The 68,703-nt window shown below is 46.3% G+C and overlaps 4 protein-coding genes across 13 annotated transcripts; 2 read left to right on the top strand and 2 right to left on the bottom strand.

The window, feature by feature from the left end:
- The first annotated feature begins 549 nt into the window (after positions 1-549).
- NRBP1 (nuclear receptor binding protein 1) lies at positions 550-9,253 on the top strand. The gene is made up of 17 exons (XM_006099832.3): positions 550-806; positions 990-1,112; positions 1,304-1,405; positions 2,024-2,113; positions 2,234-2,274; positions 2,637-2,731; positions 4,225-4,308; positions 4,475-4,533; positions 4,698-4,796; positions 6,902-7,034; positions 7,436-7,541; positions 7,683-7,733; positions 7,827-7,962; positions 8,129-8,182; positions 8,270-8,333; positions 8,589-8,644; positions 8,720-9,253. The coding sequence occupies exons 1-17, from the start codon at positions 597-599 to the stop codon at positions 8,822-8,824; spliced, it is 1,608 nt and encodes a 535-aa protein (XP_006099894.2). The 5' UTR covers positions 550-596; the 3' UTR covers positions 8,825-9,253.
- Positions 9,254-9,349: 96 nt separating this feature from the next.
- Positions 9,350-10,957, top strand: KRTCAP3 (keratinocyte associated protein 3). 3 transcript variants are annotated; one of them, XM_014465300.2, is made up of 7 exons: positions 9,350-9,432; positions 9,574-9,758; positions 9,840-9,899; positions 10,072-10,278; positions 10,398-10,532; positions 10,637-10,749; positions 10,869-10,957. In XM_014465300.2, exons 1-6 carry the CDS (start codon positions 9,408-9,410, stop codon positions 10,742-10,744), a joined length of 720 nt encoding a protein of 239 aa, XP_014320786.1. In that variant the 5' UTR covers positions 9,350-9,407; the 3' UTR covers positions 10,745-10,749; positions 10,869-10,957. The 3 variants fall into 3 exon arrangements, with proteins under 3 accessions (XP_014320786.1, XP_006099897.1, XP_014320787.1); XM_006099835.3 differs by having other exon boundaries at positions 10,872-10,957; XM_014465301.2 differs by lacking the exon at positions 9,840-9,899 and having other exon boundaries at positions 10,872-10,957.
- A 59-nt stretch (positions 10,958-11,016) lies between these two features.
- On the bottom strand, positions 11,017-44,248 carry IFT172 (intraflagellar transport 172). Of its 5 annotated transcripts, XM_006099833.3 has the most exons (48): positions 44,051-44,248; positions 41,022-41,165; positions 40,693-40,805; positions 40,257-40,296; positions 39,881-39,946; positions 39,586-39,665; positions 39,279-39,366; positions 38,280-38,494; positions 37,286-37,409; positions 36,807-36,902; positions 35,480-35,641; positions 34,849-34,902; positions 34,502-34,605; positions 34,250-34,335; positions 31,048-31,160; positions 29,860-30,027; positions 26,773-26,909; positions 26,501-26,608; positions 25,013-25,097; positions 24,622-24,714; positions 23,874-23,951; positions 23,370-23,618; positions 23,115-23,193; positions 22,782-22,902; positions 22,454-22,598; positions 21,912-22,001; positions 21,225-21,322; positions 20,917-21,052; positions 20,725-20,841; positions 20,325-20,467; positions 19,195-19,288; positions 18,975-19,039; positions 18,607-18,787; positions 18,258-18,367; positions 18,014-18,143; positions 15,650-15,748; positions 15,333-15,442; positions 15,136-15,199; positions 14,940-15,026; positions 14,562-14,678; positions 13,685-13,795; positions 13,382-13,501; positions 12,762-12,857; positions 12,488-12,547; positions 12,304-12,402; positions 11,846-11,999; positions 11,371-11,462; positions 11,017-11,163 (listed from the first exon to the last, which is right to left on the bottom strand). In XM_006099833.3, exons 1-48 carry the CDS (start codon positions 44,087-44,089, stop codon positions 11,074-11,076), a joined length of 5,250 nt encoding a protein of 1,749 aa, XP_006099895.1. In that variant the 5' UTR covers positions 44,090-44,248; the 3' UTR covers positions 11,017-11,073. The 5 variants fall into 5 exon arrangements, 2 of the variants coding, with proteins under 2 accessions (XP_006099895.1, XP_023619220.1); XR_002831902.1 differs by lacking the exon at positions 11,846-11,999 and having other exon boundaries at positions 44,051-44,216; XM_023763452.1 differs by lacking the exon at positions 12,762-12,857 and having other exon boundaries at positions 44,051-44,215.
- A 1,733-nt stretch (positions 44,249-45,981) lies between these two features.
- On the bottom strand, positions 45,982-48,828 carry FNDC4 (fibronectin type III domain containing 4). Of its 4 annotated transcripts, none has more exons than XM_006099836.3 (7): positions 48,710-48,828; positions 48,384-48,528; positions 48,182-48,297; positions 47,743-47,947; positions 47,187-47,276; positions 46,732-46,856; positions 45,982-46,565 (listed from the first exon to the last, which is right to left on the bottom strand). In XM_006099836.3, the coding sequence occupies exons 2-7, from the start codon at positions 48,502-48,504 to the stop codon at positions 46,530-46,532; spliced, it is 693 nt and encodes a 230-aa protein (XP_006099898.1). In that variant the 5' UTR covers positions 48,505-48,528; positions 48,710-48,828; the 3' UTR covers positions 45,982-46,529. The 4 variants fall into 4 exon arrangements, with proteins under 4 accessions (XP_006099898.1, XP_023619221.1, XP_006099899.1 ...); XM_023763453.1 differs by having other exon boundaries at positions 45,984-46,565; positions 48,182-48,267; XM_006099837.3 differs by having other exon boundaries at positions 45,984-46,565; positions 47,743-47,941.
- Positions 48,829-68,703: the final 19,875 nt, after the last annotated feature.

A 68,703-nucleotide genomic window follows, 5' to 3' on the forward strand; every position in this document is an offset into this window, starting at 1 on the left:
TTGTCAGGCTCCTTGTGTGTGTAGGAGGGATGGATAGTGAATGCCAAGGTTAGTTCTAGTGGAGTAAGTCACAAGGAAGAACCCCTGAGGGGTTCACGAGGATAAACTGGCTGAGAGCGCTACAGGTCCAGCCTTTGGGCTGGATAAGTGGAACATTTTGGGGTTTGGAGTAATCTGTTCTGAACGGTGTCCATGTAGCTTAGTTCTTGAGCACAGTGCAAATAGGGCAGATGAGGATTCAAAGGGAAGGCTATTGAGCAAATATTTGCTGAGAAAACAATGGGCCCCTGGTTTTGCTGTTCATTTGGACTTTACTAAGGATGCATTATTGCCATAAATCTTGTGTTTGCCACTCTTTGGGTGGGTCATCTTCAACCAAACTAGCTTCTCTTCTCTAGATTAGGAGAGTAGTTAAGGCTTCAGTGTTCAGACAGGACTGTTTCTGCGTTTGGATTTTAAGGAAACAAAGGAGGTATGTTTTTTCTTTTTAATCCCAGATGAGGTTTTTAGGATTAAATCTTTATAGATCTATCCTGACTCTGCCTTCTTCATCCATCCTTGCCCCAACCAATGCAGGCCTGAGTGTTTGTTCCAGCATGTCGGAGGGGGAGTCCCAGACAGTACTCAGCAGTGGCTCAGACCCAAAGGTAGAATCTTCATCCTCAGCAACTGGCCTGACGTCAGTGTCACCTCCCGTGACTTCCACAACCTCAGCTGCTTCCCCAGAGGAAGAAGAAGAAAGTGAAGATGAGTCTGAGATCTTGGAAGAGTCACCCTGTGGGCGTTGGCAGAAGAGGCGAGAAGAGGTAAGGTGATGGAAGTGTCACTTTTAGGAGAGTGAATTCTAAGAGGTGAGATGTAGAGGGGCAAATTCTGAAAGGTACAGACCAAACGTCAATAGGTCAGAGCCTTGGTGAAGATGATCATATGGAGTATTAAAATTGGGGGTTCATGAGGTAACTATAATTACCTTTCATTTGAATTCTTAGGTGAATCAGCGGAATGTACCAGGTATTGACAGTGCATACCTGGCCATGGATACAGAGGAGGGCGTAGAGGTTGTGTGGAATGAGGTACAATTCTCTGAGCGCAAGAACTACAAGCTGCAGGAGGTAGGTAATGGTGAAATGATACAGACTATCTATGGGGTGTTAGAATGCTGGTATTAAAGAGGAATTGGTATTGGGAAGCTGACTAAGGAGAGTATGTTGGGGTTAGATCATTTTGGGGAGGGATAGGGAATGGTTTTTCAGGATTACAATGATTTCTAACCCAATAATCCCACTGTCACCCTTGCTCCCAGGAAAAGGTCCGAGCTGTGTTTGATAATCTGATTCAGTTGGAACATCTCAACATTGTTAAGTTTCACAAGTATTGGGCTGACATTAAAGAGAACAAGGCCAGGGTAAGAACTTTTTCCTGAGCTTACTGCAACAAACTAGCTACATTTATTTTTACTTACATCCAGATAGTAAAACAAGATAGTTTTGAAACAGAGCTGGAATCAACTGGTATGGTGATGAGAGTAGGGCTTTGACTACCACCAGTGCCTTTTGTCTGGTTATAGATGGGGCAGAAATGAGTGAACTTTTATTTTCTCCTTCCCATACATAGCTCAGTAGTTTTCATTATACTACTAGATGTAGGAAGTGGCCCTTGCAGGCGTGGCTTAGTTGATTGAGCGTCGTCTGTGCACTGAAGGATCGCTGGTTTGATTCCCAGTCAGAGCACATGCCCAGATTGAGGTTCGGGGTTCCTATGGGGGGCGGGGCGGGGGGGGGGTTGTCAACCAATTGATGTTTCTCTCTTGCTCTAAAAATCAATAAAAAACATATTTCAAAAAAAGAGATGAATTCCCAAAAAACATTAAAATAAAATTTAAGGAAGTGGTATTAAAACAAAAAAAGACAAAGTTAAAAAACAAAACCAAGCTTCCAAATTTATATACATGTGGTGTTTATGTATATAAAGGCAGGGGATCATTTCTGCTATAAAGCCTTATTGGTGTGCTTTGCCTCTCTAGGTCATTTTTATCACAGAATACATGTCATCTGGTAGTCTCAAGCAATTTTTGAAGAAGACCAAAAAGAACCACAAGACTATGAATGAAAAGGTATGGAGGGAGAACAAAGTTTTAAGCTGGTTTGGGGGTTTCAAAAATTTTATGTTAATTATAAAGATCAGGAAGGGGGTTGAGAGGGATTACTGCTGCCCCTTGCTCACTCTGTTCCAGGCTTGGAAGCGCTGGTGCACACAAATCCTCTCTGCTCTAAGGTATGTAGGGTCTGGTTAGTGTCTTTCCCGTGTCTCCTGATTTAGTTCCTCCAAACAGATTTCTGAGCACTATTCTGCTGTTTCTGCTGCCTCACCCCACTTTCTTTTAGTCATATCCTGTCAAGACTAGGCCCCCATGAGTCTTTTAACCTTCCTAATGCCCTAAACACGATACTGTCTCCCAACTCTTTCTCCTAGTGCCTATCCAGCTATTTAACTCCTCAGGCAAAATGGAGATTCAGAGTGTGGGGATTATCTTTGTGGTGACCAGGAGATCACCAGCCCCTTGCCCCTCTTAACCCCTGGGTTCCCCCTGCCCTTAATTTCCCAGTGGCCCCTCTAACAGCCCAGTGCCCCCACAGCTACCTGCACTCCTGTGACCCCCCCATCATCCATGGGAACCTGACCTGTGACACCATCTTCATCCAGCACAACGGACTCATCAAGATTGGCTCTGGTGAGGGGAGGGAGAGGTTCTGGGCAGGGGAGCCTCGGGATTTTGGGAACCATGGGGGTAAGACGAAAGGAATGGGGAGAACAGAGCAAAATTCTGAGGTGTGGGCTGGTGATAAGAGAAAGGACCTTTCTAGGGGTAATTCATAGGAGAGGCCAGTCAGTAGAAAGGGTGTAGGGTCTAATCCTAGTTGTACAGCTTTTTGGAGGGAAACGGGTAAATACAGAGAATCACAGAACTTGATAGGAGGTTGGGAAAGGGCAAGAAGAGATGGGTGTAAGGTCTAACTTGAGCCTCTGGGGCTGGACCCTACCAAAGGAGGTTCCAGGCTGTGCCTGCTGTGAGTGCTTTCATTTGCTGTGTATCTGTGTGCAGTGTCTAACATCTCTGTGTGCCGTGTTTGTGTGGTATTTGCGTGTCCATTTGTCTGGGGCTTGGCTGCTCCATCGCTCACAACTTTTCTCTGTTTTCCTCCCTCCCGCTTACGGGCTGCTCTGTTCCCAACAGTGTTTCATAGGATTTTTGCTAATGGTGAGAGCTCCCTCTGCCCCACATGGGGCTCTGTTTGTGCTCCTTCTGCTCCCCTTTGCGGCTGCCCAGTGCATGCAGTCGTGGGAGCAACCCCTATTCTCCTACCTCCCCTGCCTAATTACGCCTGCTTGGCTTCTGTCCTACCAGTCGTTCAACTGCTTGCCCTTCCATAACCTGCTTGTTTCCTATGGACTTGCCTGGCTGGCCACTTACATCCTAGATTCTTATTCCCCTCATCATCAGGCTGGTTCCCTAAATCATACTGTGCTCCCAAACTCTGTGACATGTAGTCATTGTTTATGATTTGAATGAGTCCAAATTGGGCCTGACCCTGGTTCCTCGTTCAGCTCTGTGGCAGGCAATGCTGAAGGATAAGGGGGTAGAGCAGGGGTCTAAAATTTTTTGTGGGTTAAAAGTGAAAGTGACTCAAGGATATTGGTTCAATTTTGAGCTATTTCTGAGTTTTAGACAGCAGAGGTGGGCAAGAAGGAGGCTATCTATTTGGTTGTATCCTTCTTATCTTTTAAGTGTCTCAGGTCTCAAATGGTCCTAGATTAGGAAGGGCTGCCGGTATTTTATGCTGTTTGCAGGGTGGGTGAAAGAACTACATCAAACATTTTCCTGTGATCAGGGATTAGATGTACCTGGGCTATGGGGAAGGTGAACAGGTCACAAGTGAATTTTTCCTTAGCCCGTATTGCTCCTTGATTAGCCCAAAGCCCCATGAACCTGTTAGTTTAGTATGGAACCTTTGTTGCAACTGAGTTAGGGACCTTCGATGAGAAGTGGTAGATGGGGAAAGGGGAGGTAGGTGGTGCTCCGGTATAGTCTGTAGTTGATGGGAAAGGGTTTGTGCCTTTTGAGGGTTGGAGACTTCAGGAGAGAATTTGGCTTTTGGGGGCCTCTCTGGAGTGCGACTTCTTTGTTCATGGTGGTTAGATTGTGGGTATCTCCCCTACTCCCAGTGGCTCCTGACACTATCAACAACCATGTGAAGACTTGTCGGGAAGAGCAGAAGAATCTACACTTCTTTGCACCAGAATACGGAGGTGAGGCATTCCAGTTTTTCTGCCCTCTCCCCTCCCTGTTTTCCACAGAAATAACATAACTGAAACTGCTAGTCCTTCTCTACTGGCATACAAATTTTTTTAAAAGGCATTTCTGCCATGCCCTGCTCCCATCCTTACTCACCAAAGCCTTCTCTGTTTCCCTTAGAAGTCACTAATGTGACAACGGCAGTAGACATCTACTCCTTTGGCATGTGTGCACTAGAGGTGAGGAAACCACATCAAGGAGGGGTGGTGGGGATGGAAAGGGGTCAAATTAGAAGATGGAAGGGGAGATGGAGGGAGGACAAGAAAGTACTGGTCTTGAGGGAGTGACTGGGAACACTGAGGTTCTGAGTTCTCCACTTGCCTTTTTATTCCCCTTGCTGCAGATGGCAGTGCTGGAGATTCAGGGCAACGGAGAGTCCTCATATGTGCCACAGGAAGCCATCAGCAGTGCCATCCAGCTTCTAGAAGACCCATTGCAGAGGGTAAGAGTCTTCAGGGTCACTTCCTGCTTAACAGACTTTCGAAATGTCTTCAGTTTTTCTTCCATTCTACCTACTGGGAATGTGCTCTCTTCTAAGAGCAAGCGAACATAACCAGAAAGGACAGGCAAAAACAGTAAACATTTCCCTATGTGGTGACTACCATGTGTTTTGTATATACACATAGTTCAGGATTTATGAAGGGTAATATTGGGGTTAAAGGTTATACATTAATTCAGCATGGAGGTAAACTAATTTGATGGTTACCTCAGGTAATTGGTATACACTCTAAGACACGGGTAGAGAACCTTTTTTCTGCCAACAGCCATTTGGATATTTATAACATCATTCATGGGTCATACAAAAGTATCAACTTAAAACTTAGTCTGCTGTATTTGGTCAAACATTTAATTAACTCACCCCTAATGCCTTGGCTCTAAGACATCTGTCTTGATATATATATATATACACACACACACATATACATATATTTAAGTTTCTTTTGATTAAGTTATTACATATGTGTCCTTATCCCCACATTACCTCCCCATCCCCCCCACTCATGCCCTCACCCTCCAGTTATCCTCCAGTTATCTGTGTCCATTGGTTAGGCCTATATGCATGCATATAAGTCCTTTGGTTGTCTTGGTATTTTATTTTTTTTATTTTATTTATTTTTAAATATATTTTATTGATTTTTTACAGAGAGGAAGGGAGAGAGAGATAGAGAGTTAGAAACATCGATGAGAGAGAAACATCGACCAGCTGCCTCCTGCACATCTCCTACCGGGGATGTGCCCGCAACCCAGGTACATGCCCCTGACCGGAATCGAACCTGGGACCCTTCAGTCCGCAGGCTGACGCTCTATCCACTGAGCCAAACCGGTTTTGGCATGTCTTGGTATTTTAAAATAAATCAGTTCGAATTTGATCAGTCATTTGGGGATACACACACACACACACACACACACACACACACACACACACAGTTGACCTTGAACAACGCGGGGAAGGAGTACCGACCCCTTGTGCAGTCGAACATCTGCATATAACTTTTGACTCCCTAAAACTTAAGTTATCCCTTGGTATCCACAGGGGATTGGTTCCAGGACCCCCTGTGGATACCAAACTCTGGGGATGCCCAAGCCCCCTGTATAAATGGCATAGATCAATGCATACTGTCTGCCCTCTCCAACCACGGATTGAAAACAGTACAGGTATTTATTAAAACAAATCTAAGTGTAAGTGAACCCATGCAGTTCAAACTCATGTTGTTCAAGGGTCAACTGTAGTTTTAGGTAGGGAAAGTGACCTTAAATAATGAGCTAAGACTTAAAGAATTATAAGGATTATGAGTCAGTAGATAAACTGCAGTAAGGGGAATCAGGACAGGAGTGTCCATACAAGGATAGTTTGTAGCTCATTACATTAAGTGTGTAAGGGAGAGAAATGAAAGAAGACTAATGGAAATTCTTGAGGCTAGTGTGGAATAAGTTTCCAGTTCAGTGTTAGGGGTGGTGTGTTCAAGGGAAAGATTAGGAATATGACATTATGGGCCTTCAAGATTGAAAGGAGGAAAAGTTGATTATCAGGGGACCTATGGGGATGGAAAGGGATGACTTAGAAAAGGCATGGGGAAATCCAGTGCATTTAATAAGTGTAGTGGACAAAGGAAACTGTGGTTCTCGGCTCAGGAAATTAAAGGACGGTGAATGTTATTGACCACAATGAATATGTTTGGGAAGAGAAAAGATAAATTTGGCAAGGGTTGGAGAAGATAAGTAGGCAGTGAGTTGGGCCAATAAAGCAGAGAGGTAGGAAATAAGGAAAATAAGTTTGAACTGTAAAGAAAAGAGAAAGCTTATGGTTGGAGAGCAGAAAAATAATTATTAAAACCAGAAGGGCAGTGAATAATACCTTTTATATAATACCTTATAAATTTAGTTCTCAAAGCCCTTTCCAATAACATTTAGCAATGGGTTCCCTCAACTAGTGTTGAGCACCTAGTATATACATACAAAGCCCTGTGCTAAGTGTAATGAGAGAGATAAAGAACACAGTGGGGTGCTTGCCAAATGCCTGCTCCACTTCCTTGTTCCCTTTTCCAGGAATTCATTCAGAAGTGCCTGCAGTCTGAGCCTGCTCGCAGACCAACAGCCAGAGAGCTTCTGTTCCACCCAGCACTGTTTGAAGTACCCTCACTGAAACTCCTTGCTGCCCACTGCATTGTGGGACACCAACGTGAGTCCTGTTGGCCCTCTTAGGGATTTTCTTCTTATCTGGAGCCTTATAACTATCACTGGCATGCTATCTTTTCTCTTCTGCTTCAAAAGGGATTCTTTTTTTGTTGTTAATCCTCACTAGAGGATATTTTTTCCATTGCTTTTCAGAGAAAGTGGAAGGGAGTGAGGGAGGGGAAAGAAGGGAGAGAGAGATACATACAGAGACAGAGACAGAGACATCGATTTAAGAGAGACACATCGACTGGTTGCCTCCTGCAGCCCTTTGGTGCTGGGCCGACACTCTAACCACTGAGTACCCAGCCAGGGCTAAGGGATTCTTAACCCCCCAGGACCTCTGTACCGTCTCTGACATTAGTCTGACTATCCCTGTACAACTTCTCATTCTGTCATGTCCTCCAGACATGATTCCAGAGAATGCATTGGAGGAGATCACCAAAAACATGGATACCAGTGCTGTACTGGCCGAAATCCCTGCAGGACCAGGAAGAGAACCAGTTCAGACTTTGTGAGTAACTGAGAGGGTCTGAAAGGGGCAGATTGGTCACTACCATCCTGAGGATTCTGTCAACCGTCCATTCTCTGGGAATGGTTGAATCTACTGTTTTGCTTGTTTCATTCCTTCCATCATCTGTCTTTTCTCCTCCAGGTACTCTCAGTCACCAGCTCTGGAACTGGATAAATTCCTCGAAGATGTCAGGTGAGAGGGGAGTGAGGCAGCTTTCTGAGGAAGCAGGGGTGGGCGTGCTAAGGCATGCACAGAGCCCACGTGACTTGTCTGCTCTCCCTTTAGGAATGGGATCTACCCCCTGACAGCCTTTGGGCTGCCTCGGCCCCAGCAGCCACAGCAGGAGGAGGTGACATCACCTGTGGTGCCCCCCTCTGTCAAGACTCCAACACCTGAACCAGCTGAGGTGGAGACCCGCAAGGTGGGGCTCTGTGGGTATGGATGTTGGTATGGTTATGGTGGGAGAAGAGGGCATCTCAAATAAGGCTTTGTCCTTTGGAGAAAAGAATGTGCTTCTGCTCCCTGGCAACCATGTCACTCCCTGGTCCCTACTCTAGTAACCAACCCTCTCTGTCCCTTCTCCCCAGGTGGTGCTGATGCAGTGCAACATTGAGTCAGTGGAGGAGGGCGTCAAACACCACGTAAGGCTCCGGGCCGGGGCTGCGTGGGGTTGGGTGGCCAGAGGGTGGAGAAGAGGAGCCTCATTTTCTGACTGTCCTCTTCCCCAGCTAACGCTTCTGCTGAAGCTGGAGGACAAACTGAACCGGCACCTGAGCTGTGACCTGATGCCAAGTGAGTCTCTCCTTTCCCTCCCAGGATGGGAGTCTGTGAGCCTTATCTGTGAGGGGCACACTCAGGGGTGGGGAAGGTGACAGGGCAGTCACGTACCGACTTACACGAAGTGAATATATCAGCCCCTAAAATTTAAGTCTGATAGTTTTGCTTGTATCACTCTTTCCCAGCCAGAGTAGACCGACTGGGGCTCTTGGAAGGGCTCCGTGCCTCTCACTTGCACCGTGTACTCACGCTCTCCTGTTTCTCTGTCAGATGAGAACATCCCTGAGTTGGCGGCTGAGCTGGTGCAGCTGGGCTTCATTAGTGAGGTGAGGTTTCTGCCTTCAGCTGCGGGGCTGCCTCCGTTCCTCTCTCAGCGGGTCTCACTGAGCTTTCTCCCTCAGGCTGACCAGAGCCGGCTGACTTCTCTGCTCGAGGAGACCCTGAACAAGTTCAATTTTGCCAGGAACAACACCCTCAACTCGGCCGCTGTCGCCGTCTCCTCCTAGAGCTTACTGGGGCCAGGCCCTGACCTGAGCTGTGGCTGTCGCTGAGTGCGGCAGCCTTCCCGCCCCTTCCCCCCAGTCAGTATTACCCTGTGAGGCCCCGCTCCTTTGTTATCTAGGAGGGCTTTGGGGCGCCCTGGTTCTGAGCATCACCCCACCCCTTCCCCTTCTCTTCCTCCCTCTGCACTTTGTTTACTTGTTTTGCACAGACGTGGGCCTGGGCCTCCTCAGCAGCCGCCTAGTTGGGGGCCAGTAGCTGAACTGCCGGCTCCTGCCCAGCCTGTGTGGAGTGGAGGCCCAGGCGCCGGGGAGCTGACTATACAATCCCGCTGGGGCGGAGGGGGCGGGAGCAGGGTGGTGCTGCAGTGTGGCCCGGGGGGCCATTCAGTTCGCCTCAGTTGCTGCTGTAATAAAGTCTACTTTTTGCTAAAAGCGTCCTGTGTGTCTGCGCCTTCCCGGGAGGCGGGGCGGGCGCGGAGGTGGGGCCTCCAGGTGGTGCCGGGGCGGAACTGGCCTGCGAGCGAGGGCGGGGCTGCGGGCAGGTAGAGCTGCCCGGCGGCGGGCGCGGAAGGCGCGGAAGGACGCGATGAGGTGCCGCCTCTGCAGATTCGGTAACTCGGAGCCCTTGGCTCTCGTTTTCCTGCCCCCGCCCCCCACAACCAGTCCCACGGCCCCCGGTTAGCGTGGGTGGTCGCGCGGGGCTTCCCAGTGCCTCTCCGGACTCAGCCGGCCCCTCCCCCCGTGCTCCGCAGACGCAGTCCGGGGCCCTCGGCGGCTGATGCGCGTGGGCCTCGCGCTGATCCTGGTGGGCCACGTGAACCTGCTGCTGGGGGCCGTGCTGCACGGCACCGTCCTGCGGCACGTAGCCAACCCCCGCGGTGCGGTCACCCCCGAGTACACCACCGCCAATGTCATCTCCGTGGGCTCAGGGCTGCTGGTGAGCGCGGCGGGCGACCGGGTTGTGGGCGGGCGGCGCACGGAGCGCATTCCGGGCCTCACTCGGCTTTGTGTCTTCCAGAGTGTTTCCTTGGGCCTTGTGGCCCTCGTGGCGTCCCGGAATCTCCTTCAACCACGACTGGTGAGGGTAGTTTATGGAGTTTTAATGAGGGGGCCTTGAGTCAGGGAAATAGGGGCTGACTCAGCTTCATCTTTAAGGGGGGAGGAGGAGACCAACTAGAGAAGCCCAGGAGTCTATGGTCAGTGGGAGCTGGGCCACTCCAGGCCGCTCACCTGACCTTCCGACCCTCCAGCACTGGGCCCTGCTGGCGGTAGCTCTGGTGAACCTGCTCTTGTCCACCGCCTGCTCTCTGGGCCTCCTGCTCGCTGTGTCACTCACTGTGGCCAATGGTGGCCGCCGGCTTATTGCCGACTGCCATCCAGGACTGCTGGACCCTTTGCTGCCGCTGGACCAGGGGCCTGGACACGCTGACTGCCCTTTTGACCCCACAAGAATCTATGTGAGTGTGTTCTCAGCTTTTTTTCAGTCCCCAACGCCTGGGCCTGCCCCTGTAATCACCCCAACTTGCCACTCTTGCCCTACTCCCTCTTAGTCCCCCCATCCTCCTCCACCTTTTAGGATACAGCCTTGGCTCTCTGGATTCCTTCTTTGCTCATGTCTGCAGCGGAGGCTGCTCTGTCTGGTTACTGCTGTGTGGCAGCACTCACCCTCCGTGGGGTTGGGCCTTGCAGGAAGGAAGGGCTACAGGAGCAGGTAAGGAAAATGAACAGGAAGGGTTCATTCAACAGATTGGCTGTGTTGAAAAGATGCTGAACTATAATTCAGGGCCAGAGTACTAACTCTACCCTCTTCTGCAGCTGGAGCAACTGACAGAGCTTGATTATCCTAAATGTAAAGGGCAGGATAATGAGCAGCTACTGGATCAAAATCAAGAAATGCAGGCATCACAGAAAAGTTGGGCTTAGGACAGGTAATGGGCCATGAGGATTGTAACCTGGGAAAGGGTAGGGGCAGGGATTACTTTTAGAACTGCGTCTAGTCCCTTGCTATGCTGCTTGCCCTCTGACCTAGGCTCTCTCTTCTATTAAGCAGGTGCTGATCCAGAGGCTCAGTCCACAGGGCTTTCCACTGACCCCAGGATGATATAAATACTGTAATAAAAGAACTCTTCCACTTGATTCTGATTTGGGGGGAAAGGGCACTGGGTGGCCTTAATTAAAGAATACAGTGGTCTCTGTTAGTTACAAGAGTTTAATGAGGAAAGAACTTAATATTCTTCCCTGAGCTCTACCAGTTATTGGAAGGAAAAGCTGGTGCTGGGTATCCCTCCACACCACTCACTGATGAATTTCAGCACATCCTGGCACACTGGGCTGTGCGAGGTCTGTAAGCAAATAGAAAGAACATCAGAGGAACTCATCAGTGCTGAGAAAAACATTCCTGCTATAAAGAAAATTAGCTCCATCAGTATGGGCAGCAGGCAGGGTTCAGATCACGCACCTGCCTTCTTGACAATCCCACCATCCTCCTAGTTTGTTTTCTTTAGTGCTATATTCTCCCTGCCCCATCATTCAAGTCTCCCCGCTCTAACCTTGATAGCCATAAGAAACTTATTCCAGTTGTCCTTGTTAACTGCCGTCCCTGGCCGCTTAAAGTCAATTTTGTTCCTCAGAATGGGGTATCCTGTAGGGAAAGGAAAAAAAGATGAACTGGGGTTTGAGGGGGAAAACAGTAATTTAGGGGTAGGGATGTTCTTGTCTTTTGCATCCTTTACTAAATCAGTAAAATAGTGTTTTGTTTTAAATATGTTTATTGATTTCAGAGAGGAAGGGAGAGATAGAAACATCAATGATGAGAGAGAATCACTGATCGGCTGCCTCCTGTACGCCTCCTACTGGGGATTGAGCCCACAACCTGGGCATGTGCCCTTGATTGGAATCGAACCTGGAACCCTTCAGTCTGTAGGCTGATGCTCTATCCATTGAGCCAAACCAGCTGGGGCAGTAAAATAGTTTCTTGGTCCTGCTGTTTCCCCCTCCTTTCTGGGGTTTTATAGGGTTCTGTACCTGTAATGAGGCAGGGCAGTGCCCGAACTCCAGTGCTCGCTGCCACCAAGGAAGCCTCGTAGGCACCTCGCTCATCCCGAGGTAGGACCTGCTCTAGCCGCTGGTCCATTGAGACTGTGAGCACCCAGTCTCGAACCTCTTCTCTCTGAGTCTCCTGGGAAGGACACAGGGAGCACAGCTTCATACAGGGCAGGGCACATGGGAGGATGGTTAGTGGGGGAGTTGCTAAGCCGTCATCCTTTCACCCATAAATGGTCCTTGAATTGAGGGTCAATCACACCCTTAGGTTTTTCCTCTGTTTCTACTTTCACTGAAGGAATAGTGAGGACTGAGGTCATTCCAAAGATGTGGTGGGCTGATGGCTGGTGCAAAGGGTTGGGAGGACCATCCTAAAGTGTCCTCCCCTCTCAGTGCACTCACACTGGCGAGCCTCCCATGCTCCAATCCTGGGTCCTTACCGGTATGTGCTGCTTGGCTGGGAGTGGCACCTCAAAGGGAATGTCTGTGTCCTGAAAGTCAGAGTGGTCAAGGGCATCCAGAGTCCCTTCCTCGATTGCCTGTGGCAGAGTGAGCAGCCATGAGACAGTCCCAGCTTGTGACAGGCAAGACCTCTGCACCTCTGGGCACAACCTCCCTACTCACATCGGTCAGATCCAAAAAGCGGTTGAGGAAGATGAATGCCATGTTCTCCCAGCCAACTGCCTGCAACAGAGAAAAGTTGCAAGTGGAAGTGAGTGGCTGGGCTTGGATGCTGCTTCTGCAGGATGCAGGGGAAGAGTCCAGGAAGACAGGAAGCTGCTCTCTTCCATAACATCAGCCCCACACTCAGCTTTGTTCTACCTGAGCACACGGGGTGGTCTACCTACCAACTTTTGGTCTTGTCTCTTTAACCCCACCTTTCCTCGTCCCAGCTTACCTTGGCAGCGATGCCTGCTTCATAAAAGGCTTTGTCTGCAGGTAGTAGCTGGGTGTGACGTAAAAGCGAAACAGAAAGCTTGGCAGCCACAGTTTCCTGTGGATTAAAGTCAAAGCACTGTGACCCTGGCACTTCAGTGACTGAGCTACCAGACTGACGATCCTAGGACTGAGGCAGCCACCAAGCCAGAAAACCAACATCATTGTTAAACTACTCTGCATCTCAAGCCATTCTGGGTCTTAGTATTTTCATCTTCACAGGACTGGGCACAGAGTATATATAAAGTTCCTTCCATTTTTAGAATTGTATCATCTAAGAACATGAAATAATGATACAATCTGTTAATAAGGCAAAGGTATATGTATAAGAGTTGAGTACAGAAATCATGGGATTTGAATGTTTAAGCATAATGAGGCTGCACTGTGTGGGCACGGAGCCCTGAGAAGTTAAAAGGAGGCAGGGAGAAAACCATCTCAGCAAGGGTTAAAGAGTTATTTGAACAGAAGAAAAGCGAGGAGAGAAGTGGGCGAGGGTTGTGAATCCAGAACTTGAATTCATTCAACTTCATACATTTGAAGAAACGTCCATAAGACTGAGTGCTTCTCCCCCATCCATCTCACCAGCTGTTTGATACTCTGGGCCGCAGAGCGAGTGGCATAGTAATGAGCGATCAGCAGCATCGTCTCAAACTCCTCATGTGCTGGAGAGTTTGCCTCACTGGACTTCACCAGGTTTTCACACTAGAGCAGACAGAGCATAGCCTGGGTCAGGGATCAGAGGCGTACCAGGGCCAGGGAGTGGTCAGCTGGTGGCCATCTGGACGCAGGGAGGTGCAGTACATCAGAGGGTAAAGATTCATGTGCATGAAAGACGAGACGAGGCCAGGGACAGGCGGTCCACTGTTGTGGACCCGACTTCCTCACCAGGTTGAAGAGGACATCCCGAAGGTCAGCCCAACTGTGGTAGGCCTCAGCACTGTTGGTCCCAGGTGAGTTCACCATGTCAGTGAAAATCCTTTTGTAGATGTTGAAGTTCTGAAGGTAGAGGGGTAAAAAGAGCTGAGTGAGAAGGGGACAAAGTCATTGGAAGTTGGGTCAAAGAGAGGAAAAAAGGCTGTAAGTGTGTGTGTGGAGGAGCTAGGAGACAATGATGGAGAAAGAACAAGAGTAAAAAAAGAACTATTTCCTACTAACTGGCGATCTGTGACTGTGGGCAAATATGTGAATGCAGTCTGTGAATGGGCTAATACTCCAGGGAACTGTGATGCTCGATATGAGAGCCCTGTTCATTCACTGGGGGAAATCGGCCCTAGAGTTGTGTGTAGGGACCTCAGGTCCAGCTGCATTGGATAATGAACCCCCATCCCCAGGCGCTGACAATCAGTGGAGAACTAGACACACCTGGAAAGCTGCTGCATAGTCTTTTGAGATCTTCCCCTGGGACCTCCCCTAAGATCTCCACCCTAAAACCCTTACAACCGAGGACCCAGAGGTGCTCCCCTAGGAGCATGCCTGTGTCTCCCCCCCCCCCCCCCCCCCGCCGCAGGCTGGTTACCATTACTTTCTTCCCAAGCTCCTAGGCCCTTCCTGTTCCTGTGTGTTGGCTAAAAGCTTGGGAGGTTGGTGCTTCAGTGGGTAAATCCTCCAGAGGGGCTGTACATTTTGGAGGAGACTGGGTGGGGTCCCTGGGCATGATACTCATCAAAGAATCCTTAACAAAGACAGTTCCTGAGGGCAGGGAGGTGCTTGAGGAGAAGGAAACAGTTTCCCCGGAGGAAACATCCCAAAGAGAAGCTGGTACCTGTGGGTTTGCAGGGGCTCCGTGCTGCACATACAGGGCCAGGGCCTGGGCACAGTCCCCCTCTCGAATCAGGTGAGTTGCATACAGAGCCACGTACTTGTGCAGAATCTTGTAGTTCTGCTCCGGAGGTGGAGGAAAAACATGGGGGAGGTGGGGTCAGGAAGACCAGGCAGTAAGGGTGGGGTGGTGACTAGAGGCTGTGGATTTGTGTAGGAGGCGAAAGGCCAGCTTGGCCTCTGACCCCAATGTATGACTAAGCTCTTTGATGCTGATTAGTCATCTTTTGGGTTTAGAGGAGTAGGAGAGAGAGCTCTGGGACAAGTGTGGAGTCCAGGGAACTTGTACAGAAGAGCTGGGAATGGGAATAGAGAGCAGTACCTGCTTGGTAGCTGTTTCAATGCACTTGTCCCACTGGCCCTGCTCCACATACAGGTCCAAAGCAGCCACCACATCTACACCCACCAGCTGTGGATCAATGGAAAAAGAGTGAGGGGAGATATGAAGGGGAGAAGAGGGAGAGAATCTCTTGAGTCTCTGTGTGTGTTCTGTCTCCTGCTAACTCCACAAGTCTCACCGAGTCCACTTTGCCCTGGTTCTTGAGGAAATCTTTATAATGCTGGTCCACATAGTCTTCATACCTGTGAAGATGTACAGAGAAAATACTTCATGGTCCCGGGGTGGTCTCATGGTCATACCCTTCCCACGAGAACTTTCTCCCATTTTAAAAGGAAGTAAGAAAATTTCTCAGAGAGAAGGGGGATATGAACTCACCGGGGATCTAACTCCTTGGCCACACGCTTGGCCTTGTTCCACTCCTCACCCTCCATGAAAGCATCGATGGCTTCCTTGACTAGGTCCAGGTTCAGATAGAGCTCTGCAGCCTTCATGGTGGGAAATAGAGACTGGAGACGGTCTTTCTCCTCCTCACCTCCGTTTCCCCCTCTGTGAACTCTTCCCTCTGTTTCCCCAGAACTGCGTGCCACCAGCGCCAAGAGGCCCTCCCACCTCATGCACCTTCCTGGGTGTAGAGGTCACCATTCTACCCATCTCTGTGAAATCTGTCTTTTCAGTCCCAGCACCCTACTTACTGCACTGTGCTTTCCAATTCCAATCAGCTGGGGTCCTATAGTCCGAACTACTTCCAGACTGCGCTGGGGAGGCAGAAACTTGATGGAGAGTTCGGCTGCCTGAGTGGTGGAACAGAAGATGGAAATAGGTAGTAGGAGAGACAAAGACCGCTAGGGGTCCTCAGCCTGATTTTTTTTTTTTTTTTTTTTTTTTTACCTCCAGTTGCCACCTTTCTCTTAAACCTTCCCTCACCTTCCACCCTCCTGGGAAAAGCCTGCCTTCATGGTCCTTCAGAGCCTTTATGCGACCTCAGCACCTCTCTACTTGTCCTCTTTTCAGACACTCTTCCTGTCTAAGGTCACTGCATTTGGTCCTGCCACCTCTGACAAACTTGTTTCTCAAGTTCTTTGTCACAAATAGAATCTTGGTAACATGGCATAGGAAATTCTAAAATAGGAGCCCAGGACATTTTGTAAATATTTGTGTTGGGTTTTTTTGAGCCTGTTTCCTCATCATAAAAGTGATGGTTTGTCTAGACTTGTACTGTCCAGAACAGCAGCCACTAGTCACATGTGGCCGGGCCCAACTGAGAAGTGCTGTGAGCTTACATGCACATTGGATTTCAAGGACTTAGTGTGGAAAAAGGAATGTACAACATCTTAATAAGTTTTTATATTGATTACATGTTGAAATAATAGTTTAGATATATTGGGTTAGATAAAATGTTATAATTATTTTCACGGTTGTTTTTTTTTTTAATTTATTTGAATGTGGCTACAAGAAAATTTTAAATCACATGTGTAACTTTATTTTATTTCTGTTGGACAGTGCTGGTCTAAATTACCTTAAAGACATCTCCAACCCTAAAACTCAGTAAGTCTACAAACCAAGTATTCTGTAAGCTTACTCTGTTTCCACTGTGATGCTGACAGCCTCACCAGATTCTAATTTCCACACGCTGTAATTTAGCTATAGACTATGCTAATCCTCCTGGCCTTTCCCCCACTTATGCTTTAAAAAAAATTTTATATTTATATTTATATTTATATTTATATTTATATTTATATTTATATTTATATTTATATTTATATGGTTTCAGAAAGGAAGGGAGAGGGAGAAAGAGACAGAAACATCAATGATGAGAGAGATTCATTGATTGGCTGCCTCCTGCACACCCCCTACCAGGGATTAAGCCCACAACCTGGGCATGTGCCCTTGACCAGAATTGAACCCAGGACCCTTCAGTCCGCAGGCTGACGCTCTATCCACTGAGCCAAACCAGCTAGGGCTTTAATATATTTTTACTGGTTTCAGAGAGGAAGGGAAAGGGAGAGATAGAAACATCAATAATGAGAGAGAATCATCGGCTGCCTTCTACACATCCTACACTGAGCCCAAAACCCAGGCAATGTGCTGCCCTGACAGGGAATCGAACTGTGACCCGGTTCATAGGTTGACACACAACCATTGAGTCACACCGGCTGGGCTCCCCCACTTATTCTTGCCTCTCTTTCTTTACCTGCCAAACCCGTCAAAGTTTAAAGTGCCCCCATCCAGGAAGCCATCCTCTGACCGATCTGAAGAAGGTATAGTCATGCACAGAGCCTAGTAAACAATGCTCTGGAGTAACACAGCAGATGTTTAATAAATACTTGCTGATTAAAATCTGCTAAATGCTCATCATCAGTCATCAGTCCTTCTCCTTCCTTCCCCTCCAACTTCTAGGGGCTGTTCAATTGCAAGGCCTCAGAAGTTGAGGGAAACTCTACAAGGGCATCATCCACCAACATTTTATTTAGGGGGCTGATCAGTCTCGCTCCTTCATAACTCCTAGTACCACAGGTCCTCGAACCTAAGGCACATCACTTAAACTGTACGTGTATCCCAATTTCAAAGACACTAAAATGTGATGATTTATGTCTTAGAACTGAGGAAGCATGTTGGCTTGGCTTAATCTGCTAAGACTTTTTGGAGCTGCTGGGTAGAGAAGCTCCTGCTTTCTTCACAGCTCCGTTGGGCTCCAGCTCCAGGGTCTGGACTTTGCCCTTCCAGCTCTGGCCCCAGGCCTCGCTCCTTCTCACAAAGCCTCCCTGAACTTCACTTTGAATCACACACTTGAGTGGTCACTAAGGTGATCACTTCACTCAGATACAGTATTAATTAACTGAGCCACATGTTAGTCTAACTTCCCTGGATTTCTGACTGTCAGGGTTCTGTCTTTTATCCCCTTGATAGCCTTTGCAAGTTCTGGATCTAACATCTGGCAGGCACTCAGTAGACACCTGCTACCTGATTGAAAACAAAAAGGTGGAGGTAGGAGGCAAAAGACGGGTCTGAGGAGTGCTGGGTGTGAATGGAGGCCTGGGAGGGTGTGGCAGCCTTACCTTCATCCAGCACTTCTCCACCAGGCCGCTGCTTCCTGTGTCCCGCACTTTGAGGTAACAGTCGACCGCAAGGCTGTGCTCCCCAGCCTGCTCCCACTGTCGAGCCTGTTCCACGAGCCCCTCCATGCCCCTGTGGAGAGGACAGTGCTCGTGACCAGGAACAGGAGGGCAGCCTCTCCTGTGCCGCTTTATACCCACCCCACCCCCAGCCCTGCCCACATTTCCTGGCCCCTCGGCTTCATACCTGGCCCCCTTCTTGGTAGCTTCCCGCTCATACTCCTCCTGCAGAGCCTCCAGCTGGCCGGGCATGTAGTCCTTGCAGATCCGCAGGGCATCACTCCATAATCCAGCCTCCTGCTCAGATTTCCAGGGATCAGGAGGGCAGAGGCAGGCGTGACCGCCTCCCACTGCTACATGTGGAATGGACCACTGACTCCTGGGTCTTTGGACCTGTCTTCTCCTTCCTCTTTCTCGCCTTCCCCTCCCCAGTACTAACTGGATCTTACTCAGTACTAGAGGTCAGTGTAACGCTCTGTAGGCTCACATATGCTCTTCCCCTCCCCTCACGGCCCTGAATTCGGCGTTTGTCCCACCTTATAGTAATTGAGGGCCAGGCCTGGCCTCTGGGCCCGAAGCAGCAGTCCTTCTGCTTTCTGAAAGTCCTTCTCCTCCAAGGCCCCCCGGGCCTGCCCCACCAGCACATCGGCGACACTGTCAGGGTCGTGGGCTTCGGCCACACGCTGAGCAGCCTCCCAGTCCTGGTTATGGACAAACCTGCTCCCAGATGAGAATGTAGGAGAGGCTAAGTATAGGACTGAGGCCTCAACCGTGGAGGCAAACAGCCATGCCACTGAGAGGGTATAAGACTTATTGGTACTAGGTTTGGATGAAGGTGAAGATGACAAAGATCCTGGGGCTGGGCTTGGGAGGACAGGATTTAGGAATTTTTGGGGTAACTCACATGAGGACTGCTTCCTTGGGTTTACCAGCCCTAATGAATTCAGCTTCAGCCTCTTCAAATTTACCCTAGAGGGAGAGAAAGGCAGCCACCCATGAGGAGATTGGCACCACAGGCAGCTCTGAGACCGGAGGGGTGAACATCTGGCAGCAGTGGGCTGGGGGGTGGGAAGGAGGGCTCGGTGGTCAGGGTCAAAAGCAATGGAGAAGGGTCACCGCCATACCTCGTCCTCCAGGTACATAGCGTATTTGAGATGAATCTCGGGGGTCTTGTGCTTGAGGGCCAGCCGAGAGAGTTCAAAAGCAAATTCAAAGGAGCTGAAAGGGAAGGTGCAGGTAAGGTTTGCCTACTCAATACAGTGGGGCCTTGACTTACGAGTTTAATTCGTTCCGTGACGGAGCTCGTAACTCAAATTACTCGTATGTCTAATCATAAAGTGAACGAGTGAGACACATGATGCTAGGCTGATGTTGTGGCGTTCACTGTGACGTTCGCTGCGCCAACTAGCGGTGGGGTATCTGAAGCTGGCTCGTAACCCGAATTTTAGCTCACAACTCAAAGCAAAAAATCAGCCGAGAGACAGCTCGTATCTCGAAAAACTTGTTAGTCGGGACACTCGTAAGTCAAGGCCCCACTGTACTTCCTTTTATAAGAGGAAAAGGGAAAGGGAGGGCAAGAGAAAACAGAAGGGGCAAGAATTGAGGGGAAGGGAAAGGTTGAGAAAGAAACTGGTATGAAGTGACAGAGAAGCATGGAGAGATGCAGAGAAAGGCAGGCAGCCCTGTGACGTCACCTCACTGCCCCCGGGGATTAGGACACATTTGGAAAAGCCTGGGCTGTGAAGAGTGGGATGAGCAGGAGGGAGGGCAAGGAGGACTGAGCCTCAGCACTACACCGACGGGGTAGGAAGGGCTCCCGGTGCTCCTGCCTCCTCCTCCTGGGCCACACCTCCATCCGCAGAAAAACAGTCTCACAGATGAGTGAGACTACCTGCCCGCCGCACTCTGGCTCGATGCAGGGTTACTACAGGTGCTCGTCACATTACTTAAGAAAAGCTCATTTTGCGTTTAACGGACTCACACTTCTGTTACTCAGTCTAAGTACTGGCTCGGTGCATTTTAGCTGTTCTCGCTCCACTTTTGTCCTTGGAACAGCCAAAGATTAAACACTGTTCTGACCCAGGCGATAGGGGAAGAGTTACTAACTCATCCTTGCCTCTCTGTCAAGTCCTTCCACCACATGTCTTCACTCTGCCTCAGCTTTTAGGAATGCTCGAGTTCTACATCCTTCTCTTTATGCTATGCAGAGGCTCTGTCCGGAAAGGGCCAGTGGAGAGAAGGCTTGGTGCCTCACCAGTTGTCGGCAGCATGGTCAATAGCCGCTTCCAGAAGTCCCAGCTTATTAAGCAGCCTCACTGCAGCCTCTCCTCCCAGGCTCTTTGCCCAGAGATAAGCCACCTGTTTGTGGGCGTTGGCTCCTCCGTGAGTCTTGGCCACCTGTAAAGCAAAGCCCCTCGCCATCCTCCAGTTCAGGGCTACGTGGCTGCGCCCTCCTCACCTCTGACCTGACCTCAGCTCTGACAAGGATCAGGTACCTGCGCTAGAACGACAGGAAGAAGGCTAAGTTTCAGGGGCTCTTAACCTGCTTACGGTCCAAGGATGGATTTCAGGTAGTCCACAAACCCTGAACATGGCACGAGAAATTGGGTATGTAGGTGTGGCTATAGAGAGATGGTGTGGCCTGGATCCCTTACCCGGTAGGCCTCTTCCCAAAGCCCGTTGGACCGGTACATGTTCACTGTTGCCTTCCATTCCTGGGCCTCGAGGTAGTGATACTCGGCCTCCTGTAGTCGGCCTTCAGCCTCCAGCTCCTGGGGAAAGGTGGGTCAGCATGAGAAGGGCAGAGGGAGCTTGAGGAAGGGGTGAGCAGGGACAGAAGGGCTCACCTTGCCCAGATGCAGGTGCGTGTCACCGAGGAGATCCGGGTGGTGTTTGCCTACCAGGCGGATCATATCATCATACAACTTGTGCTTTTTGAACATGGTAATGGCAAGATCAGGCTCTTCCACTGTCACATACAGCCTGGGGATGGGAGATACACGTGGGCCTCCTAGACCCACATTCCTGTTGCTGGAGCCATTCCTAAGAGGTCTTGTCACTGCCTTCTGAACAGAGGGCACACACCCTCAGACCCCAGCCCTCCCTCCAGCCCTGACGCCTCATCTCCTTCCACACCTGTGGGGCCTCGGCTCACCTTTCAGCCTCGCGGTACTTGCCCTGCTTCTCCATCTCCTGCGCCTGGGTGATGTACAGCACCGACACGTCTTCTGGTCTCATGCACTTCATCGCCAGCTGTGCACACAAAGGCAGAGCAGCCTCAGGTGCCCGTTCCCAGGAGAAGCAGAGGGCTGTGCAGAGCAGTCAGTGAAGGGGGGCTCAAGGGAACTTGTTTTCTCAGGACTCTGCACTTTCTCATCACCCACAGGAGTGTGGTTACTGCCACTCTCCTAGTCAGCTCAGGGAATTCCAAGGCCGTAAGAAGCCAAGTAAGAACTATATTTTGCGGAGGCATGAGGGTCAGAGATGCCCTGTGCTGGGGTGCTGGTGGCATATGTTCCCATTACCATGCTCCTACCGTACCCACTGGCTTCTGGGGGCAGAAGTGAGAACACAGCTGCCAATGTCATAGGGTGTCAGGAGTGGTATTCCAGATCCCCCAGCTCCCAAGCCCATCTGATCTTCAGAATTACAGGTTTGGGAACACGGGTCTCTTCATCCTTGCCTTTCCCTGTGGCTAGGGATCGAAGTTACCCAGACTACATTTTGGTACTTTCTCAGCTCTCTGGGAGCCCATGGGAATGGGAGATCAGACACTAAGGAGAGTGGCACCACCACCACAAAAGAAGAATTCTCTCGTCATGCACTCCACCCACTTCTCTACCTTGTGCGCCTGCTCCCAGGCGCCAGCCTGGGTGTACATGTCTATTGCATCTTTTGTCCGGTCTCCCTTAATGTAGAGTTCCTCAGCAATCTGTGGTTGAGAGAGACAGATGCAAAAGGTCAGAGCAACGGGTTAAAGCTGCCAGTAGGAGGAAAGAACAAACCTCAGCCAGGCTGGAATAGAGCCTGGGGTACCGTTATCATGCCACAACAGAGGAGAAAAGAAGGCTATGGGTGCCTCACACCTTCTACTGCTTGGAAGAGAAGACCAGCCCAAAACAATGGGAGTTTAAAGGGCCTTGCCTTTCTGTTAAATTTTAACTAAGTTGGAATTATTCATGAAGAATCACTCATGCTGGCACAGGAGGGTCTGTGTCATGTTGGAATGAAATAGGGTCAGTAAACCCTTTGTTTCCATTCAGGTGGCGATGCTGGGCTCCAGAAAGAAGGACTTGGTGAGGTGGCCCCCACTTCCTGTTCTGGGTTCTCTCCTTGTCGTCAGGTACTGCATTGCCTCAGGCTGCAGAAAGGGCTCTTCCTCACCTCATACTCCTGCAGAGACGCATAGTGCTGGGCCACGCGAGGATAGTATTTGGATGCAGTGTTCCGGTCCTGCAGATCTAATATGTAAATTGCCTTCTTCCACTGGCGGGCACCCAGGGCAGCCTCAATTGCTTTAATGGAGCACCTGGCACAGTGGGAAAGGAATAAATGTGTCAGAGGAAAGAGGAAGATGGATGCAGGTAAAGGACACCTCGGGCGTACTCTGCTCGACATTTTGAGATCTTTTCTTCTCGGCCTTGGTGTCCTTACTTGCCCCAGCACCTCTCCCCTCACGTCCCATCTCCTTTGCACCCCCAGACCATCATACCTGGCTTCAATGTAGTGATTAATGGCGGCGTCAAGCTGCTTCTGCTGCACCAGGTGGTCCCCCCATGCTTCCTCTAGTTTCATCACTTGCACTGGGAATGCTAATCGAGCCAGCTCCACCGCTGCCAGAGATGGAGAGGTACTCAGCTGAGACTTCCGGGGATGGGACTCGGGAAAAGGAAGACAGGGAAACGAAGTGCAGAAAATCAGTGAGAAGTGGAGGAACAGAGGAGAAGCGAAGCCAGTCAACCTGAACAGATGCACCAAAATAGGACCGGGGACGGTTTGGGCAAGAATCGACGACAGTGAAGGGTGGGTTGTGGATGGCTGGTACCTTTCATGAAGGCGCTGCCTTTACAGTAGCACTCCAGGGCCCGCTGTGGGTTTCGAATCTTCTCAAAAAGATCACCTGCCTGTTAACATACCGTATTACTACAAGATACCCCTACTACACAAAGAATCAAGGGTCAGCCCCCAAAAGAAGGGAATCGGCCACCAGTCAGGGAGGGCTATGCTCTCTGACTCCTCTGGGTAGGAAAGGGGCACCGAGCCCTGGAGATAAGGGGCGGGGACAGGAAGTCAGCCATACCCTTTCGTACAGTTCCCCCTTGATAAGGGCTGCGGTGATGTGTTCTACCAGCTCGGTGTTGGCTAGCAGTTCCTCTCGGGTCAGCACCAGCCGAGCAGCTCTGGCGGGGAGCCCGGCTTTGAGGTAGAGGCTGATGGCTGCTAGCCCATCCCCTTGGCTCTCCTTCAGTTCGCCTGCTCGCTCCTCTTGCTGGGTGTCCATCAGCCACTGGTAGTAACCCCGGCGCAGCTTCTCTAGGGCAGGGTGTCCCTGGACATACAACGGAGGAGAACTGGGAGTCACATCCCTCCTTCCCACCTTTCTGCTTCCTATGCTCCTCCAACCCCACAGTAACAATGGAAATCCCCCTGGACACCAATGTCCTAACACCTCTCACCATGTCAGCTCCCAGCCCCAGCCCCAGCCTCGTTCCAGTTCCTACAGCCTCCTTGACAAGAGAAGGTTTCTGATATTGGTGGAACCGAGTTCTGAACCACTGTGGAGAAGACACAACCTTGAGTTTACCTTGGCCTCAGCCACAGCGATACACTCATCCCAACGGTGCAGCTCCTGGTACATGTTCATGGCCTCCTCAACAGCGTTCTAGGGGAACCCGGGCAGGGGAAAGAGGGACACCAGGAAAATATGAGCATCAGAAATCAGCAAGTTCTCCTCAGCCTGGCTAAGATGCCAGCCCATGTGGCCTTGACTTATACACAAGCAGAGATGGATTTATTGTGAAACAAAAGAAGATTAAGCTTCAGGGAACCTTATTTGACAGGCTCCTCCCAAGGCAGTTTTTTTTCCTTTTTTTATTTATCCTCACCTGAGTATATGTTTATTGATTTGAGAGAGAGAGAGAGAGAGAGAAACATCTATTGGTTGCCTTCCATACGTGCCCTGATGGGATCAAACCCGTAACCTTTTGGTGTATGGTATGACACTCCAATCAACTGAACCACCTGCCAGGACCCCAAGGCAGTTTTTTTTTTAAACAGGGCTCCTCAAATGGTATAAGCTTCAGCCCCATAAAATCGATTTTCCTCCATGCACAAGATTTATAAAGACAGGCTCTGGAGTGCAGGGGAAGACAGACGTTTTATGAAAGAGAGTAACTGTAAGGACTAATGCAGAGAGGGAAATTGAGTGAAACTAATGGTATAAACATTTCTATAATTCTCCCCAAACCTTTGGAAGCCCAGCTAACCAGTGCTCTTCCCTCCCCCGAGTCTGCCTGATCCCCTTATCCATCCGGTCCCTCTTCCCCCATTGCCTGTTCCAAGAAGATCATTTCAGCCAGTTTGTAGTTCTTCTCCAGCATGGCTAGACGTGCTCGGACCCGATAAAAGTCTGTTCCTTCTCCACCCTGCGGGGAAGAGGGAGGTTCCGGTTAGTCTGTCAGTGCTGCGGGAGCCATTCTGTCTGTGCAGGCTGAGACAGGGAGGCCTGAGAGGCGTGGAAGCTACAAGACTTGGAAAGCTGAAAAACTTCAGAAGCTTAGAGGCTTAAGGTTTGGCAAGAAATTCCAAAATGGTCCAACTTAAGGGTGCAGGCGGGGTGGGCCGGTGAGTAAATTATTTAAAGCTGGAGAGCTAGGATTCCTGGAGCTGAGGACTAGGAAATCTCAGCTGGAGACACTGAATGAATCGGAGGACAATACTTGCATATTCCTGAGACACTTGGTCTGCAATCTTGTTGGTCTCATGCAGGAATCGAGCTTTTGCTACGTGGCCCAAGGCAGAAAAGCACCTACGGTATGGAAGCAATAACAGGAATAGCAACATTATTATAGGATCATCATTAATTCACTGGCTCAGCAGGTACATACTAAGCATCTATTATCTGCCAGGCGCTGTCTTGCCAGAACTGAAGACACAAAGGGAATAAGACAGATAAGGGCATTGCTCTTAGGGAACTTACTTTCTGGTGGAAACAAATAATTAGTTAAAAAAAAAAAGATAATTTGAGAGAATGAAAAATAAAATAAAATGTGTGATATTATAGACAGTGACTCAGGGACTGAGGGAACTATTTAAGGTGGCAGTCGGAGAAGGCCTGTCTGAGGTGCTGACATTTGAACTGAGACCTGAATATAAGAAAGATGCAATCACGTAAGATGGGAAAAAACTATTCCAGGCAGAGGGAGCAGCTAGCGTAAAGGCCCTGCGGCAGGAGTGAGCTTGGCAAGCTCAAAGGGCCAAAAGGGTGCCAGTGCGGCTGGAGGCAAATGGGCAAGTAGGTACCTGGTATGGGAAGAAAGCAGCGGCCAACTATTGTAGGGCCCTAGGACATGGCAAAGGGTTTGGGTTTTCTACTAAGTACAATAGTAAGATGCTAAGCAAGTAAATGATCATCTAATTTATATTTTAAAAAAATTACTTCAGTTGCTGTGGGCTGAATGGACCTAAGGGTATAGGACAGTCTCAGGGAGACTACTTAAGAGGCTTTTGCAACACTGCAGGTAGGAGATGGTGGTGGCCAGTTCTAGGGTGGAGGCAGCAGGGTGGGCAAATAAGAGACTCGGATCTGTTTTGAAGGCCCTGGACCAGAGTCCCTCGGACTTGCTGACAGGCTCGCTGTGGGGAGTACGGGGGAAAATGGGTCAAGGATGACTCCTCGCCCAAAGAGCCACAGTCGACACTGACTGAGCACCTACCATCTGTGCTCTTTGCACAGATGCTCTCACCTGTTCTTCACTATCACTACCCTTCTTCTTTACCATCCTTCAAGGTTAATTCTATTATTTATTACCCCTATTTACACAGAGGAAATTGAGATACCAAGGCTTGGAAAGGTTATGTAATCTAAGTTTACACAAACTGATACATGGAGCCACGGTTTGAACTCTAAGAATCTGGAGTCCCGAGTTTGTCCTGTGAACTCCACTCCTATACCATACTCAGAATATACACACCGATGCAGGAATTGTTAAAAACCTCGAAGCGGCACCCAGCTACAAGAACGGGAAGCACACACAGAAAGAGACACACGCCTGCAGTCCAGGATGGGGAGGTCTGGGGTAACGACTATGGAAGGGCTCATGGCATCTGCTGGCGTGGGAAGTGAACACGGGGGAGGAGCAGCCCTCACGTCCAACACCCACGTGGCCAGCCCCTCTGCTGCCGTCACCTCAGCTCTACAGTCCCCCTCACCACTCAGCAATGTGTAGCTGCCTCGCCTCCAGCGCCAGTTTACTCAAGGTTTTCCACATGGCCTCTGTTTCCGGGGTCATCTTCAGAGTCTCCAAGAAGGCCGCTGCCCTGGGGAGGGAAGGAGCCAGAGCCCAGGGATGAGTCCGGGGTCAGGAAGACACCGAGGAACACTGGCGATGGGGCAGGGCAGGGGAGGGCCAGGCACATCCTGCTGAGATACGGCCAGTTTTACAACCCGTCCCAGGTGGCTGGTTACCAGCCCAGCTCCTCACCGGTTGTAGTTGCCGTCATCAATGGCTGTTCCAAACTCAATGAGGTTCTCATCCAGTGTGTAGGCAACTGTAGTCACACCTTCGGTCACCATCACCTCGGTCTTTCCCCCTTCCCGCTCCAGACCTACAACATCACCCTGTAAAAAAGTCCATCCCCCACCACACCCCAATTCCAAGTTAGTGTCTCCACTGAGTCAACTGCAGAACAGACCCACCCTCATGCTCACACAGAGAGGGAATCACAATGACCCTTGTTTTCCTAACAGCTAGTTTCTCTCAAGAAGATAACATTTCCTTATCTGTGCTATTATCCTCGGGTTAAAGTACACTCGTAGCTATGATGGCACTAATGCCTGCAGGTAAGGTGACAAAATGTGACATCCACTTCCGCTTCCAGCAGTACCATGACTAGGTATTCTTAGGGATTTTCCCCTAAAAGACAACTTGACCCTGGCATAGTTTTTATTATTTTTTTTTAAATCCTCACCTGAGGAGTGAGGATATTTTTCCACTGATTTTTAGAGAGCAGAAGGGAGGGGGTGGGGAGAAACATAGATGTGATAGAGACACATCAATTGGTTGCCTCCCACACACACCCCAACTTGGGGTGGGGATGGGACCTGCAACCCAGGTACTTGCCCTTGACAGGGAATGGAACCCATGACCCTCCGGTACACAGGCTGATGCTCCAACCACTGATCTACACTGGCCAAAACCTGGCATACGTTTTAATGCATTGCTGAGTTCAACTGAAGAAATCACTAGGAATGCTTCCTATTCCCTCTTCCATCCTTTCCCCTTGAGACAGAGACTGAGAGGGAGAGGGAGAGGAAGAGGAGAGGAGAGGAGAGGAGAGGAGAGGAGAGGGGAGGGGAGGGATGAGGAGGGGAGGGGAGAGGAGAAGAGAAAAGGAAAGAAAAGAAAAAAGAAAAGAAAAGAAAAGAGAAAAGGTCAGCAAGCTAAAACCTGAGCAGGAAAATATGAAAGGTGAGCAAGTGTGAAGAGTGCATTTGCTCTGAAGGCAAACACAGCATCAGGATGGGTCCTCTAGTACAACAGGGAGGCCAAATCTGAGAATCCCTCCTTAGACCCCAGGATCCTCTCTTCGGTAATGGGAACCAACGTGGCCCAGGTCACTGATATGCCTGATTCCTGCAGAAGCAAACACAAAGCACCCTGGGAGGAAACGTTTTAGGTCCCTGGGACTCCAGAATATTCAATCTGACATGAGCTCGTAATTTAAAAATACCAAATGCAAGTTAATCACTATAAAGGGTAAACAATAACTATGAACAACAGTTTTGGAGTTCCAAGGATTTCAGATATTAAAAATGTCAGTTATGAAAAAAAGTTATAGAATATAAAATAATTATGTCTGAAACATATAAAGACCCAAAAGATGAAGTGAAAAATTAAGCAAGGAACAAGAGACTATAAAAAATGGTCATCAGAGTGGGAGGGAAAAAACAAAGCATTATGAAAAATTTAAATTTTAAACTAAAAAATTGATGCCCGGCCAGCGTGGCTCAGTGGTTGAGCATCAACCTATGAACCAGGAGATCACAGTTTGATTCCGGTCAGGGCGCATGCCTGGGTTGTGGGCTCAATCCCAAGTGGGGGGCATGCAAGAGGCAGCTGATTGATGACTCTCTCATCATCAATGTTTCTTTTTCTCTCTCTCCCTTCCTCTCTAAAATCAATAAAAATGTATATATTTTTAAAAAATGGAATGTATGGTTTAAATAGCAGATTAGATAATGATGGAAATGAATTAATGACCTGAAAGTTGTACCTAAAGAAATGATCCAGAATGTAGCACGGAGTAAGAAGGAGAAAGAAAGGAAATATGAAAGAGAAGTTAAAGAGGTATATGAGACAGGACAAGAAATCTAACATGCCTAATTAGAATTCTGATGGAGAGACTAGAGAATGCAAGCAGCAACGTTTGAAGGATAATGGCTGAGGAATTTCCGAAACTGGTGAAAATATGTGTACTCACAAATACAGGAAGCACAATATATAATAAGCAGAATAAACAACGGAAATTTATATTGATACACATTGTAGTGAAACTTCAAAATACCTAAGAAAAAGATTTTTAAAAGCAACTTGAGAGAAAAGACATCACCTATACAGAACAAAGAAACTGGCACCATGAGGGTTAATCTAAATAAATTGTCTGTATAAAATAATATCTAACTTTGGGGATAATAAAAGAGAATTAAAATAAGGGGCAACAATGGCGAGGGGAAGTAACTGAAGTTAACAAAGGTTCCTTTAATGTACTTGTATTGTTTGCAGGGGAGTGGGGGTTAGATGCTGATTACTTTTAGACTTTGTTAACTTAAGTACATGGTAAACTTTCAAGAGTGATCACTATAGAAATACAATGTATAACCTCCAAGTAGGGGCGGGGGAGTGAAAACATGGTGTTCAAAAAAGACAAAACAAACAACCCCCCAAAACCCCCTAACCTTAATCAGTCTAAACTGAGGCAAAAAAAAAAAGGAGAAAAAAGAGATATAGAAAAAGAACAAAAAGTATCAAGTGCCTTAGCCTCACCCACAGTCATCTGGGCTAGCAGAGGGGCCTCTCTTGTTTCCATAGGCTCCTCCCAGATTTTGGAAGATGTGTGTGTGTGTGTGTGTGTGTGTGTGTGTGTGTGTGTGTGTGTGTGTGTGTAATGTGGCAGGACAGAAGAGAAGGTCTGATCTTTGTCTGAGAAAAAAGGAACTGGAAGTCTATGGCTTATAACAGAGAATCAGCCCACAAGGACGTGACATAAGAACTGCCCTTCCAGGGGGATTTTCCATCCTGAGGGAACGCCTTGGTAGGACTGGGTGGATTCCCAGGGCCACTGTAGTGGAGACCATACTCCCAGGGTCTAATATAATGTCAAGAATCTGAACAAGAATGGTTCTAGGGCCTGGTCCACTGTGAGGAAAGAGTCTAAGCTTTTTTTATTATCAACTCCAACACAGAGATTACGGGTGGTGGGCAGAGAAAACCAAGTAACCTTCGGAGCCTCTTCAGTGCTCTAACCAATCAGCCTGACATTATGCCTGCGGTGCCCTGGTGTCGACATACCTTTACCGAGGTCATGGTGACCCTCTCAGGTGCCTCAATGTTGTACCACACACACAAGCTGTTTCGGTTCTGAGCTACCAGCACATCACTTCCTGGGACCCACTGCACGTAGGAGCAGAAGTTGAGGATCATTGTCTTCGAGCAGCTTTCAATATCGTACAGATGCAACTGAGAAGGGAGGGGCGGAGAGCACAATTACATGGGGATAGGCGGTGATTTGGGATCTTGAACATTTCCCCAATGGTGAAATGTGCTGAGCTGACCCACCAGTCAGGTACATGCTGAATTTCAAAGCGCACTGACTGGCAACCCTTGAAGTTTGAGTTGGCATATTCTGACTGGCCAAATAAGAGACGACCTATATAGAGCAAAGATCTACACCCTACAAATTTAAGTTAGGTGAAGGTCCAACTTTCATTCTTAGAATAACTGGGCCAGAGTTACCAGCCTGGATTACAAAACGAAGGCCACCAGCCCAGATGGCATGGCTCAGTGGTTGAGCGTCGACCTATGAACCAGGAGGTCACGGTTAGTGCACATGCCCAGGTTGTGTGTGTGTGTGTGTGTGTGTATGTGTGTCTGTCTCTCTCTCTCTGTCCCTTTCTCTCTGAAATCAATAAATACACACACACACAAACAAAAGGCAGGCCACCAGACAAATTAAATGGTCTGGAATTTGTGATGGGGCTTTCGCATAACAATGAGAATAAAATAAAAAATCATCAGATAGTCTCTTTGCCCCTGAGGTTGAACTCTGGTGATACCATATTGAAATCAGAATTAATAAGGGGCCAGGAGGAGACTGTCAGGCCAGCTACAATGCTGTTGAACTTGTGTAGCTGACGAGCACTAGAACAGCAGGTGTGGGTAAAGGTCAGTGAGGCCCAAGGAAGAGGAATGCAGGGGGAAGGGAGTTTCACAAGGACACACTTGTGAGTGGTAAGAGAGAAACCAACTCTCAAATTCCTCTATTGATTTTGGTGCCATCGTGACACAATCTCCTTAAGGGCCATAGAGTATGGGCTGTGATATCAGATACAAAGAATGTTGATTCTTCTGGGCCTTGTGCTATGGTAATGGCATAGCACCCAGAAATTACATCCCATCCTGCTCCCCACACCCTGGGAGAAGCTATACCACATCCTCTATGGACCAGTCAATGGCCAAGGCCTTAGTAACCCTCCTCACACGAAGTTTCCGGTCCCGGAAGAGAAGCTTGTGACCAGTCTCGTTAAGTTCCAGCCAATCCACACGGCTCTCATGGCTGATGGTGCCAATGTTGTAGCCACCAATCAGATCCACTAGAGAGCAAAAGAGACAGGATTAAGAAGAGACGTTCCACATAATCATATACAGGGCAGGGGGCACTCTGCAAAATCTGGCCTTACAATTATAGGTTGGGTTTTAAGACTGTTACGTCAATCTAGAGTATGTCCTGAGGCATTCAAATGGCCCACACAACATAAGTTTGCTAAGATGCTGGGTTTCTTCAAAAATTGTTGAGGTTTTGTTTAACTCTAGAGTTAACCCAAAAAATGTGTTTCCTCTCTGGTACTCTTGGAGTTGTCCCATAGTAGATCAGAACTATGGAGCAACTGGCTTCTATGACTCACGAAATCCTCTGGAATGCAGCACTGGTCACTTTAAGGATGCGCCCCAGTTGCAGGACACCCCTGAGAGAAGGCTGATGAGCAAAATGACCTTAATGATCAGACTGACTCCAAGGAGTTACCTGCACATGAGAGTGCCTATGATGTAAGAGCACTGAGGGGCAAACAGTGGTGAAGGCACACACAAATACGGGGGAACCTCTGAGTAAAGCTAGGCTGGTCAGGACAGAGGATGAATATTTTGTTTTGTCTGAATCTTGTAAACAATATAAGAAACGATCACACTTAGAACAGACCACTCGCCCTAGCCGGTTTGGCTCAGTGGGTAGAGCTCCGGCCTGTGGACTGAAGAGTCCTGGGTTCGATTCCAGTCAAGAGGACGTACCTCGGCTGCAGGCTTGACCCCTGGCCCTGGTCGGGGAGCATATGGGAAGCAACCAATCGATGTGTCTCTTTCACATCAATGTTTCTCTATCTCTTTCCCCTCCCTTCCACTATCTCTAAAAATCAATGAAAAAATATCCTCAGGTGAGGATAAAAAAAAAAGATCAGACCATTCAGGGATTCCTAGGATGCTTTCAGGGAGTCTCTCGAACAAAGTTCATTCACAACTCTTTTTTTTTTTTAAATATATTTTATTGGTTTTTTACAGAGAGGAAGGGAGAGAGATAGAGAGTCAGAAACATCGATGAGAGAGAAACATTGATCAGCTGCCTCCTGCACATCTCCTACTGGGGATGTGCCCGCAACCGGTACATGCCCTTGACCGGAATCGAACCTGGTACCCTTCAGTCCGCAGCCGATGCTCTATCCACTGAGCCAAACCGGTTTCGGCAATTCATTCACAACTCTTATTGATATATATTATTAACAAGCAATGTACCTGCCTTTGGTATATATGCTGAAGCCTAAGACCAAATGCCAGTTAAAGTCTACAATTGGGACAGCCCACCTAAATAATGAATTTTCCTTTAATCAGGAAGAAAATACCCAAGCCATGTTTTAATGCCCTAATTATAAGTAGAGTCATAGAATGCTAGAGCTGTGGGGACTCCATTTTACATACACTGAAGATGAAACCTAAAGAGTGAGGTGAGCCTGGCCAATGTTGCTCAGTGATTGGGTGTCAACCCATGAACCAAGAGGTCACTGGTTCGATTTCCAGTAGGGGGCGTGTAGGAGGCAGCCGATCAGTGATTCTCTCTCATCATTGATATTTCTATTCTCCCTCTCCCTTACTCTCTGAAATCAATAAAAAAAATATTTTTAAAAAGTCTGAACACTGCCCTAACTGGCTTGGCTCAGTGGATAGAGCGTCGGTCTGAGGACTGAAGGGTCCCAGGTTCGATTCCGGTCAAGGGCATGTACCTTGGTTGCAGGCACATCCCCAGTGGGGGGTGTGCAGGAGGCAGCTGATCGATGTTTCTCTCTCATTGATGTTTCTAACTCTCTATCCCTCTCCCTTCCTCTCTGTAAAAAAATCAATAAAATACATTTAAAAAAAAATTCTGAACACTAAAAGACACTGAAAAGGAGAGAAAAGGCAAGCCATAGGCTGATATAAAATACCTGCAATGATAATACCCACCAAAGGCTATAAATGCACACATACAGAACTCCTTCAAGTCAATTTAAATAAAGAAGACCTGATTTTAAAAATAGGCCAGGGATATGGTCTAGCAATTCACAGAAGAAGAAAGCAAAAGCCAGTAAACAAATGAACAACAACAAAAATATACAATTAGATACTATTTCATCAAGTTGAGTCAAGTTGAGGCAAATTATGAAGTCAGGCAATGTCAAGTATCGGAAAGAATGTGGAAGAACGGAAACTCTAACTGCTGGTGGGAGTGTAAATTGGTACAATCTCTTTGGAGAGCAATATGGAAATATTTAGTGAAATTAAAGATGAATCTTCTATGATTGGGCAATTCTACTCTAGGTATAAATCTTAGTGAACTGAAACACTCTAACAGTGAAAAACCAACAACTTAAGTGTCCATCAGTAAGAGACGAGATAAAAGACCAACGGTACCTATAATGAAATGTTTAGGATTTGACAGAACTGGGTATGGATACACAAGTAATAATAATCTTACTATTATTAACAGCTAACATTTATTAAATACTTATTATGTACCAACCACTAGTCTAAGTGCTTTTCTTATGAGGTAGCTGGTATTTTTATCCCCATTGTGGGGATGAGGAAATTGAGATACAGAAAGTTTAAGTAACTTACCTACGACCACACAGGTACTAGTAGAGAGGTGGGGATGCTTGACTCCAGAGCCCTGTTCTTTACATCTACACTATAAGGGATGTATTCTCTAGACTTCTTAGAGAATACTATGCTATTCTCTGTACTTGTTCTTTTTCTATGCTTAAAACATTTCATGATGAAAAATTAACAATTACAAACCAGTGAAATACAAATAAAGTTTCTCATCACTAGTTACTAATGACAAAACATACAGAAAATAAGGTCCCTTCCAGTTCTAAGAGTCTATACAGGAAAATTTATAAATTTGCTAATGGTTCTTCTCTACAGTTCATAATTTTTCAGACCTAACATAGATGTCTAGAGAACCTGAATAATTATGTGGGCAGGCCTATATATGTACCAACATATGGACATATGGATTTGACCATTTCACATATCCACTGTAGAGTGGGGTCACACATTTACATCTAATTCCTGGATCCACCACTGTACACAATCCTGTGATATGTAAGTGTACTTTAAACATCTATTTTAATAGTTATGAGAAAGTCTTACTTACCTATAGCAATAGTCTTAATATCAATAAGGTAAGCCAATTTCTTATTCTCTTCCATTCCCTTCTGACGCCTCTCATTAATACGGACACTGAAACATGAAGGTGAAGTAAGGCAAAAGAAGGAAGCTGGGATGTTTATTAAGGGCCCAAGTACCACATGGGATGAAGTTTTAAGGTTAATCTGAGGACATAGGAGTTAGAAGTCAAAAAGGAATTCTTTTGAGTTTCAAATTTTAGAGAACCGTGTGGGGTTACCTGATGAGGTGGGGGTTCATGAATTCCGTACGTACAGAACCCAGGGTATCATTATTCCCATATTCCACCAGGGTTAGCTCCCCAGCATTGAAGATCATGCATACCTGGGGATGAACAGAATTGCTATATGGTGGAAAGGTTGCATGAAGAAAGAGAAACAGTAAAGGGAGATGACTGTCAGTTCAAAAGGACTCCCACTTTTCTCTCTGTTCGTTCCTCTGCCCATTTCACCCTCTGCCTTTCTTCATCTGCTGTCTTCTCAACCTAGTGCCACTTGCCATCCTTCCGACACGAAGGAGCCGGAAGGAGGCTTATGAAGATGGTGATGGTGAAAAAGCTCTACTCACATTTTCATTTTCAAAGAAATACTTCTCATTGCCACCAGATCCCTGCCAAGCTATCTGTTGAAAGAAGACACAGGGAACAGTGTGGGTAAATGCCCAAGACGATGCCGAAAGAATGAAAGGGTGGGAGGCAGAGAAACCGAATCTGGGGAGGCTATGATGTTGCATGAAAGTGGTGCTTTGTCAGCTGTTGCCCTGGTCGCTATGTTTCTGAGAGGTGCCATAAACACAGTCTAACAGTGGTGATCTGTATTCCAGGACTCAAAAGCTCCTGGGCCTCATTCCCTGAAACCAGATCCACACTACCAGAATGTTAGAGCTTCCTGTGGAGATCTTCCCCCTAGGAACCCTGGCTCCTCTGAAGTAGCAACTCAAGAAGTCCCCTTCCCAAGGCAGGGGAGGGTGGGTGGGTGGGTGGCGGGTAATCAACCAAGGACCCTGTATGCACATATGGCCCATGGACACAGACAATGGGGCATTGAGGGCCTGGGGTGAGGGGCGGGGGTGGGCTGGAGGGGGTCAATGGGGGAAGAAGGGGAACATATGTAGTACTTTCAACAATAATTATTAAAAAATAAAAAATAAAAAAAAGAAGTCCCTTCCCAGCCCCCCACTCCCCCATCTTGGTTCCTACCTCACTAAGGCGATTCGTGTTCAGGTCCCCCAGGAGCAGTGTGTCTGACGTGTGGGCCACCAGGTAGCGTTCCTTTCCCAGGATTTTCACTTCTTCCACCTCGTAGCCATAGTGTGACTTGAGTACCACTCGGGTCCCCGATGATAGGTTCTTCACAATCACCTGGGTGGGGGACAAGTCTGAGCTCCCGAGGCTCCCCCGACCCAAACGAAGGGTGAACATGCTGAGCCCTGTGCCCACCTCCATAGCACTAAACAAAGCCGATATCTCATATCTCATTTCCTCACCTGGCCTAAGACACCTGGGTAATAAGAACACCGCACATTTACATAGTGCTTTACCATTTATGAAATGCTTTCATATGTTATCTCTTTCAATGCTTATAATACGTATGATTCTGAAAGTTTCACTGGACAAAACCAATCACTCTTCCTATGTTCCCACAGCTCTTTGTAGAAACCTTTATGGTAACTTTTACCACTGTTACTATATTATTTTTTTTATGTCTGTGCCTTTGCTGGAATGATCTTCTCGATTACGGTACAGGGTGTTACAGATAATTATCTTTGCATTCACAATGACTAACAGTGCTGACACACAGAGAATGGATAAATGTTTCTGGAGAAAATGAAAGAATGAAGGAATCAATGAATAATAAATGAAAGAAAAAAGGAAGTGCCCTAGCTGGTTTGGCTCATTGGATAAAGCGTCAGCCTGTGGACTGAAGGGTCCCGGGTTCGATTCTGGTCAGGGGCATATGCCTGGTTGCGGGATCAATCCCCAGTAGGGGGAGTACAGGAGGCAGCCAATCTACTGTTCCATCATTCATTCAATGATTCTCTCTTATCATTGATGTTTCTATCTCTCTCCCTCTCCCTTCCTCTCTGAATCAATACAAATATATATAAAAGAAAAAAGGAAGATTAAGGTAGAGAAAAGAAAAAAGCGGGCTAGGGAACTAAGAAATTAACTTGTAACATCATACACAGTGAGCTCAGAGGCTCTAAAACATCAGAATTCACCCTTGTACTCCTACTTATCAACTTCACCAGTTGACATCAGCCAGGCAGTGAATTTTTAAACCAGGAAGATGTAAGTGGCAATCTCCATACCCCTTAAGCCTGATGTTTAAACCTTTTCTTGTAATAACCTGGAAGAACTACTTCAGTAAAGTTGCCAGAGAGCTGGCCCGACACATTCTGTTCCCCAGAAAAGCTCTGCCGGAGGTTACGTTTGACACTGTGGCTGTGGCCAGAAGGCAGGGAAGTATTCCAACGAAGAGAGAGCCATGGCAAGATCTTGGAGTGGCAGGCTTTCAGCAGCGTACCTGGCTGGGTCCCACATAGGTCAACTCAAACTTGTTCTTATAGATGCTCCTCCGGAGGCAGCAGTCAAACTGTTCCACTCCCCCACACAGTGTGCCCTAGAAAGGAAAGCGACCGCATAAAGGGAAACACACACGGACACAGGCACGGGAAGGTATCTACAGACACCTCCCCAACTTAGGTTCGAGAATCTAGGGGAGTTGGTAGTTTTGGCATGTCCCAGCAGGAAAAGAGTTGGCAAACTCGGACTTCAGGGCATAATGATGGGATATAAGGGAGAACTCTGCTCTGCCTATACAACTCTCTTGGCCTCCAATAAAGTATGCAGTTCTCTTTCTTGTCTGTAACGTCAGATTTCTAGGCTGGGGTCAAAAGGGAAGAGGGGGTCCTCTAGTGTCAGGAGAGTGCTTTAGAACGAGGCGGGCTTTCTCACAGTCTGGAGAACATCACCCACACAGAAAGGGCTAACTGAGGAGCATACTGCACAGAGTCGCGAGCCATCCCGCTTCCAGGCCAAGGCAGTGACGGTGTATAAGTTGGCAATCTCCTTGGGCTTCGCCTCTTCCCAGATGCTTCTTCGAGGGCTCCAGTTGAGCACCCGAAGTCTGTAATAAAGTATGTGGCCTTTAGAAGAGATGGAGAATGAGAAAAGAAGTGGAACGGGGCTGATATCTGAAGGATATTGGTCTTGCTACATCAGAGAAGGAAGGAAAGGAAAGAGAACAGACAAGCTAGTAGGAGAGGACAAAAAGGTTCAAAGGAAGTAAGTTGGGAAAATCAGATCAAAGTAAAATGGAGTAAGAGTGATGGGAGCTGAGAAAACAAAAGGAGATTGCAGCTGGTGAGAAAACAAGCTGTTAGCAGTAGAGAAATATGGGGGTGGTGGAGAGAAATGATAATAGTTAGGGAAGAAAAAAAGGAACAGGAAGAATCACATAAAGATTAAAGGGGCTAGAAAGACAGGACTGACAAAGCTGGGGTTAAAAGCACGCTAAGAAAGTGATGGGACCCAGACCCTAGTTGTTTATCTACTGTTCCATCATTCACTCATTCATTCACCAAAAATTTGAGCACATATTATGTACTAGATGCTAACCTAGTCACTGGAGATAAAAAAAGAAAAAATGAATAAGGGCTCTTCAATCTAGCCAGACAGATACAAACTCCAAAGTATAATACAATGTGATAAACACTAAGCCAGTGGTCTAAAAAGAGGTGATGGGAACACAAGTGGAAATACATTCCACTGTGGAATCCCAGAGGGAAGCATAGAGACACAACAGAGCCTGTGCATTTGGGACTTGCCAGTGTGCCCATGGATGGAGCAGAAGAGGAAATGCATAAATTAAAACCTGAGAATCTCTTTCAACATACACTGATTGTGATCCAGTCTGCCATTCCGGTTGAGGAAAACTGGACTAAGGCGGAGTACACAGGGAAAGCAGGCAGAAGATGCAACTGGAAGGGGGCCCCACCTGTCATAACTCCCCAGCACAACAGACTGGCCCCCAGGACTTGTTGCAGCTGTGGTGAACTCTCGCTCCTGAGGGTCCCGGCTATAGTCAAACGTTTGTAGCACTTGGCCTTCCTTCCCATAGGCCACAATCCTCCGATCACAGCCTGCAGCCACGATGCTGTTGGTAGCCCAGGCCAAGGCATAGGGTGGGCACGGATGGTTAATCAACTTCCCCTAAGACAGAAGTAGAGAGTTCCAACACTCTGACTCTGGGAACTCCACCAGAAATGTCTCATTCACAGCACTGGACGCACTCACTCTGATCATCTTACTCTGCAGAAATCTTTCTCCCAGCACATCCTAATCCTGAGACTTCACATATTGCCTTTCTGTCTTATATGCACACATACATATATATGACACAGATGTACACACCTACTGACCTTGTGTTCAAGAGGAACCCTCAAAATACTTATGTGCTGGAGATGTTTACTATGTACCTAATAAGGTCCCCAAAGGGAGATGTCTTACACATTAACCAACCACAGGGAGCTATGGCTCCTTTTTTATTATTTATTTTTAGGATGGAAACATTTAATTAAGTATTACATAAGTAATTCTTCATGTAAATGACTCAAACCAAAGAGAATTAGAGTAAAACAAACATTCTTTTTACCTTTTCCCTCTTGAAAGTAAACAAGTCTTTTTTCTATAAGTTTTTATATATTATATATTTTTTATATAATGAGAATAATTTTCACTTTTCATTACTCTCAGAGTCTTTATTTCCCTTTGTCTCCAAGTCCCTTCCACCTGACTTACCTTTTCCCATAAATATTAAGCTCTGGCCCCCTAAACACAAATCCTCCTGTGGCCGCATCCCACTGTCTCTCCCCCTGAGGTCTCCCTCCTCTAGCCTCCTTCCCCAGCACCTCAACCAAAATCCCTGAATGTCCAGCCTCCTCCAGGAGGGCTCTTGGGACTTCCTTACCTTCCCCAGAGCATCCTTTATTCATACCTGTGACTCTCCAGACCCTTCATCTGCCAAGAAATACCTAACAATAGTGCCATCGGCATGACCAGATAGAATTCCTTTCCCAGAGCAACTGAAAAAGGGGAAAAGAAAAAAAAGGAGAGAAATCCAGGAAAAGATTAGAATACTCTGTCTTACCAAGAAATTCCCCTTTCTTTGTCAAACACTGCCCTGCCTGTGGTTCCCGCGCCCAGTCCTTCCCATCTTTCATACTATGGTCTCCCAGTCCAGACTTCCCCACAGCCTTTTCCCACCATTCCCAAACTCCTGGGATACCGCTCTCCTTACTCACTTTGTTGTCAGTGACACCACGTAAGAATCTGTCCCGTAGATGGTAGATGACTTATTAGTTTTAGTGTTTGCTAAACGAACCTGAAAATGGGAGAATGGACACAAGTCTGGTTAGGGTACTTTCAATTTCGCCCACGTCCTAAGGAAAGAAAAAGAAAAAGAAAAAGAAAAAAACGGGTCCCTATGCATTCTCCCCCAGCACACAACTCCACCCTAAAGGAGATTAACCATATTTCTTCCTTCATAACAATTATCCCCACCCCCAACCTTTCCTGTGGTTCTCTTCCCTCCTTTACCTTCCCTTCGGCCAATCCAAAGGTAATGTTGTTCTCCATGGGCCACTGCAGACAAGTGACAGCACTCTGTGAGAAAGAAAGGATGAAAAGGATAGTCACTCCTATGTGGGTTGGCACATTTATAGCAGCATAAATCCGAACCGCCTGGGCACCTTGGCTCATGCCACCACCACAATCGCCTACAGGGAAGGAGAGGAGGGGACACAACTGGGCTCTGAGGGGGAAAGCAGATGAGGATGAACAGCCAGGTAGCACAATCTTTGCAGTAGGAGAAGTCAGATGCAGATGTTAAGAAAACATCTGGTTGCATCTATAAGCAGGTATACTGGTACATGTTTGTTCATCCTAATCTCCCAGGGGCTGGTCTGAACTTTACCGTCTGGATGAACTTGTTACAGATGACTTTCTTGTCACCCCTGCCAAATAAAAGGAAGAAAAAGCACATTAAAAACCATTTCCGTAGATAAACTGGCACAAACAATGCTAGGGGAAGGGAAGAGTGAGCAGATATGTTCCTACCGCTCCACAGGTGCCTTGAAAAGAGGCATAGGGGGAGCGTGAGTAGCTTTGGAACAATCACCCGGGGCTCCCCAGGATCTTACAGGGCCTCCTTGTTGACTTAGACCGATTCCTCCAGGGATAGGATCACAGAACACAGGGGGCTGGCAAAGTCAGGGAAGCAAAAACAGACTCTGCCTTCCGTGCCACAGCTTGGCCCCTCATCCTCTCTATTCTCCCTCCCCAGTGAGGCAGTTCCTCCTGCCTTCCCCCTCTGCTCCGGGTCATCCCCGTCCCCCAAGCACTATCCTTACCAATCTTCTCCAATTTTGTACACATAGATGATGTTGTCAGTCTGTCCTACGGCAATTTTAGTGGAATCCGGAGAAAACGCCATGCCCTTCACCATGTAGCTCTTTCTGCCATACTAAGAATTAAAAAGAAAAAGGAAAAAGTAATGAGAATATGTGAAAGGGAAAAGAGAGGAAAGGGTGCATGTGTGACTGTGAAGAGCTTGAGGGACTTATACTGAGAAATGGAGGGGTAGGCCAGTTTCTATGCCATTGGCCAGGAAGTGGATTAGAAAGTTTTTCAGGTTCCGAAGGCCCATCAACAGGTTAAGGTACACAGGAGTACTCTTCACCTTCATGTCAGCTGGTTTGGTGGAGAATTTATCTCTCCGCTCCCCATGCTCATCATACAGCAACACCACTCGGTCCACTGTGCAGACAGCAAATTTGGCATTGTTCTGGGACCAAGCCATGCAAGTCACCTTTGCAGCTCCATCCTGCAGAGGCAAAGAGGGCAAAAATAAATCCAAGTGCTGGTCTAGAATGCCAAAAGCATTTCTAATTCCATTACTTCTAGTGTGGCTCCTGTCAATTTTCCTTAAAGCGAAGAGATGCACATGACCCATCTGGTCTCCAAGGCCATAAAACCCTAGACCGTGAGAACAAGGTGCTTCTAGAAATCCATAATGCAAATGTACTAAGAGGTGACATGCTTAGTCAACTGTACCTATGTCCCTGCAATGGTCTTGTCCCCTTTGAAATAAATCCAATGGATCTAAGTTTTGGTCTTTAGCCATTTATTCAATTAATATTTTCTGAATACCTCACTGAGAAAGGCACCTGGCTAGGGGCTGAGAGGGAGACAAAGACCAAAACATGGTCTCTGCCCCAGAATCTAAAAAGATGGTGCAAAAAAAGGGAAAAGTCCCATAAGTGAGGTATGTACAAAGCACTGTAATAGTTTGTAGAAGCCCGAGATAATTTGTTTATACGATCAACATTAAGCTTTGAAGAATGAATGCAGCTGAGTGAGGAAATTATCTTAGGTAGAAGAAATGGCATGAGCAAAGGCAAGTATGGTCAAGTAATGGTAATTTAATTGAACCCAACCTGTCTTGTAAATAGCAAAATAGAGGAGAAACAGACTGAGGCCAGTTCAAGAAGGATCTTCAAAACCAGGATTTTTGGATTAGTTGGTGGAAAGGGGGAGACAGTAAAACTTCTGGAACAGGGAGTAAAATAATCAGAGTTGAGACTTAGGATGAGCAATGCCACCTTGTTTTTTGTTTTCCCTTAACTATCCACTTCGCCAAAGCCCAAGTTAGAAGTAACCATCTCCCAGTGGATTATTCTTGCCAAGTCTGTCCCTTCCGCCACCAGCCCTGGTCCTCTATGATGCTGCACTAAGAATTTTCCTTCTTGAAATAAAAAATTTAGTTTCTGCTTCAACTGATTAATTACTTGAGCTGTAGAGCGCTGCCTTAAAACAGTTACTTTTCATTTCCAATCCAGTTACCTCCAGTCAGAGGTTTAAAAAAGGCTTTTTCCCCCATCAAAATCCTCAAACCAGTCAGAAAATAGCCACACCACCACTAGTATCACCCTCCAACTCTTTTTTAAAAACTTTATTTTTTAAAAAAAATATTGTTATTGATTTCAGAGAGGAAAGGAGAAACATCAGTGATGAGAGAGAATCATTGATTGGCTGCCTCCTGCATGCCCCCACTGGGGATCGAGCCCGCAACCACAAACTGGGCATGTGCCCTGACCGGGAATCAAACCGTGACCTTCTGGTCACGCTCAACCACTAAGCCATGCAGGCCCGGCACCCCTCCAACTCTTGATTAAATTATGTTAGAAGGGCTGAGGGCTCCTCAACAATTGTTGTCTATCATCTTCCTTCGTCATTTTTTCCAATCCTGGGCATTCAGCCCTTTCCTGCATCATGACATCATCTTACTTTGTAAGATTGAAGGAAGATTTCACTTCCAATTATTCCATTAAGGTAAAGAAAAAATTTAAATTACAGATTCAGGGGGCAGTTTACTGAGCAAAGGGCACATCTGTCTCTCTCTTTAATTTTACTTTATTGATTTGATTTTAGAGAAACATCAATGTGAGAGAGAAACATTGATTGGCTGCCTCCTGCATGTGCCCCCAGTTAGAGATTGAACCCACAACCTGGGTATGTGCCCTGATGGGGAACTGAACCTGCCATCTCTTGGTGTGTAGTATGACACTCCATCCAACTGAGCCACACTGGCCGGGGCTAGGCACATCTTTCTTTTGTTCTAATTTCCTTCTGTCCTCCTAATGCCAATCCTCTGTTAAGCCTTCCTGATTTCCATAATTCTCTTTTCTCTGCAATATGTACTTCACAGCACTGTTATGAGGATTAAATGCACTAGGAAATAGAACAATAATAGCTAACCTTTAACAAGCACTTACCATAGACTGGGCATTTTGATAAGTGCTTGATATTCATTATCTTGTTTTACCTCGTAACACTGAGGTAGATGCCACTATTATGCATCTTTTACAGGGGAAACTGAGACACGGGAAGGTTAAGTAATTTGCTCAAGTGTCATAGACAATTGGTAAGTGACAGAACAAGATTTAAATCCAGGTATGTCTGACTTCATAAGCCACAATCCTAACTTCTTTACTTATGCTATTAAACATTCAGTTACAAGAGATATTATTCTTATTAGTTTTGTATTTTGAATTTTGAATGTCCTCTCTTGTCTATCTATTTTTTACACTGCTTTTCGGTTTACAATGTTCTTTTGTGTATATTACCTCCTTTAACTCTTCCCAGATCCCCTAAGGTTGCTATTAGAGGGAATGCTGAGAGCGACAGTGTGATAAGAGCTAAAGTCTGAGGTAGCAGGACATGTATTTAAAGTAGCGGTGGCGCTAGGACTTGAATTCTGGTTTTCTAACCCCTAAACCCAGCCTTTCTTCGCCGTGTTTCAGGGTTCCTCCCCCAGTACCCAGCCTCTTGGGAATAAGAGATCTATCTGCACCATCAGAACGAACGGTGCGGACTCCTGCACTCCCTCTTGGGGGCATGCACTTAAAGCGCTTATTGAATTCCGTGTAGGTTTATGTTCGTTGTTTACAGGCGCAGGAGCCTTTTGAAGGCAGGAGCAATGGCAGCTAGTTCTGGATCCCTCCGAGCCCCAGCACGGAACGGATGCTAAATGCAAGCTGCAGGGGTTAGCGCTGCATCTCGCCGACTGGACAGCATCGACGCAGCCGAGTCGCGTCCAGCCGTCGGTCCTCTGCACACAGTAGGCGCTCGACATGATTACACTTTAGTCCCCCGCTTCTCTTGGAATGTTAAGACGGGCCGGGGAGGGACGGGCACGCAACTCCTCACCTGAGGGCTCAGCAGGGTTCTCAGGTGCTTCAACTGCATGACGAACACCTGTGTCTCAGATGCCACCAGACAGCGACAACTCCGGCGGTTACCTGGACAACCCGTCACGCAGCCGCAGCCGCAGCTACGCCGCTGACGCAAATGCGCCCGGAGCGCACCACGCGTCGCAAAGTCACCACGTAGGTTCGCGGCGAAGCAAACAGGACGCGCGCAGGCGCAGTGAGCTTTAGGGCGGGACCGGGGCAGGACTTGATGACTCCTCTCGGTTACCAATCCCGTCGCTGCCTGCCTTCCAGATCTAGCCCGGCTCCCAAGCCTGCTGCAAACCGAGGTCTACGTCATCGCAGCCTTTCTCGCCCTCTGATGTACGTAAACCTGGCTGAATGCTTTCTTTTAATCCTCGCAGCCCTGAAGGAAAGCAGGGCAGTTGCTCTTCTAGACCTTTTACAGTTGACGGAATTGAATCCAAATTATATGACTTGCACGGGACCACAAGGCTAATAATGATAGCTAACAGTGAATACTCAATGTGTGTCTGCCGGGCTTACTGTGCAAAGTGTCGCACATGCATTATCTCATTTAACCTCAAAGCCACCTTTTGAGGGGATAGCATTATTAGTCCTGTTTTACATAACGGTCAGTTAAGGATGGAACTGGGATTCAACCTAGAGCTGGCACATTTGAACACCCTTTCTATTCCTTGTCAACTCCTACTTCCCTGTCCCCATGCCACTATACCCTGTGACACTCCCACCCCAAGAAATGATGTGTCCAGTCTGAGAGATTAATGTTTTGGAACCGGTGGCCAGGGAGAGGTAAGGTAACCTGTTTCCAAATTGGATAATGGTGGATTAAAGACTTCTGATTAGATTAGGATGCTTTCCTGTTTCAGGGTGGAGAGCAAGCCAGAAATGGGCTCATCTGATGGGTTAAGGTTGTCTTGTAAAATCTGGGGTTGGAGATTGGTTAAGTAGAAAAGATATTGACTTCTTGAACCTTATTTGGATCAGGGTCTCTTTCAGAATTGTTGGTTTAATTTCTTGTAACATCCCAGAGAGATCAAGATTCAGAAAAGGAGAGTTATTCATAAGCCTTCTCTGGAAAGATCTAGAGTTGAGAAGACCTGTGACTTGTCTTCTCAAAGTGTAGCATATGCTTTCCAGACAGATTCTGGGTTCCGAAGCCTTTCCCCCACAGTGGTTGCAAATGGCAACTGGTATTTCACTGGCACCAACCAATTGGAACTTAGGAAAGAGTAGAGGACAGTCCCTGTTTTTACAGGAAACAAATAGGCGCCAGAGCCCAAATTATAATTCTTTTGACAGGGGAGTTTGAACCCTTCAACTTTATTTCCAGAATCCTCCTCTGGATATGGTGGCAGAGAGTGAATGTAACGTCATTTATGCTTTACAGTTATTATTGAACTTGACTGAGTGAACAGAGACAGAGACAACAGGGAAAGCAAGGACAGGGAAGAATAGGCACAGGAACGCACAGGAGGAGCACGTATCACCGAGGGATCCATTAGTGTAGCTGCTCTTTCATTTGTCCCAAGACACTGTTCAGTCCTTTTCTGAAAACTAGCTCAGGTTTGATGGAGGAGTCAGGAATAAATGGTGAGGAGCTGAGCTGCTGATGTGAAGATAACAAGGCTCCCAGCCCTCTCATGTGATATAACTTTAGTTTCCACTGGTACAGGAAGAATTTATATCCTCTTCTTTCCTTCTCCCCTTTCTGGCCCAACAAAGCAAAAGGAACTAGGGCTCTGGTTTCCTATACCCGTTTCTGGCCCCTCTCCACCCATCCCAGGCTGGAGAATCAAAGCAAACACTTTAAAATGAGAGTTTGCTCCCGTCAAGTTGGTGGTAGTGTGAGGGGCCCTTGCAGTCAGAGAAGATGGGGAAACGTTTTCAGCATACTATACAGTCAGCTCCATTTTGTCCAAGAACCTTTATTGGAAAAATGTCCAAGGAGTGAGATCACCAGCAGCTGGGGGTGCTACCAAGTGAGAGGGAGCACCTGAGGCTCCATGGAAGACATTGGAGTAGTGCAGTGCAGTGTCTGTCATTATTTATTTGCTGGGAGAGGGGGAGTACCCACAGAAACCCCTCTCTGAGACCCAGAGGCAAGATGTGGGGGCAGCAGGGAATGCTGAGAGTCCTGATACAGGGGAAACGGGGGCTCCATTTGGGACCTAATGGGATAGGGTTGAATAAGTGATTCTCCCCTGGACCTGGGGGATGGAAAGACATACCCCATCTGATATCCTCTCCCCAAGTCCAGGGCACAGACCTACCTTCTGGCCCTATTCACAGTGGAAAGAGGATGGGTACCAGGCCTGAGATTGTGGGAGTGTCATTATCTTCTGGGATACTGTGGGATCCTTCCATCTTGGGCTGATCACCATCTTAGGCTCTCCCTGACCCCATCCCCATCCCCAGGTTGTTAGTGCATCTCTCTTCTGGTTCTGTTTCTTCATTCATACGTCTATGGTGTTGATGGATGGTGACTTTTTCTGTGAATGAAAATGACTTGAGTCTCTAAATTTCTGGAAGGAAATACCACCTCCATCCCAAATTTCCATTGGGACTTTTCCTGCCCCTCCTTGCTTTTCTCCCTTTTCCCTGACTGCTCCTAGAGGCAAAATCTCACCCTTCCCTCCCTCACAGGCCCCACCTCACCTGTCTTGTCCCCACTGGCCTTCCCTGAGGACTCTGCTCAGGCCCCTTCCCCTTCTCCTTGGGGTTGTTGTTGGAGTCGTTGTCCTTGATGATATCGTACTGACGGCAGAACAGCCCGATGACAGCTGAAACACAACAATACAGTCTGAGCCTTGATCCCAACCTCCCCACTCACATCCTCAAAGGGCAGTGAGATGCCCACAGTTCATAGAGAATCCGAGAAGAAAATCCTTGAATTCCTGGTGCCCACGCACAAGCACCACCCTCTTAGTCTTCCTCTCTGGGCTCCCCAGAACCTCCTCTCCCTCTCTTCAAATTTCTGCGAATCCCTCTCAACTAAGCATCTTCCCACTCCATTTCTCTCACCCCCTTTTCTCCAACAGCCTTCACCACCTCCCACCTTCACTGAGCCCCATTCCCTCAATCATTGGTCCCCTGTCCAGCTGCTTACTCACCAGCCCACATGAGCAACACCACCACAATGATGACCACTTCCCCTGTCTGCAGTGGTCGCTCTCCATCCAGACCCTCCACTGTGATGTCACCTGAGGAGGAAGGACACAGCCTCTGGGTGTGGAGAGTAGCTAGAGAGGTATGTCTATGCAGACAGTGAAGGACGGAGATACTGGGGAGTAGAGTCAGGGTAGGCCCATCACAGCATTGCCCCCCTCTCTGGGAAGCTGTTGATGGACCAAGTGGTCACAGGCCAGAAAAGCAGGAAGGCTACAGGTCAGGCACTTGCTCACACAAGCTGCAGCAGCTGTGAACTGAGGTTGGGTAAAAGGAAGCTTAAGAGCCCTTCCTCCAAGGGAGTCATTACCAGCCTGTGTACACCCAGTCGCCTGCCAACCTGCTTCCCTTCCTTTCCTGGCAGTACAACAAATTAAATCATCCTTCTCATCATCTAAGCTAGACTGTTGCTTGCTTTGGAGAAATAAACAAGAGGCTTACGTCTAGATAAAAAGCCAGAGCATGCAAAGCGTTAGGGAGTGGGGAATAACAGATCCTCACCTGGGCTCGAGCTGTTTGAAGGCAGCCGGTCAGAGCCCTTGAGAGTTCGAAAGTGCACCCGGGGCCCCGGGGGGCTCTCCCCGCGAAGGCCGATGCTCCTGACCTGCACCGTGTAGTCGCTGTCTTCAGCCAGGCCCCAGAGGGCACAGGCCCGAGTGGTGGTGTTCACCTCCCGGATCACCCGCTGTCCTGGGCCATTCTGTCGCTTCAGAAAGACAATGAGAGAGAGAAGGGCAGCCTCACCCCACTCCCAGGCCACAGGCTCAACCCAGCACTCTTGAACACCCAAGCCAAGGGAATACGGTGGAAAGGGCAGCTGGAGGCAGGGCACACCAGCTCCCAGATTCTCCCCCCTGCTGGCAGGGAGCTGGGGGTGGTGGTGGTGGGGTATTCAGAGACCCAAGGACACAAGTTCGGGGAGCAGAAGGGTGACTCATACTTGCTGGGAAATGGAGTAGCCAATGACGATGTTGCCTTCTGGGACGTCCCAGGACACAGTGGCCGAGTTGGCTCTGAGGTGAGTGACTGTCACATTCACAGGAGATGGAGGCCGGTCTGTGAGTGCCGGCATGTTAGCAGGTTAACAGGTTCCACCCACAGGCTAGCTCTGGTCAATTCCCACCTGCATCTCCTTTACTCACCTGCTCGCACAAAGCCCAGGTCACAGCTGACCAGCAGGAGGACCGTGGGACTTAGATAAGGGGAGAGGGGCATCAGCGAAGCCATGGTCCCCACCGAGTCCGCTAGGAGGCACCGAGGCATCCGCTAGACATCCAGGCGGGGCTCCTGGAGATGGCAGGAGTTGGGGGTGGCGGTCAAGGGCCGTCCTGAATGCCCGTGTAGGCAACAACTCTCCCGGACGCCCCGGGGCCCACCGCGGCCCCAGAGCGCCCCCTTTCCCCACCCTTCCTCGCCCCCGCATCACCCAGGCGCCCCCAGTGCGCGGCTCTGCCCTGCCCACACCCACCTCCGCCGGTCCTCGCGGTCGGTCAGGCCTCGGGGGGGTGCCTAGTGGGCGACCCATCGCCCGAGTCGGTGGTGCTGCCCCTACCCCATCCCGGCCCGGGCCCGTCGAGGCGGGTAGCACGGGGCGGGTAGCACGGGGCCGAGCTGCGGGCAGAGAGCGGAGGCGTAGCGGGCGCTGGTTGCAGGGTCCCCAGAGCTGGGACCGGCGGCGTAGTCTGTCCGTGAGCAAGGGCGGTGCACCGCCTGCCCGCCGGCCGGGGTGCGGGTGCGGGTGCGCGTGCGGGAGGCTGTGCGGCCGTCTCCGCCGGCGCCTGCAGCGGGATGTGACCGTTCCAGCGCGCGAGCCGCCGCCTTCTGCAGCGCTGGCCCCGCTCGCTCCGCCGCAGCCTGGCCAGACGTTCCGGCCCCCGCCCCGCTCCGCTGGGGTTCCTGCTGCCGTCACTGCCCCCGCCCCTCCCGCACCTCCCTTCTTTTCTCGGAGCTCCTCCCACGACCCTGCCCTTGGCGGCCCCCCAGGTCCCATTCCTTCAGATCCCACGGCTCAGTCCTAGGAGCCCGCGGGGGCGACGGGAGAGGCACTGAGTGAGGGTCTCTGGACCCCTCCCTCCTCGGATGGAATTAGCCAAGAGTGCGGGAGGGGACAGAGTGATGGAGACAATTGTTTCAAGAATCTCCTACTTGTAGACTGCGTCAGCTTTGAAGTCTTTTCTCCATTCACGATGTGGTATTCATTCCTTCAGTCTCCCTGTCATTTATTAAGCAAATATTTATTGAGGGTCTCCTATGTACCTGGAATGTTAAGAGCCTGAGATACAGCGATTATTAAGAGTCCTGAGTTTTTAGGGGGAAATTTAAAGAGCAACGACTTACCTGTCTTGCCTTACCTTTTCAACTTAACTGTGTGGCCTTGGGGAAATGGATTAATCCAGGTCTCAGGTTTCCCACCTGTAAATCAGAGTCCACAACATCACAGGGCTGTAGTGAGGATCAAATGAGACAATGTTGGGGAACGATCTTTACAAATCTTACAGCACTGTGTGCAGGAGAGATTATTAATGTGCACCAATTTGTTAGTTACTTCACTCATGCGATAACCATCTGATAAATCCTCACGTATTTTCATGCTTTGGCTGAGCATAAGATTTGGAGTCAGTACCTGGATGTGTGTGGTCTTCAACTGACAACTTCTGAGCTTCAATTTCATCATCTGAAAAGGGAGGGTGTTAGTATTGTCCTCTTAGTGTTCCTGTACCAGATGAGATCCTGTATGGGAAAATGTAAATAAATGTTGGCTGATGTATTTAGGACAGTGCTTTGGTTTCTAATTCTTTTTGCAGCATTTCTATTTATGTGGTGCTTTCCCCTGTAATATCCGGTTCAGTGTGCACACCCCTGGGGCTCTGAAGCTTCTGTTTTCTTCCTTCTGAGAGGAGAGGGAATTGGGGCAAGTGGGGCACAGATGACTGGACGACTGTGTGCATTGAACATGTGATCAAGCCATGGCCCCAGCCCTCTGACCTCTGCTGACCCTTTGGCCTCCTGATTCATTCCTGGTCCTAGAGCACTCTTGCCCAGGGACTCTCGCTGCCCTGGGACTGGGACTGGGTGTGATTCTGCACTTCCAGGCTCCAGGCCATCCAGAGAGAGGTATTTATACCAAAGGGCAAGAGTAATGAACTTTGGGTCTTCCTCTTCGGGGACAAAGCAGGGACTGGGGGGCCTAGGTGCTTGTAAACAGGGATTCGAGAAGCTCCCCTGGGGTTACCAAATGATCTTGAGACCAGGAAAGGGTACGGGTAGAGGGTCAGGTAAAGGAGTCAGGGTACTTGGGTTAGTCATCACTGTGGCTCAGATAAGGCCCTGACCGCTGGAAGCAGAGGCCGTGGGACAGAAAGGCTTGTGTGGATGCAGAGGCAGGCAGGACAGTGTGTCCACAACATGGGACCACATCAGGCACAAAACGGTTTCAACTTGTGATTGTGGCCCGAGAGCCCCACAAATGGGAGGTGAGACCCTTCTTCATGTTGGCCTTCTGCACTGATTCCTAAATCATTTCTCCTGTGGACTTCCTTCCACCTTGGGTTTCTGTTTTTCTCCTCCTCCTTCCCATCTTCCTTCCTGATCTTCTTTCACTAATAGGCCCAGAGTACCAAGTGCAGGCTAAGACCGTGGTGTGTGTGTGTATGTGTGTGTGTGTGTGTACAAACACCGTGCCTGCTCCCCCTCCTACATCCAATTCATTAGTCATGAATGAAGCTTTGGCTTCCTGTCTATATCCTTGTCCCCGCTTCCCTCTAGCTGTCTGGGTATGATGTAGTTCTGCCAATCACAGAGAAGTCAACCCACTGACCTGGGACTTGGACAAAGCAGATGCTGAGCAAATTGTTGGATTGCTGGGGCAATGTGATGCTGAGACCGTCCAGTAGGAGGGGCAAGCCATGTCCACATACCAGGTGACCCAGACCCATGGCCTGGACACTATAAGATGCCAATTGCATCCGACCTCACCCTCTGACCTGTCAGACCGCCGTCCCTAATTTTGGAAACTCCAAGAGCCCCTTCACCTCACCTCACCCGCAGTCTACTGTCCTCTTCTTGTCTTCTGATTCCTGCCTGTTCCCTACATTGAATCAATTATGACCATCATGGTGCAAATGGCTGGAAAAGTTCAGGAAGTGCAGAAGGTACTAACACTCTATCTGCTCTCTGCCTAAACTTCTGTTTCCCTCTACTTTGCTTTTGTCTTAGTCCCATTTCTCTCTTTTACAGATCTCAGTTCTCCTTTCTCGCAGGCTTCCCTCTTGAGTCCTTGTTGTCATCTTATTCAATAGTAATTTTTTTAAAATGTTTTTATTGATTTTTTTTTCAGAGAGAGAGAAAGGGAGAGGAATAGAGAGAGAGAAAGAGAGAAACATCTATGAGAGAGAAACATCATTGATCAGCTGCCTCCTGCACGCCCCCTACTGGGGATCAAGCACTGGGAATTGAACCAGTGATCTCTTGATTCATGGGTTGATGCTCAGCCACTGAGCCACACTGACCCAACTTCAATAACAATTTTAATAATAATAATCACCACCCAGCTGGCATGGCACAGTGATTAAGCAGTGACCTATGAACCAGGAGGTCACAGTTCCATTCCGGGTTAGGGCACATGCTCAGGTTGTGGGTTTGATCCCAAGTAGGAGGTGTGCAGGAGGCAGCCGATCAATGATTCTCTCTCATCATTGATGTTTCTCTCTCTCCTTTTCCCTCTCCCTTCCTCTCTGAAATAAATAAAAATGTATTTTAAAAAATAATTATCACCTGCATAATAATTTATCATTGACAATTTACTTTCATACCCATTGCCTTCACAAAAACTTGTGGAGCTAGTATTATTGTCTGTTTTTGTGTGTGTGTTGTTGTTTTTTCCAGATGGCAAAACAAAAACTGAGGATAACCACAGTAGTTTGCCCAAATAAACGCAGTTTTTAAAAAACCACCCATTTCAGGGTACCATGCCTACCCCAAGAATCAGCTTCAGTAATTCTGGAGTAGTGCCCCAAAATCTGTCTTTTTAAAGTGCTTCCCAGATGACTCTGAAGATCAGCCAAGTTTGGAAGCCACTGATTTAAGGAACAACTGGAAGATCTCCATGCCCACATTGTTTGGATTCCTTCATTTCACTTAGTCACAGTGCCTGAAATTAGCATCCGCTGCTGCAGATATATTTTTGGTGAAGGAAAGGCCTCCATTTAAAGGATCACGGTAAAGAGTACCTCAGACTCATGTATACTTTCGTATGAATTGCACTACAAGCTTGGGAACTGGGACTTGAGAAAAGTACCTCGGAAGGAACCCAGCTCATCCCTGTCCCCCAGACCACCCCTAAATACACAAAGCTGCTCTTGAGTGATCCACAGGCTTTCTCTGGAATGCCTCCAGGGACAGGAAGCCCTCAGCTTTATCAAGTGGCCCACTCCAATGGTTTTTTTTTAGCAGAGTTAAGCCTGGCTGTACATCAGAATCTCCAACGGATGCTTTCAAACAATAGACATTTCAGGGCTTTACCCAAAACCTACCCCAGAGCTCCCACACAAAGGGTTAGAATCAGCTTTTTTTTTTTTTTAACACTCCCAAAGCAGCTCACCCACAGCTTTCTGTTTGCTTGTTTTTTGTTTTTTAACCCTCACCCAAGGATAGAGTTTAATATGCTGACCTTCTCTGAGATCAAAGTAGCCATTTAGAGAGAGAAAAAGAGGGGTGGGATTTGGGGGCACAGGACTCTCAGGAATGGGGAACAGGGAGGGAGCCTCTGATTTTAGGTTCTGTTACATCTTGTCTAAATTCCTGCCATTGTATGCCAACTAAAATGTTGTAAATCAAATCCTATTTTCTCATTTCCCTTTTCACTTTAAAATGTGTTATTTCCATCCATTTAAGAGACAGGTCTCTTAAATCAGTAATTATAAAACACCTAAATGGCTAGAGTAGTTTCTGGGTTTTTTTTCTTTATTGATTAAGGTATTACATATGTGTCCGTATCCTCCCCTTGCCTCTCCCCCCTCCCACACCCACCCCCGCTCATTCCTTCACTCCCCTACTGTCTGTGTCCATTGATTGTGCTTATATGCATGCATACAAGACCTTTGGTTGATCTCTCCCCTTTATCCCACTCTCCCCTACCTTCCCTCTGAGGTTTGATGGTCTGATCGATGCTTCTCTGTCTCTGGATCTGTTTATGTTCATCAGTTTATGTTGTTCATTATATTCCACAAATGAGTGAGATCATGTGATATTTATCTTTCTCTGACTGACTTATTTCACTTAGAATAATGCTCTCCAGTTCCATCCATGCTGTTGCAAATAGTAGGAGTTCCTTCCTTTTTATAGCAGCGTAGTGTTCCATTGTGTAGATGTACCACAGTCTTTTAATCCACTCATCTGCTGATGGGCACTTAGGCTGTTTCCAAATCTTAGCTAAGGTAAATTGTGCTGCTATGAACATAGGAATATATCTTTTCTGATTGGTGTTTCTAGTTTCTTGGGATATATTCCTAGAAGTGAGATCACTGGGTCAAATGGGAGTTCCATTTTTAGTTTTTTGAGGAAACGCCATACTGTTCTCCACAGTGGCTGCACCAGTCTGCATTCCCACCAGCAGTGCACAAGGGTTCCTTTTTCTCTACATCCTCGCCAGCACTTGTCATTTGTTGATTTGTTGATGATGGCCATTCTGACAGGGGTGAGATGGTACCTCATTGTCATTTTGATTTGCATCTCTCAGATGATTAGTGCTTTGAGCATGTTTTCATATGTCTCTTGGCCTTCTGTATGTCCTCTTTCGAAAAATATCTATTTAGGTCCATTGCCCATTTTTTGATTGGATTGTTTATCTTCCTTTTGTTAAGTTGTATGAGTTACCTGTAAATGTTGGAGATTAAACCCTTATTGGAGATAACATTGGCAACTATGTTCTCCCATGCAGTGGGCTTTCTTGTTTTATTGATGGTTTCTTTTGCTGTGCAGAAGCTTTTTATTTTGATGTAGTCCCATTTGTTTATTTTCTCTTTAGTTTCCATTGCCCTAGGAGCTGTATCGGTGAAGATATTACTTCAGCATGTGTCTGAGATTTTGCTGCCTGTGGATTCTTCTAAGATTTTTATGGTTTCCTGTCTTACATTTAAGTCCTTTATCCATTTTGAGTTTATTTTTATGTATGGTGTAAGTTGGTGGCCTAGTTTCATTTTTTTGCATTTTTGTTTTGTTTGTTTTTTGTTTTTTAATCCTCATCCAAGGATACATTTATTGATTTTAGAGAGAGAAAGGGGGAGAGGGGAAGTAAATGAAGAAAAAGAGAGAGAGAGAGAGAGAGAGAGAGAGAGAGAGAGAGAGAGAAACATCAATTGGTTGCTTCTCTTATGCACCCCAACTGGGAACCAAACCCACAACCTAGTTATGTGCCCTGACCAGGAATTGAACCCATGACCTTTGGGTATATGGGACAATGTTTCAGAGCCACACCAGCCAGGGCTAGTTTCTGTTTAAAGGAGTTTGTGCTGCCCGGCCAACGTGGTTCAGTGGTTGAGCATCGACCTATGAACCAGGAGGTCACGGTTCGATTCCCAGTCTGGGTACATGCCCGGGTTATGAGCTTGATCTCCAGTGTGGAGCCTGTGGGAAGCAGCCATCAATGATTCTCTCTCATCGTTGATGTTTTCTGTCTGTCTCTCTCTCCCTTTCCCTTCCTCTCTGAAATAAGTTTGTGCATCTGTGTGTAGAAAGTATTAACTAAAGTATTAACGGTGGATTGCTTTAGGTCTAATTTATATATTTCAATTTCATACATAGACTTTAAAAAAAAAAGGAACGCAGTTTCATTTTTCTGCCTTGTTAATCCTCTCCAAAAATTGAGGTGGGCCTCCTACTAGTAAGCCTCCAGTGCTCCTGTTCCTTTTTTCTCTAGATTTGGATGTGTATCCCTAGCATCCTCTGTCCTTCCTTTACAAAGGCCTTAGCCCAATCCCTGCTCCTCTGTGCCAGTGATGGGCACATCTGTGACATTCTCCTTCATCTTCCTTTTGTGAGATAGGAAGGCAGGAATTCCATATACGCACAAGTTCCACATCTTTCATCTCCCAGATGCTCATCTCTCCTCCTGTCTGCAATTGTTTACTTTTAATCTCCTTTTCTCAGACACTGGGAATCGAACCTGAGATCCTTTGGTGGTGGGCTGATGCTCCAACCACTGAGCACGCCAGCCAGGGCTCTTATTAGTCTTTGTTTCTATATTTTTGTAGATGTTTTCTATGTAGAGACATTTTACTTACATTTTTATATAGTCCAATCTATCAATTTTTATGTTTTTTGTGTTTTGCTTGATTCAAGTTTTTATCTTTCTAAGTAAATGTATTGCAATTGTTTGAAATAAGGAGGCTTCCATGAGGGCTTGTAAATCTTTAGTTGTCGAAATATTTTTGATGTAAACTCCCCCACACTTTCATTTTGAAAAATTTCAACTTACAGAAAAATTGCAAGAATCAGACAATAAACACTCATATGCTTTCCCTATCTTCACCAAACAGCATTTTCATACATCTGCTTCATCTCTCTTCCCCACTGAATCATTTGAGAGATAATTGGAGATATGATGACACTTGACACAAATTGCTTGTGTCCCTTATGAACAAGGGCATTCGCCTACATAACTACAATATAATTATCACACAAGGAAAATTACAATTAAGACAGTACAATTATCTGATATACAGACCATATTCCAATTTCCACAATTATCTCTGTAATGTTTTTATTTTCCAGATCCAAGATCCAATTAAGGATAACACATTGCATTTAGTTATAGGTCCCTTTAGTTTCCTTTAATCTAGATGAGTTCCTCAGCAGTTTGTCTTTCATGACGTTGATATTTTATAAGTCTAGACCAACTGTTACCTAGAATGCGCCTCACTTTGGACTTTCCTGATTCTTTCTTCATTATATTCAGGTTAAATTTTGTGGCAGCAGTACTGCACAGAGGAGGCTGTGCCTTTATCAGTGTATCCCACCAGGAGGTGCCTGATAGCAGCCTGTCCCTTTATTGGTCATCTATGTTTGATCATTTGGTCAAAATGATGTCAATTAGATTTCCTCATATTCTAGGCCTCAGCAGTCTTTCATCCAATGGTTTTAGCATCCACTGATGATTCTTGTTTGAATCAATCATGACCATGGTCATTTTAAAATGGTGATTTTTCTATTTTTATGCTTCCATCTACATTTATTAGTTGGCATTCTTCTGTAAAGAAAGCCTTTCTCTTCCCTCCCTACCCCATCTACATTTCATTGGCCACTGACCCAAACCTATTTCAGCATCTCTATATTCCCTGTCTCCAACATGTAGGTACACACATACACACACACACACACACACACACACACACACACACACACTCCACTCCAAAATAACATAAGGAGAGGAGGTAACTTAGATAATTCTAAGGGAAGAAGTTGTGTTCCCAACACAGGACACCCAGAAAAAGACAATCCCACTTAGGCATTCCAGGATCTTCATCACTAGAATGAATGTTACATCCACACATTAGACCATGAATTGAGAGTTGCAGCCCCTGCCCAGTATTTGTAAGGCGAACACGAGGAACTCTGGGGGAGCTGAAACCCTTTACTGGTGGGACCCAACAAATACTACAAACGCCAGTCTGTACATTTTAGATCTCAGTTGCCACCAGTTTTGATAAATCAAAGTCACCCTCTCTCATCCCAGACCCATGCCAGCTCTTCAGTGCCTATGATACATTACTCTGATAGTAGAGAGCTGGCTCCCCCTTGTGCCTGAGAAATACCCAACTAATAGACACCCAGGAATTCGGGACAAAACCTCTCTGAAGCTCATGTAAACCTTTTTAGGGAGGAGGGTGACTGCTAAGTAGCCAAACAGATTTTGGTTTTATGAGTATAGAGTAGTTAACCTTTTAAAGGCTCTCCACATACCTGTGGGCCTCCAGTCTCTATCATCTGAACTCTCTTTTCCTTTTTATATCTACATTTACATTAGATCTTTTTTTAAAATATATGTTTTTATTGATTTCTGAGAGGAAGGGAGAGGAGAGATAGATAGAAACATCAATGATGAGAGAGAATCATTGATCAGCTGCCTCCTGTACAACCCATACTGGGGAGCGACCCTATAACCCAGGCATGTGCCCTGACCGGGAATCGAACGGTGACCTCTTGGTTCATAGGTTGATGCTCAACCACTGAGCCATGTCGGCTGGGCTACGTTAGATCTTTAACCAATGCCCTGTCCTCAACCACCACCGCTCCCATAGTGCCTTCAGCCTATCATCCCTTTGGTTTTCATATTCTGCACACACTTCTTCCTAACTCTACAACTCGAGATGGGTAAAATTAGAAAAGGATCCTGCAAAGACTCTCTGTTTCTTTTTACCCACAACTCTCTCCCATGTGCCTTCACTGAGTAAAGTCCTCTCTCATCTTGGCATCATGAGCAGGGTCAAGTCAGAGAAGAGACCCAGCTTTCTAGGCCCAGGGAAAGCAAAGCAGCCCTTCATCCTATTGATGAGGCCAACATGTGCAGCGGCCCCACTCCCACGTTTGGAATGGATCTGATACAGAATTAGATTCCCCAAGGCTAGATACAGGAGGACTCTAGACATCCAGAAGGTTTTCTTTTTGCTTGCCAAGTACTTGGTACAAAGACATCAAGTGAATTAAGTTCTTATACAACTGTATATGATATTCAGGTGTTTTGAACAACATGGAGGACTGCTCACCTTGGGGGACTTTAGAGGCTGGCTACACTCTGCCACTGTGGAGGAGACAAAGATGACTAAGATCTGACCTCTACCCCTAGGAACTCACAGGCACATGATGTAAGCAATTGCAATATGAGAATGAGAGTTAAAGAGGATTAGGACAGTAGGCTAGGTGCAGAGAGCTGCCAGAACTGTTGGGGGAGATTACATGATAGGCCAAGAATCAAGGAAAATTTTGAAAAAAGGTGGTGGAGGTGGCGTGAGGGAACACCCAAAGAAAACATGAAGGATCAAATAGTTCTAATTTTATGCAAATTCTTTCAGGGCATTCAAAAAGAGGAACCATGCCTCAATTCACAAGTCTAGCATAACCTTGACACCAAAAAATCTGAAGAACAGAAGAATGAGAGAGGAAATTTACAAGCTGATCTCACTCATGGAAATAGGTAACAAAAATCCTAAACAAACTATCAGCAAGTAGAATGCAGCAATATAGTTTAAGACAAATACCCAGTTAACTTATGCAAATGTGTACACAAGTTAGTAATTATTAATAATCAGAAACATTTAGGTTAAAACCACAATGAAATACTATTACCACATATACCAGATTGGCTAAAATTAAAGGGCCTGACAATACCACATGTTAGCATGAGAGCAAGAACAGTCTGCCATTCACCACTGGTGGAAATGTCAATATAACCACTTGGGAAAATAGTTCGCCACTGTCTACTAACTTTAAGTTACATATACTCTATAACCTAGCAAGTCCACTCCTAGGTAGATACCCTAGAGCAGGGATTCCCAAAGGGTAGCCCCTGGACCAACAGCATCAGCGTGAGCATCACCTAGAAACTTACTAGGAATGCAAAATTCCTGCACCCACTCCAAAGTTACTCAATTGGCAACTCTAGGGTCCAGCAACCTGTATTTAACAAGCCCTCTAGATGATTCTGATGCATGTTAAAGCTTGAGAAACACTGCTATGGAGAAGTAGGAATGTAAGTCCACCAAGGTACATGAACAAGAATGTTTTTAACAACATTGTTTATAATAGTCAAACACAGAAAACAAGCCAAATGTTCATCAATATAATGGATAAATAAGTTATGCCATGGTTATATAATGCAATGCAATAATAAAAACAAATGAATGTCAGCTGTGCAAAATAGCATGCATGACTCTCAACCATAATGGTGAGTAAATATTTAAGACACAAAGAATACGTTTTGTATACATATAGAAAAAGGTTCTTGTCACACTCTACCTATATATTTTAAGAACCAAAACTGTACCTTCAGCCGTAATCTTTTCTTAGCACTCTGGGCTGGCATATAACTAGTACCTGCCACATAATGTGTGCTCAGTATGACATCTTATTCCTTATAATAATAATTTTTTTATCTTTATTTTATTTTGTTAAGTTTTGGTTTTTTACTTAGGAGTAGGATATTCTTTTTAAAAAAATATGTTTTTATTGACTTCAGAGAAGAAGGGAGAGGGAGAGAGAGATAGAAACATCAATGATGAGAGAATCATTGATTGGCTGCCTCTTGCATGCCCCCTACTGGGGATCAAGTCCGAAACCCAGGCATTTGTCCTTGACTGGTATCGAACCCTACCCTTCAGTTTACAGGTCAACGCTCTATCCACTGAGCCAAGCTGGCTAGGGCTATCTTTATTTTTATTGTTATAATCTATATAGTGACTGCAGAGTATTTCATAATATGAATATACCATATTATTTAACCTCTTCCTTGTTGATGGGCTTTTCAAGAATATTACTTTGGTTGCCCCAATATTTTGTCTCCTTGTTTGGGGGCTTTGGGGGCTGTTTTCTGGGAAACAGAGCACGGAACAGGTGGCAGCAGAGACAGACTCAGACTCAGAGGTATGAAAATTCTATGAGGTAAGAGACCATGAATGTCTTTTTCTAAGACCTTGTCTGCTATTCAAGTTATTTAATTGAATTGATTTTCCAGGTTAACTTTTCTCTAAGGAAAAAAAAATGTCCTGGCCTATTTTATTTATCTTTGTTAGGGCATGAATTGATTCCTTGTAAATTTTGTTTACAGTGAATTAACCCCAGAGAATCCAGTCAACTGGGTGTAATGACAAGATAAATGAGACCATGGATTCTGGAGTAGGGTGATCCTTGAAGGCAGTGGTTCTCAACCTTCTGGCCCTTTAAATACAGTTCCTCATGTTGTGGCCCAACCATAAAATTATTTTCGTTGCTACTTCATAACTGTAATGTTGCTACTATTATGAGTCGTAATGTAAATATCTGATATGCAGGATGGTCTTAGGCGACCCCTGTGAAAGGGTCGTTCGACCGCCAAAGGGGTCTCGACCCACAGGTTGAGAACCGCTGCTCTAAGGTCATTTAATTTCCCTATATGACACCTCTTATCTGTCTCAATGCAACAGCAACTAAGAAGTGTGTCAAGGCTTAGAGTTAGGGAAGCATATAGCTCACATTTTCTGAGAGTACCTATTTAAGATATCCTAGCTTTCTCAAATGTACTTGACCCATTGTAACTTGTGATTTGGAACATATGACACCATACCTGGATCTCTAGGGAATAACTGGCTCCAGAGAAGATGCTTGTAGGGCAGGACAGGCCGCTTGGGAGTCCTGCTCCTTTGAAACCTTGCCTCCATACTCTCTGCTTGATGACAAGTTTTCCAGCCCCATTCTAGAAGAGTCGTAAAAGTATTGGCTGTCAAAGCAAAGACTGTGGGCAGCTGCTGGAAGGAGCAGCAGATGGGCACGGCTCAGAGACGAGACTCAAGCAGCATGCACAGTGACGTGTCAGGTTTACCTTGCAATGCCCATTGTGATGTCATATGGAGTCACAGGCTTGAGAAAGAAAACTGTTTGACGGAGAGGGGCATGGAGTTGAGTAATGGCGCTGACATGGGGGCTGGCCCTTCCACTGCCATCACATGTCAGTCTTCTACTGTTATTTGGTCTCCTTGTTTGGGGGCTTTGGGTGCTGTTTTCTGGGAAACAGAGCACGGAACAGGTGGCAGCAGAGACAGACTCAGAGGTATGTGATGCAACACCCTCTTGAAATTCACTGCTCCCTGCCCCTACGCCTGGAGCAATAGACACTCCTACATCTTGGGCCATGGGGGAAATTGGATGGGGGGGAAGAGGGGAGTGCTTTTGTGTCATTCTGCTAAAAGCAACTAAACAAACAAAATCTCTCAGCAGCATTTCCCAACCTTTTCTGATTCTCAAACTTTTTTTTTATTTTCATAATTTGTCAACCCCCATAGGAATTTAAAAATCATTTTATCCCTTTTCCATAATATATAAATGATTTTAAGTGAATAGTATTATTATATTCAGACTAGAGGCCCGGTGCACAAAAATTTGTGCACTCGGGGGGGGTCCCTCAGCCCGTCCTGTGCCCTCTCACAGTCTCAGACCCCTTGAGGGATGTCCACTTGCTGGCTTAGGCCTGCTCCCCGGGGGATTGGACCTAAACTGGCAGTCAAACATCCCTCTGGCAGTCCGGGAGCCCTAGGGGGATGTCCACTTGCCAGCGGGGAGCAGGCCTAAGCTGCAGTCGGACATCCTCAGCACTGCTGAGGAGGCGGGAGAGGCTCCTACCACCACCGCTGTGCTGGCAGCCGTCAGCCTGGCTTGTGGCTGAGCAGAGCTCCCCCTGTGGGAGCACACTGACCACCAGGGGGCAGCTCCTGCATTGAGCATCTGCCCCCTGGTGGTCAGTGTGTGTCATAGTGACCAGTCATTCCCAGTCGTTCTGCTGTTAGGGTTAATTTGCATATTACCCTTTTATTATATAGGATAGAGGCCTGGTGCACGGGTGGGGGCCAGCTGGTTTGCCCTGAAGGGTGTCCCGGATCAGGGTGGGGGTCCCGCTGGGGTGCCTGGCCAGCCTGGGTGATGGGTGAGGGCCGTTTTCAGACTGACCACACCCCCTTCAGGGTGGGGGTCCCCACTGGGGTGCTTGGCCAGCCTGGGTGAGGGGCTGAGGACTGTTTTCAGGCTGGCCACACCCCTTTCAGGGTGGAGGTCCCCGCTGGGGTGCCTGGCCAGTCTGGGTGAGGGGCTGATGGCAGTTTGCAGGCTGGCCACACCCCTTCAGGGTGGGGGTCCCTACTGGGGTGCCTGGCCAGTCTGGGTGAGGGGCTGAGGGCCATTTCCAGGCTGTCCATGCCCCCGGCTACCCAAGCTCCCAGTCTCTCCTTTTTTTCTTTTTTTCTGGGATTTATTTATCTTCTGTAATTGAAACTTTGTAGCCTTGAGCGGAGCAAGGCAACCCAGGCTCCCAGCGCCTCCTTAAGCGGAGGCCACAGCCGGCTGGAAGCAGGTATCTGGGATTTATTTATCTTCTATAATTGAAACTTTGTATCCTCGAGCGGAGCCCAGGGCTGGCTAGGGCAGGCAGGAAGCTTGGCTTCCTCCATCACCGGGGGCAACCCAAGCCTCCTGCTCACTCCAGCTCCGTGGCTGCTGCCATATTAGTTGGGTTAATTTGCATACTCGCTCCTGATTGGTTGGTGGGCGTGGCTTGAGCGTAGCAGAGGGATGGTTAATTTGCATGTTTCTCTTTTATTATATAGGCTTGTTTACTGCTTGTATATGGAAATACAACTGATTTTTGTATTCCATTGATATTGTATCTTGTAACTTTGCTAAATTAATTTATTAACTCTAATAGTATGTGTGTATTCATTAGGCTTTTCTGTAAATAAGATTGTTGTCTGTGAATAGAGGTGGTTTTATGCCGGGGTGTTTCTCAGCATCTAGAAGGGTTCAGGGATTTGGAGAAGGGCTGTGTGTAAATTAATAAAGAGACTAGTCATGAAATATAAATTTGGAATACATGGGGGAGCCAGAGGAGACCTGGCTATATATTTATATTTATATTTATATTTATATTTATATATATATTTATATTTATATTTATATTTATATTTATATTTATATTTATATTTATATTTATATTTATATTTATATTTATATATAAAGATATATGCAAATCTTTAGGTTTGGGGAAATGCTTTCAGCTATTCCAGCAGGCAATAACGTGTATCTCAACCCTGCTGAATATAGAAGCCCATCAACCTTTTGATGAAACTTCTTGCATTTATAACATGGTGGAATTAGCCTCCAGCAGTTTTACTTTTTCATTTCTAATTTGGATGTGTTTTATTTCTTTTTCTTACCTAATTGTTCTGGCCAGAGCTTCCAGTACAATGTTAAAGAGAAGTAGTGAAAGCAGTCATACCTGATTTGTTCCTCATTTTAGAGAGAAAACTTTCAGTCTTTCACTTTTGGGTATGGTATTAGTTGTGGGTTTTTCATAAATGCCATTTATCATGTTGAGGAAGTACCCTTCTAATCCTAGTTTGCTGCATGTCTTTAAAATCATAAATGGGCATTAGATTTTATCAAGTTCTTTTCCCACATCAATTGAAATAATCATGTCAGCTTTCCCCCTTAATATTATTATTATCATTTTAAAATATTTTTATTGATTTCAGAGAGGAAGGGAGAGGGAGAGAGAGATAGAAACATCAATGATGAGAGAGAATCACTGATCGACTGCCTCCTGCAGGCCCCAAACTGGGGATGGAGCCCGCCACCTGAGGCATGTGCCATCATGGGGAATCAAACCAGTGACCGACCTCCTGGTTCATAGGTCACGCTGGTAGGGCAATGATATGTATTTTAAAGTACATATGATTTTTGTTGTTGTTAATCCTCACCCAAGAATATTTTTCTATTAATTTTTAAAAAGAGTGGAAGGTTATGGGAGAGAGCGAGAAATATCAATGTGAGAGAGACATATTAATTGGTTGCCTTCTGGGAATCGATTCAGCAACCAAGGTACGTGCCCTTAGACCAGAATCGAACCCTGGACCCTTCAGTTTGTGGGCTGACACTCTATCCACTGAGCCAAACCAGCTAGGGCTACAGTACATGTCTTTTAACAATGTCTGTACTGATTGACTGTGAGTTTGTTTCTATTGCCCATGTTTATCTCTTAGTTTTCAACCATTTAGTCTTATATTTTAGTATTCATGGCAATTTTTTATTGAATACCCGGTATGTTATATGTAAAGTTACTTTTCTCCAGACATTAGAGTTATTTTTTAAAAATATATTTTTATTGATTTCAGAGAGGAAGGGAGAAGGGAGAGAGAGAGACAGAAACATCAAGGATGAGAGAGAATCACAGATCAGCTGCCTCCTGCATGCCCCGTACTGGGGATCAAGCCTGCAACCCGGGCATGTGCCCTTGACCGGAATAGAACCCGGGACCCTTCAGTTCACAGGCCGACACTCTATCCACTGAGCCAAACCAGCTAGGGCATTAGAGTTATTTTTGCTTCCAGAAGTCATTTAGAGTAGAGAAACTCATCTTAATCCAATTAGGGATTAAATTTATCAGAGGATAAACTTCAATTAAAAAAAATTATTTAAACCATATGAGCTTCAGTTTTTGAGCCTAGTTTATTTCAGGTATATTCCTATTCCTAGGTATAACCCTTTGGGAGTCTCAACTGAAAGTCTGAAATATTTATTATATAACATATAATAAATATTATATTTATTATTACCCCTAAAGTCATTTTTTATTCATCTATCTCCATAAAACTCCTGAGCACTTTGTTTAGCTGTTTAGCCTTGGCATGACAATTGGCAAATGCTTTGAGGGGGCAATCTGGGCTTACTTCTCTACAATTCCTTTTTTTCTCTGGGATCTTGGGCTTCTATGGTCCTTGATGCCTTGAAAGCTCTTCAATGACTTCAAATAGATATTTAAATTTTTGTGTGTCCAGCTTTTCTAGATGTTTTCATTTGGAGGATTCAAACAATTATTATAAACAGAAATCCTGGATTAAATTTTTATCTCAATTTTCCCTCTTCTACTAGCTTAAAAGTTATGTATTTCGTTCCTATTTTTCCATTGGTTACTCCAAGAATTATAATATGCATACTTATCCAGTTCTCTGTTCAGAAGTATTTTATTAATGCTGATAAATCCATCCTTTGAGGTTTTAATTTCAGCACTGCATTCTTAATTTTTAGAAATAACATTGGATTTTCTTTCAAATTTATCAGATCACTTTTTATGGTTTTCTGTTCCTTATAAATATATTTAAGCTTGTCTTTTATTTATTTAAATGTAATATACATTGTTGTTTCCTACTCTATCTAGATCTGATGATTCTAATACTTGGCATCTCTGTAGGTTTGTTTCTGCAGAAATAATCCATTCAATAAAATATAATATTCATGGATTTTTTTTTGAGGCCTAGGATAAAGATCTTCCTTAGAGAGTATTTCAATTGCTTTTGACTATGGCAGCATCAATCCAGGACCACTTTAAATTCATGGTTTGAGAGTTTTTTGGGACCATGTAGATGATGTGAACTTGAGCTGCAAATTACACAAAAGTCAACCTATGGTTACAACTTCCCAAGGACTTCCCTTTAGTTCTCTGAACTTCTCAGTGTCATGAGGTTCCAGTTGAATGTGGCAGGGTCTTCTACTGAATATTTATTTGCCTTATGGTTTGTATTTTTAAAAACATATGTTTTATTGATTTTTTACAGAGAGGAAGGGAGAGGGACAGAGAGTTAGAACCATCAACGAGAGAGAAACATCGATCAGGTGCCTCCTGGCACACCCCCTACTGGAGATGAGCCCTCAACCAAGGTAAATGCCCTTGACTGGAATCGAACCTGGGACTCTTTAGTTCGCAGGCCAACGCTCTATCCACTGAGCAAACCGGTTAGGGCTATGGTTTGTATTTTTGAAGTTTTCTTTAAAAAGTTCTTATGTGGCCCTGACCTGTTTGGCTCAGTGGATAGAGTGTCGGCCTGTGGACTGAAGGGTCCCGGGTTCAATTCCGGTCAAGGGCATGTACCTTGGTTGCGGGCATATCCCCAGTGGGGGGTGTGCAGGAGGCAGCTGACCGATGTTTCTCTCTCATCGATGTTTCTAACTCTCTATCCTTCTCCTTTCCTCTCTGTAAAAAATCAATAAAATATATTTAAATACAGTTCCTCATGTTGTGACCCAACCATAAAATTATTAAAAAAAAGAAAAGTTCTTCTGTGGAACAACATAAACTGATGAACAAAAATATAACCAGAGACATAGAAGCATCAAGCAGACTGTCCAACCTATGAGGGAAGGCAGGGGGGTGGTGAGGGGGTAAGAGATCAACCAAAGGACTTGTATGCATGCATATGAGCATAACCAATGGACACAGACAATAGGGGGGTGAGGGCATGTGCTGGGGGGTGGGAGCAGCTAGGGAGAGGTCAATGGAGGTAAAAGGAGATTCATGTAATACTTTAAACAATAAAGAACTTAAATTAAAAAAAGAAAAAAAGGTTAAAAAAAAGTTCTTCTGTGCCCTAGGTCACAAAGATTTTCTCCTACTTTATTTTTTTGATATTCCAGTCTTACCTTCCACATTTTAATTTTTTGTTAATCCTCATCCAAGAATATTTTTTCCATTGACTTTTAGAGAGAGTGGAAGGGAGGTGGGATGGAGAGAGGGATAGAGAGAGAGAGAGAGATCAGTGTGAAAGACACATCAATTGGTTGCCTTCCATATGTGTCTGACTTACAACCCAGGAATGTGCCCTTGCCTAGGAATCAAACCTGCAGTCCTTTGATGCGTGGGCCAACGCTCTAACCACTGGTGGAACCAGCCAAGGCCACATCTAAAATTTTGTTGTTGTTGTTGTTAATCCTCAACTGAGGATATTTTTCCATTGATTTTTAGGGAGAGTGGAAGAGAGAGGGAAAGACAGAGAGAAATGTTGATGTGAGAGAGACACATCGATTGGTTGCCTCCTGCACAAGCCCTGACCAGGCACAGGCCAGGGAGGAGCCTGCAACCAAGGTAGTGCCCTTGACTGGAATCAAACCTGGGACTCTTTGGTCCAAAGGCTGATGCTCTATCCACTGAGCCAAACTAGCTAGGGCAGTGGTCAGCAAACTGCGGCTTGCGAGCCACATGCGGCTCTTTGGCCCCTTGAGTGTGGCTCTTCCTAAGCCTTAGGAGTACCCTAATTAAGTTAATAACAATGTACCTACCTATATAGTTTAAGTTTAAAAAATTTGGCTCTCAAAAGAAATTGCAATTGTTGTACTGTTACTAATGAGTTTGCCGACCACTGAGGGTAGGGCACACATTTTAAGTTTTAATACAACTTGGAGTCCACCTGTATATTTAGGATTAAGAAATGATCCAATTTTATTTTTCCCTTTATAGCTAGCCAGTGTTCTCATCACTATTTGCTAAATAATCTTTCCCCCATTGATTTGTGTAACTCCCTTTACCATATTCATGAGTCCATCTTTGAGTTCTCTATTCTGTTCCATTGGTTTGTTTGTTCCTGTATTTACTGCTTTAGATTTGTAGTGTGTTTTAGCGTTTGCTACAGCAGGTGCTTTCTTTGCCCTTCTTTTGAAGGTTGACTTAGCTATTAGTGGGCCTTTTTATTTTTGCCACATAATTTTAGGGAGTTTAACAAGTTTTTGAAACATTCCAACTGAAATTTATATTGGGAATGCATTAAAGTATAATTTAATTTGGGGAATACTGATATATTTATGAATTCAAATTATCTCAACCAAGAGTCTAGAATATTTCTCCATTTATTCAGATCATCTTTTATGTCTTTTATTAAAGTTCCATAATTTTCTACATAGAGGTCTTCTGTAGTCTTGGTTAACTTAATACCTTGATACTCTATCATTTTTATTCCTATTATGAAGGACATATCTTTTATTATTTAAAATTATATATTTTCCTAGTTTGTTTGCTGCAGTAGAGAAATGCTATAGATATTCATAAGTTCTGATATTTAGAAACCTTGAGTTCTTTTATTAGGTCTGATGGAGAATGTCTTTGATTATAATTTTGATTGCTTTAGACTTATTGGTCTACTCAAATGATATATATATTTTTTTTTTTTTTTGCCTACTTTTGGTATTTTACGTTTTTACTAAGAATTTAACCACTTTGCCCTAGCTGGCCTGGCTCAGGGGATAGAGCATCAGCCCTCCGACTGAAGGGTCCCGAGTTCGATTCCAGACAAGGGCATGTACCTTGGTTGCAGATTCTCTGGCCCTGGTTGGGGTGCCTGCAGGAGGCAACCAATTGATGTGTCTCTCTCATATCAATGTTTCTCTCTCTTTCTCCCTCTTCCTTCCACTCTCTCTAAGAATCAATGGAAAAATATCCTCGGGTGAGGGTTAAAAAAAAAAAGAATGTAACCACGTCATCAAATATTTCTCATTTATTAAAGTATAATTATTCAAACTGTTTTCCTTCTCCTTCCTCTTCCCAAATTTCCAAAAAGATTTTATATTTATTTTTGCCTTTTGCCAGGACTTTTATTTTCCTTTTGAGGGTTACTGACTACAAAGTGAGCATAAATTAGTATTCCAAACCAGTATGAGGATAGACTATTGGATAAAATTCTTTGAGAAGGTTGTGAGTTTTCCCCCCACCTACCCAGAGGTTAAGCTTCATAAGCTCAAGGGATATTTGTTTATTTTATTCAGCATTTCCAAGTGCTTTTGTAGTGGGGGATTATTTAGGTCTGTGATATGTAGAGGTCATTTTGAGATAAATATATAGAAATATCATTTGTAAATATATTAGCCTGTATTTTAACATCAGTTTTCCTATTGTTTGATGTTTTTAAT

The sequence above is a fragment of the Myotis lucifugus genome, unplaced genomic scaffold, assembly GCF_000147115.1.
Source record: "Myotis lucifugus unplaced genomic scaffold, Myoluc2.0 scaffold_285, whole genome shotgun sequence".
In the NCBI taxonomy this organism is placed as follows: domain Eukaryota; kingdom Metazoa; phylum Chordata; class Mammalia; order Chiroptera; family Vespertilionidae; genus Myotis; species Myotis lucifugus.

What these genes read in the sequence shown, in the direction of transcription:
- NRBP1 (XM_006099832.3), top strand. Translation starts at nt 597, where the DNA reads ATGTCGGAGGGGGAGTCCCAGACAGTACTCAGCAGTGGCTCAGACCCA. An exon ending in ACAAGACTATGAATGAAAAG is followed by an intron (nt 2,114 to 2,233) that starts GTATGGAGGGAG and finishes ACTCTGTTCCAG; the next exon opens with GCTTGGAAGCGCTGGTGCAC. An exon ending in GAGCTGTGACCTGATGCCAA is followed by an intron (nt 8,334 to 8,588) that starts GTGAGTCTCTCC and finishes TTTCTCTGTCAG; the next exon opens with ATGAGAACATCCCTGAGTTG.
- KRTCAP3 (XM_014465300.2), top strand. Translation starts at nt 9,408, where the DNA reads ATGAGGTGCCGCCTCTGCAGATTCG. An exon ending in CCGTGGGCTCAGGGCTGCTG is followed by an intron (nt 9,759 to 9,839) that starts GTGAGCGCGGCG and finishes TGTGTCTTCCAG; the next exon opens with AGTGTTTCCTTGGGCCTTGT. An exon ending in TTGACCCCACAAGAATCTAT is followed by an intron (nt 10,279 to 10,397) that starts GTGAGTGTGTTC and finishes TCCACCTTTTAG; the next exon opens with GATACAGCCTTGGCTCTCTG.
- IFT172 (XM_006099833.3), bottom strand. Translation starts at nt 44,089, where the DNA reads ATGCAGTTGAAGCACCTGAGAACCCTGCTGAGCCCTCAG. An exon ending in AAGGGTCTGGAGAGTCACAG is followed by an intron (nt 38,495 to 39,278) that starts GTATGAATAAAG and finishes CTTCTGTCTTAG; the next exon opens with GGGAAGTTGATTAACCATCC. An exon ending in AGTTTCTTATGGCTATCAAG is followed by an intron (nt 11,164 to 11,370) that starts GTTAGAGCGGGG and finishes ATTTGCTTACAG; the next exon opens with ACCTCGCACAGCCCAGTGTG.
- FNDC4 (XM_006099836.3), bottom strand. Translation starts at nt 48,504, where the DNA reads ATGCCTCGGTGCCTCCTAGCGGACTCGGTGGGGACCATGGCTTCGCTG. An exon ending in TTCAAACAGCTCGAGCCCAG is followed by an intron (nt 47,277 to 47,742) that starts GTGAGGATCTGT and finishes CTTCCTCCTCAG; the next exon opens with GTGACATCACAGTGGAGGGT. An exon ending in GGCCAGTGGGGACAAGACAG is followed by an intron (nt 46,566 to 46,731) that starts GTGAGGTGGGGC and finishes TTTCATTCACAG; the next exon opens with AAAAAGTCACCATCCATCAA.